This window comes from Cibotium barometz, chromosome 55, assembly GCF_041138505.1.
Source record: "Cibotium barometz isolate CiBa-2024 chromosome 55, ASM4113850v1, whole genome shotgun sequence".
Classification (NCBI taxonomy): Eukaryota; Viridiplantae; Streptophyta; class Polypodiopsida; order Cyatheales; family Cibotiaceae; genus Cibotium; species Cibotium barometz.
In genome coordinates, this window is record NC_141100.1 from 37856406 (window position 1) to 37928494 (window position 72089).

The 72089-nt window shown below is 43.0% G+C and overlaps 2 protein-coding genes across 4 annotated transcripts; one reads left to right on the forward strand and one right to left on the reverse strand.

The window, feature by feature from the left end:
- The first annotated feature begins 2729 nt into the window (after positions 1 to 2729).
- On the forward strand, positions 2730 to 38980 carry LOC147607717 (SAGA-associated factor 29 homolog A-like). Its single transcript, XM_086790521.1, has 9 exons — positions 2730 to 2886; positions 36511 to 36604; positions 36692 to 36768; positions 37355 to 37473; positions 37598 to 37683; positions 37820 to 37870; positions 38120 to 38270; positions 38431 to 38444; positions 38541 to 38980. The coding sequence occupies exons 1-9, from the start codon at positions 2772 to 2774 to the stop codon at positions 38650 to 38652; spliced, it is 819 nt and encodes a 272-aa protein (XP_086646647.1). The 5' UTR covers positions 2730 to 2771; the 3' UTR covers positions 38653 to 38980.
- Positions 38981 to 42085: 3105 nt separating this feature from the next.
- LOC147607718 (uncharacterized) lies at positions 42086 to 54321 on the reverse strand. Of its 3 annotated transcripts, none has more exons than XM_086790389.1 (2): positions 53476 to 54319; positions 42086 to 42318 (listed from the first exon to the last, which is right to left on the reverse strand). In XM_086790389.1, the coding sequence occupies exons 1-2, from the start codon at positions 53981 to 53983 to the stop codon at positions 42305 to 42307; spliced, it is 522 nt and encodes a 173-aa protein (XP_086646515.1). In that variant the 5' UTR covers positions 53984 to 54319; the 3' UTR covers positions 42086 to 42304. The 3 variants fall into 3 exon arrangements, with proteins under 3 accessions (XP_086646515.1, XP_086646514.1, XP_086646516.1); XM_086790388.1 differs by lacking the exon at positions 42086 to 42318 and adding an exon at positions 52663 to 52879 and having other exon boundaries at positions 53476 to 54321; XM_086790390.1 differs by lacking the exon at positions 42086 to 42318 and adding an exon at positions 52663 to 52872 and having other exon boundaries at positions 53476 to 54318.
- Positions 54322 to 72089: the final 17768 nt, after the last annotated feature.

Sequence of the window (72089 nt, forward strand, 5' to 3'; positions counted from 1 at the left end):
GGAAGATTTGATGACAAAACACGTAGTTTTAGAAAAATAATGTAGCTTGAAAACACATCATTGAAGGCGGCATCAAAAAATGCACAGAGCACATATGAAGCATAACTAAGGTGGCTCGAGTGGCTCTAATACCATGTTAGCATTCATGGTGCGAGGATAGAGTATGTGCAAAGAGAGAGATGGAGGTTCAAGCACAAGTTGGTGCACCAAGACAGAGAGCCCGCCGTTGCTAGACATTGTAGAGTTGGTCCCCATCGAACTCCATCTAGTGAACTCTAGTGAATGCTTTCTTCAAGGCATTAAAGTCAACTTTATCTTTGGGTTTCATACATCGAAACCATTAGCCTATTTTTCGATCAAGTTTAAGGCTAAAGGCACTCTCTCCTTGACTTGGTCTCGACATGCCCAAATGTCTTACAGATCTCATTGAACCATTTCCAAGTGAGGGATTAGGTTGCCAGTTCCATAAATTTACTAACAAGCTTTGATATATGGTCTAGCTTTATTCTCTCTAAGGCTCTTGGCACTAGCATTGGTGCTGATTATAGTCGGGCAAACCCCTATGATTGTAGCCAAGGTAATCGCTATGAAAACCCTTCTCCCTATTTCCATTGCTATCCTTATCATCTTGAGAGTTAGTTCTTTTGTGGCATATGAAGAGTGCGGTGTGGTTTATGATTTTAAGATTTTGTGAATTTTTGTGGTTTTTATATTTTTCTAAAATTCACAAAAATTTTAGAGTTTTTCTATGCGTAATTTACGCATGATTTGACTCAAACTATGCTTGATTCCGAAGGAGCAATCTAGCATGATTTTTTCTAGGTTTATGTGTGTTTCTTCTGATCTAGTACATGACTTGTCAAGAATTATGCAAGATTCTAAGACTAACATGACCGCCTCTCGTCACTACAAGTGGTCAATCATACTCTTAATGTGAGTTGAGTTTCCTAAATGCACATTATGCTCATTTTAATGACAAGATATTCCTTGTTTATTTTTTGATGAGCTTATTTACACCTCCATCTAAGGAATTACATAAAGAACAGTTAAGAATCATGCACGATTGGGATCACATAATTTGAGATTAGGAACACATCATGATCCCTATTGAGAATACCATTTTTCATATTTTAATATCCTAATCCATGGAAATTGGTTGATCTAATGCTAATGGAATAAAAGTAAACATGAAATTCAACTCTTAAACTTTACAATGACCTACTGAATGCATCGTTTGAATGCAACATTTACATGAACGTGCAAAGATTAATAGCTTTATTAATATTTTGTGCATAATATAATTTAATGGATTAATTAATATTTTTGTATCTAAGGCAACCAAAAAACCAAAGAATGCAAACCAATGCTTGAATAAAGAGCCACTTACTTGTTCTCCTACAACTCAAACTTCAATGGTGACTATTAACTAAGCAAACTTGACTCTAGTAAGCAAGATGAATGCAGGGGGACTAAACTAAGACACTATCCCTCCAATGGTGTCAAAGATGTTCACCAAGAAACACTCTAATGCCTTACATGAGGAGATAAAGACAAGATGAAAGTAACGAACTGTTACAAAGTCATATATAGCATGTGATAATGTACTTATGTGGTGGGAAGTTACTTGTTGAATTTTCTTTTATTGAAGTTGATGGGAAGGATCACAATTGATGACATCGGATCAAACAAAGTGATGCTATGCAAAGCTCACCAAGAATGGGTATATCCTTGAAAATAGAATAAACATTACCTAAATAAGACTATAGTCCACCGAGAATATGGAATATGCAGTGCTCGCCAAGAATGGGTATATCCTTTGAAAATAGAATAAGCATTTCCAAACAACTCTCCTTCCACCTATGTTTGTTCCTCGTGGGTGTGAAGGCCACGATACCCTCTAATGAAGGGGAAAGGGCCATTAGGTAAGCATTTCCAAACAACTCTCCTTCCACCTATGTCTGTTCCTCGTGGGTGTGAAGGCCACAATACCCTCTAATGAAGGGGAAAGGGCCATTAGGTATTTAGAAGGAATCATGAAGGAAAACTCAAACTTTTTCCCTCCAAAGATGAACTTAGTGCCTCAATAAACACATTTGCATAGTCTCAAATCTTTACATCTCCCTTGTACCATTTACTCACATTCTAAATGTACACGAGTGACCACAAACATAGTTGCTCAAGCATTTTAATATAATACCTTCTATACCTTGCCCCCCACTAATTGATTAAGTGAAACAATAGCAAGGTAAAAATTTCTCTATATGGAGCCATGCATGACTTATGAGAAAATGTAATACCTTGCCCCACTGATTAATTAATGATGATGATGATGATTATATTAACATCATGGAAGCTATGTGACCTATGGGACCAGTACAAGCGCATTACAATATTTAAGGATTGAGAGTCTAACGAGAGAGAGAGAGAGAGAGAGAGAGAGAGAGAGAGAGAGAGAGAGAGAGAGATTATTTTAGCTTAAAGAATGTGAAAAATATAGTATCAACTATTGAACATACTTATGATGAATGAATTTTAGAAAGTATATTATTTATATAGGTACTTAGTATCATTAAACATTATAGTAAAATAATTGACATCATGAATATAATATTTCTGAATAATTTATAATATATCAATAATATAATATAGTTTTGATATTATAAATAATAATATATTATATTATATTTAATAATAGAACATATAATCAGAACAATTCTAAACACTCCATATGAACTGTTACCCGTACTTTAGTATCGAAGTGGGTATGCACAATGGCGACTTTCGAAACAGCGAACGAGTTTCTGAGGGAATTGGAGCGCCTGCGAAGGAACCAGGAAGCTGTGATCACCAAGATCAACAAAATCCACTCCAGGCTGCTCAAAACCTGTAAGGGCTTTTTCCTGACCTTCATGTTTGAAATGTCAGTACATTGAAACAAGGTTTTGCTTATGGAAAATGTAGGGTCTGTTTGTTGTTTTTGTGTGTGTATTATTGCCATGCACAGTATAGACAGAGAGTTGCAAGGAGTGTTCCAGGTCTTGAAGGCTTGTACCCGGGGGTACTAACAAGATTACTTATCCCCCTTCTTTATAGAAAGGAGTTACACTTCTTTATGCACACTCCCCTCTAGCAAAGGTAAACGTTTAAAAGATCATCTGGAGAAACTTTGAACCTGGCAGATAGGTGGTCAGCATTTAGGCTTGCAGATGGGCAGTTAGCCAGATGATGACTGGGAAGAAATTTGTATGTGCAAACAGCAAGATGGGCTTCTAGTAGACAAAGTCAAGAGGACACATTACAATACCGGTGCTGGGTCCCAAGAGCAAACCACCCCCTTCCCTATTTCTTCCTCCCTTATTGAGAGGAGTGACTTTAATTAATGAGAGAATGTACAACAATAGGGTCTTTGGGGGAGGGCTCTATTAAGATCTTCACAGAGGCGCCTGCAAGATTAAAGATGAACCCTAGATAAATAGATCATGGGGCATACATTTAAAAGTCGAAGAAATAATCATGTCACAGCCAGTCCCAAGGAATTGAAAAAAAGGATGAGGGATCTCTTGAATTGTGAAGATGCTTGTGTACATAACAATAATCATAACTCATCAACTTATGGCTTGGGTTACGACTTTCTGTAAGCTCAATTACATGTGCCTTGATTGAACGCATGCAGAGTTTCGTGAATGCACTTACATGGAAACTTTGCTGATCTTCAAATTCAGAAGAAAAGGCCTATTGCATCCTTTTCTTTCTTGTGATCCAGATTGCTCTGAAGAAACAAAGAAAGTGTGCAAGATGTGTCGCATTGTGAGCACATAGAACTGGGGCTGGTAAGGATTTTATATGGCCGTTACCAAGATGCTGCAAGGTTGCAAAGTTTTATAGAATGTTTGTTGATTAGCAGAGTTTTTGGCTACTTCAGAGGGTGCACCATGCAATCCTGACGATTTGTCCTTACCTCCACATGAAGCTTAGTCTAATTGGGGTAATTGCATGGCTATTATATGTGTTCAAAATAACATGCGTGGACTCTTCTAACCACAACGTCTTGTTGAGTCCATGAAGGGTGGAAATGCTTTCCAGCTGATGCTGTCTTAACTTTCCTTGTGAATCTGAAAGATCGAATCCTTTCGTAAGAGCATTTGACTAGTGCCAAGGGCTTATTTATGGGGGTGGTTCCAATGCATTATGGGCCCACCATGCAAAAAGGGAAAGTACTGGTAAGGAGCTTTTCGAAATCATTCCTCAAGTGACTATTGGTTGTGGTTAATGGGGGTTAAATATCCCTTAACTTTTTTTTTTGGGGGTTTTTTTTTGGTGCATTTGAAAGACTAAATTTTATATGGAAGAGCACGTGAAAAGTGTCCTTATTTTGGGGGTGATTCCTGTGCATCGCTCATGCATTGTTGGCCCACAATGCAGAAAGGGAAGAGAGTGTCAGAAGATTTATGCTGACCCCATTCCTTAAGTGACTATTGGGTTTTGTCAACAAGAGCCTGAGCACACTCCACATGTGTTAATACAGGAAACTTGGCACAAGAATGGTTTTCTAGTGTGGAATGACTTTGAAGAATTGGCTTTGAATGTGAGACCCTAGACAATGAATGACATATTGAGACAGTTAAAGACATGAAATTGCATATTCTTTGGATCATGGCATGGGACATCACAGTGGGAACAGGCATTGGATGCCACAGGACCATGCCATTTTCTGATACGTGATGGTTGGCTTTTCTACAAAGGCCGACTATGTGTCATGAAGTCGTTCAGAACAGCTCTTCTCCATGATGCCCATGACTCCATTACAGGTGGTCACAGGGGCATGAATTCGACACTGGAGAAATTAGAACGGCAATACTGTTGGCCAAAGATGAGGTGTGATGTGTTTACATATGTACAACGGTGTGACATTTGTCAGAAGGTGAAAGCTCCTCGTGGAAAGAAGATAGGGTTGTTACAGCCCTTGCCAATTCCTGAGGGTCCTTTCCAAGACATTTCGATAGACTTTGTCACAAATTTACCTCCCAATCTGAGTAAGCGTAATACGCAGTGCTTAACTATTGTTGATAGGTTTAGCAAATTTGTTATGCTTATTCCTTGCAGGGCCACTGTGACCGCCGAGGATGTTGCCTAGTTGTTCATTCGGCATTGGTACCCGATTGGCGGGATTCCTTGGACCATAGTGTCAGACCGAGATGCCAAGTTTACCAGTCATTTTTGGAGGACATTGTTTGATATTTTTGGTACTAAGTTGAATTTTTTCAGTGTATTCCACCCACAGACGGACGTCCAGACAGAGATATACAACCAGTTGGCCTTTGATGTGATGAAGTGTTATGTCCACGATCAGCAAGGTAAGTGGGAATCGTATTTGTCTTTAGTTCAAGGCTCAAGCTATTTTGAATGATTCTTTTTCTTCAGCTATATTGGCAGGACTCTATTTGAGGCAGTGTTTGGAAGACCTTTCTAGTCGTTGTTGACCAGGACTTCGTCTTTAGTACCTGAAGCGAACAGAGTGACAGAGTCTTACCAAGAGATTTTAGAGTCGATAAAAGACAGATTGGCTAAAGTGCAAGAGGCCTACACTTGACAGGCCAATAAAGACCGAAGGGATATGAAGTTTTCGGAAGGGGATTGGGTTTGTCTTCGGATTATGAAGCAAAGATTGAAACAGGTGGGCAAGCGATGCCCAAAGTTGTCTTTCGGGAGCTTCGGACCTTTTTCCATCAAGAAAAAGATTAATGAGGTGTCTATGCAGTTAAAGCTACCTCCGAGTTGGACTATACACGATGATTTCATGTCAGTTGGTTAAAGCCATATGCAGGTCCAACCCCTTCAGAGGTCAAAGACGAAGCGGAACCAGACATTGTTGATGAAGCAGAAGTTATGGTTCCAGAACAAATCCTTCTGCACCGTTTCAAGCATGGCTCAAGCCGAAGACTACGACAGTTCCTCATAAAGTTTCAGGACCGAGGAACCCATGAAGCGGTATGGCTCGACAAAGAGTTTTTCGAAGACTATCCGGCGTTGTTAACGGATTATTTGGAGGCTATGCAGCTTCCGTCCAGTTAAGCAGAAGGGGATGTCACGTGCATCCCGCACTTGGATGCCACGTGGACATTTCTGTACAGAAGGTGCAGGACCTGGGATGGTGAACTGGTCCCATGTGAGCCCAGTCCGGGACGAGTCAGCCAGGGATCCATCTCAGTTGTCCGAGGTCAGGTGTGCATTGTTCTGCACAGGAGTCTAAGGTCAGGTGTGCACTGTCCTGCACATGAAACAGTGCCAGTCTGCACTGTGAGTCTCTCTCTAGAATGATGCCAGTGATTCTGTGTATCTGGTATGGTACCGGATGCCAGATCACTGAGTAGTTAGTGTTTAGGACAAGGGGCCAGCCCATAGGGCTACTCCGGATCTTAGTGTGGGCATGGGAATGGTGTGGAACCACCCCCATGAGGGCTAGGAAGGCCCAGGCTGAACTCACCAGCCATGGAGGGGCTGTAGGACAGCCCTAGGGCAAGAATAAGGCAGATTCCAGGAGTTTACAGCCTTTACATGGCCGTAGGGCAAGTATGGGGCAGCCCATACAGGCTGCCCAGCCCTTGGAATGTGTGCAAAGGCCTTGCCCAGCCCTTCAGAATCAGGAGCTTCAAAAATTTTGGCTTCCATCTTAATTTTTCCTTATTCCTACCTTCTTCCAAAATTTTCCATAATGGCTGACTACTCCTGTGTGGGTAGTATAAATGGAAGTGTCCATAATCCCATTCATTCATCTCGTTTCTCCACCAAGAGCTCAAGCATAAGAGGCTAGACCAAGCCAAGAGGGTGCTAATGATGTTTTTTATACCCACTTTTGGAGCTATCTCTATACTCTACCGGTTTATTTTAGTTCATTTCATTTTATTTTGTACCCTTGAATCTTGATGATGTATCTAGATGATGAGGATGGAATATTTCGGTCTCATAGGTCATTTTGGCCTTTTGCAGACGTTTAATACAACTTTCTTTCTTTCACACACACACTCTCTCTCCCTCCCTCATACACACCCTCTCTCTCCCTCCCTCAAGGCTCATACATAGAGACTCTAGTCTCTCTCTCTCTCTCTCTCTCTCTCTCTCTCAACTTTCACTATATATCTATCTATCAATATATATATATATATATATATATATATATATATATGTATGTATGTATGTATGTATGTATGTATGTATATGTATATGTATATGTATATGTATATGTATGTATGTATGTTGGTATGTATAACACACCTCTAACGTCTCTAAAAAATAGGAGTCTTTCAAGGCGCGTACCATACTCCCTCGTACCAAACACCTTTGACGCTTCTAACAACCATGGTGTGGTGGCACCTTGTCATAGATATCTCCTCCGACTGGGGTTTTGGGGGGGGGGGGGGGACAACGGTTGGGAGATGGGAGCCTAGCCGTTGACGTTGCTCAATGCCCTAGGGTGGTGCGCGTGTTGCTGCTGCGTGACTTTGACACTCCTTTCCCTTGAGTGCAGCCCCAAAGACGGAATGGGATTCAGAGTTGGTGTCTGCCACCATCCAGGGGCAAGCAATGGAGCTCTTGCATCATCTACATGATCTACACATCATCGACGTGCTTACCCATCTTTGGCCCTTGGCTCAGATGGAGCTAGGAGGCTTAGGCCATAGATATCTCATCATTGATCCAATCAATAGAACCAAACCTCAAACGATAAAACTGTCCAAATCAGAAAACGCTGATATAGGGTCTTTCCTCCCACTAAAACGCAGCCCTAAGAAGCTGGACAGCACGTGAGAATATGCTGTAAGAGGGTGCAAGAGGGAAAGGCAACAACAAGGACAGTAGCTTGGGCTCTCCTCAAGAAAGACACACAAACTCTGAAGAAGAAGTGTCCTCCACAGGTACCAAGAGTGTCACCAAAGCCTGCAACACCACAAGCCTCCTCTGCAAAGGGAAAGGGCCACTGGAGAGGAAAACGCAGCAAAGAAAAGCTGCTGTCCTGTAGAAAACAGGCCGCCTATTGTCCAATCTCCAAGTGGGAAAGAAAACGCTGGTCAACAAGCACCAGATGGCTGAATTGGTGAAGCCAATCTGAAGGAAAAGCGACCAGCAGAGTGCTGTCCAGAAAACGCAGCAGCAAAGGCTATGGATGTGGAAGAAAAACACGGAGGAGAAGGAGCTGAAAACAGGGTTGATCTTGGGGCAGAAAAGAGGTTGCTAAACCGGGAGCGATGATACCATGAAAAAGTGCACAGCGGAAGCAGAGTGGCACTAGAATGTGCTGAATAGAGAAATGCAAGAGAGAGAGAGATATGGAGCAAACTATGCTGCATATACTGAAGCAAAACAGTCCCAAGCAAGAGACACAGATAGTCTCATAAGTGAGGGAGCAAAATATGTACAAGACTGAATGAAACAAGAGAGGCCAGCCCCGCCTATTTATAGGTGAGGAGGGCTGGCCGACTGGAGCTGAATATGCTGGCCGACTGGAGCATATGAGCTGGCCGACTGGTAAAATACCAAAAGGGCTGGGAAAAATCCCAAAAAATATGTAAAATAGGGGTGGCCAGCCCAGAATCAAGGGCCATACAAATGGGACCAAAAGGACACCAGAAATGGGTAGAAATTGGGGATGAATGTGCTAACACGCCTGAGGTAGAGACTTCGTGAAGAGGTCTTCCGCATTGTCCTCCGTTGAACAATAAACAAGCAAGATGTCACTAGCCAAAATCTTCTCACAAACAAAGTGATATTGTATCTATATGTGCTTGGTCTGGGCATGGAAGACCAGGTTCCAAGCAATAGCTATACATACAGCTCGGGTTATCGCACTGGATGACTGTGGGTTCCTTCTGTGGAAACCCAATCTCGCCGAGCAACCTGCGCAGCCACACAACCTTGCAAGTAACACCACAAGCAGCCCGATACTCTGCCTCAATAGGAGACAAGGCAATAGTTAGTTGCCTCTTGCTGCTCCAAGAAATAGCTCTTGAGCCAAGGGTAAATCCGTAGCTTGATGTAGATCTCCTCGTGACTGGATCTCCTCCCCAATCCGAGTCACTCCAACCTCGGAGTCTGACTCGGTCCTTCGTTCCCCCTCGAGTAACATAGAAGAGTCCAAGATTCTTCGTACCCTGCAAATATCGCAAGATCCGCAATCCTGTGTCCCAATGCGTCTTCAAAGGTGTCTGCATGAATGAGCTCAACAGCCCCACTGGAAAACTCAAGTCCAATCCGGTGTTTAGCAACCAAATCAATGAACCAACAAGCTTTTGATACAAGGAGGCATCAACCTGCTTACAAGGATCATTAACTGTAAGTTCGGTATTCAGGTCCATCAGTGAAGAAATAGGCTTGCAGTTCTGCATCCCAAAGGCCTCCAGCAACTCATAAACATACCGCTGTTGAGAGACAAAGAACCCCCTCTAGTTCTGCCAAATCTCCAATCCCAAAAAGAAATGGAGTAAGCCTAAATCCGTCATGTCAAACTCCAGGCAGCCTTTGTCACAGCTATGTGCTCCACATGACCACCAGTGCGAATAAGATCATCCACATAAAGGATAATCAAGGTGACCATACCGCGTGCCCGAAAGAGATACAAGTTCGGATTTGCAACTGATCTTTGGAATCCCTTCCGTAGAAAGAAGGAATCAATCTTCTGATTCCAAGCCCTGGGAGCCTGCTTAAGACCATACAAGGCCTTCCGTAACCTGTAAACCATCCCTTTTGATCCCGGAACCTCAAAGCCTGGAGGTTGCTCAACATACACATCCTCCTGCAAGTCACTATTAAGGAATGCAGATTTTACATCCATCTGATACACCGACCACCGCTGAGAAGATGCAAGGGCAAGAACTGTCCGAATCGTGGTCATCCTCTCTGTCGGTGCAAAGGTGTCCTCATAGTCGATGCCAGGCCGTTGAGAATAGCCCTTGGCCACAAGTCTGGCCTTGTGCTTATCCACCGACCCATCAGAAGTATACTTGGTCTTGTAGACCCACTTGACACCAATGACTGACCGTTTTGACGGCCTTGGAACCAACTCCCAAGTGTTATTCTTCTCTATGGCTTCTAGTTGCACTTGTATGGCTTTCCTCTAAGTTTCCTGGGAAAGAGCGTCCTTAACGGAAGTGGGCTCTTTGTCCTGAATGATACGAGACATCAAAGCATAGCACCTGTCACAACTCCTTTGATTGACTTTTATCACGAACTCTGTGCGATCTTCGAGGTCCATCCTCTGTGGTCCACTCGAAGGGATACTCCGTAACACCTGCCTCCCGAATGGCGTCCAACCACCACTTCGGTACTCGAACAGAACGCAGAGCCTCATCCTCTTTTGCTGGGGCTCATCTCCAACCTTGGGCTCAACCTCTACAACTGACTCAGGTTGTCTAGCTGGAACAATAGCCTGGGAAGAAAGTCACAAGGGACGGGGGACGGGGACGGGGACGGCCATAAGTAGGGAACGAGGACGGGGGAGGGAACGGCACTCAAAAAATACTTTTTAAATTTTTTTTTTCTACTCTACACTTATTCTACTTTGGAAGTACATCAAAATGAGCACAAATTTACACTAAAATGGTAAGCTTTTGAGTCATATTAACAAAATACGCCAATCAAAGAGTGAAGGCGTTCACGGTTGATTGTATTAATAATTAAGTAGATACAAAATGAGTCATGACTTAAGAGTCGGGACTAAGCCTTAAGGAGGCAGAATACATGGACGGACTCAAATAAGTCCATGACAAAAAAGTGCTAAAGACTAGAGGCTAGAGGTTAGAGCTAAGTAGTAAGGTCCATGAATCGTGATCCATGAATGATCATCCACGTGAAGTGCTCGCCTCATGGTCATGGGTAGCTTGTGCCAAAGAAGCATCAAGCTCATCCTCACTGGCATGCTGGTCCTGCACCTCATCGTCGTGGGATCCACGGCCACTCGTGGTGTCCTTGTCGCTTCGACCGCCTCGTAGACGCTAAGCTTGTCAAGAAGTTCCCGTCTCTTCTCGGGCGTGACATTCGTGCAAAACCTCACCTCATGCCCACTCTCATGCAAGAGGTGGGCTCGCACTTTGTCTGTGCCACCCGTTCGCCGGTACGGGCAAAGCTTGCATACCCATGGCCGAGAACCGCCTCCATGAGTGGATGGGGTGTAGTTAACCTCCTCCCACCATGTCCATCCCGTTGTCTTTCTACGGGAAGTCCCGGCACGTGAGGAGGATGCCATGAAGATGGCTTGCCACTTGACTCTTGAGCCTTGAGGAATGAGAGAGAGAGAGAGAGAGAGAGAGAGGGAGAGAGGTCTAGAGCCTAGAGGCTTGGAAGTTGGAAGACTCAAGAGGCTTAAGGGAGAGGTGAGAGAGAGAGAGAGAGAGAGAGTCTGGCGGCCCGCGGGCCTTGTGTGAGAGGCTTGGAACTTGGAAGTTGGAAGCTAGAAGTAGCTTGAGCCTTGAAAGCTTGAAAGTTGTGTGTGCTTGTAGCCTTGTAGAGGCTTGTTCTTATATAGATAGGCAAGAGAGAGAGAGAGAGAGGGCCAAGGCTCAAAGGCTCAAGGCTCAAGGCTCAAGCCATAAACGGCCAAGCCAACAGCCATAAACGGTGAACGCAACGGCAGAAAAACGCACAACGGCTCCCTGCCGTCCCCCACCGGCATCCCCGTTCCTAAGGCGTCCCCGTCCCCGTCCCCGTCCCTTGTGAGTGACGCTTCTTAGGGGACGTTCATCCGTCCCCTGCCGTCCCCGTCGCCGGTCCGTCCCGTTTCGGCGTCCCTCTGTTCCAAGCACTTGTCCCTTCCGTCCCGTGTGACTATGCCTGGGAATCATCCTCAGACTCATTTGGTTCTCCAAGAAGTGGTGGCTCATCAACAATGGAAGCTGGAACATGCTCATCAAAGACAACATCCCTGTTGACAACAACCTCGTTCCGCTTTGGGTCATACAACCTGTAGCCTTTGGAAAGGGAGTTATGTTCCACAAATACAAGCTTCTAGGACTTCGAGTCAAGATTCCCCCCTGTACTTTTTTGAAATGTGAACATAGGCATCACTCCCAAAAACACGGAAATGGGAGACATCTGATTTCATGCCAAAATAAGCCTCATATGGAGTCATCTTAGGTACTGAAGTTGTCGGAGATCAGTTGAGGATATGGACAACCGCCCGCAGCCACAGCCTCTTCCCAAAGTGGATGAGGAAGATCACAATGCTCCAGCATCGTCCTCACCATCTCCACCAGAATCCGGTTCTTTCGCTCAACTACTCCATTCTTAGAAGGCAATCCTGTATTGGCCAGCTCCCGCTTGATGCCATGCTCCGCACAAAACTGCACAAAAGCATTAGAAGAGAACTCCCCTCCTTTGCCAGCCCGAAAAATCTTCACCTGCAATCCAGACTCCTTGTCCAGCATAACATGCCACTCCTTGAACCGAGCAAAGGCTTGGTCCTTTTGGGAAAGAAAGTAAACCTACTACAATCATGTACAAGCAGCATAAAGTACAAAGAACCTCCCAAAGATGGGTTTGCATAGGTCCACACAAGTCAGTGTGTACCAACTTCAAAGGTTTCGAAGCCTGCCTAGTAGCCTGCTTCGGAAAAGATTCCCTGTGCTGCTTACCACCACGAATGCAAGAACCATGGTGTCCCTGTGTCACGTGCATGCCACGTGGACATGCTTCTTTTGATCTGGACATGCAGTAGGACAGAGTCAGACACCTTTTTAGGGCTGAGTGGGACCAAGAGGGCTGTAGCCAGTGACCAGCAATAGTGGATGAGAAGGCGTGGACCAGGCGGCAGCCTCACAAGGCTGTGAAGGGCAGCGTGGAGCTTTCATTAGTGCAGCCAGCAGCAGCCCGATAGGAGGAAAACGCTAGGATTGTGCTGGTCAGCAGCATTAAATGCTGGTCGTCTAGATTTGGTCCAGTCGCCCAGATTATAAGGGCCTATATAAAGAGGGCCAGGTCTCTTAGTGAGTCATTCAAGTTCCCACTTGGGACTTGGGTCATAGGTAGGAGTACAAGTGACCTTTTTCAAGGGAAGCTAAGCTTCCAACATGGCATTGTAACAGACAAGTATATGAATAAGATTTTGAGTAGGTTAGGTCACTGTTTTCTCTCTTGTGTTTTTATCCAGTTGTTTGTGCATCAAGCATCCAATGGGAGTGCTGCGTTTTCTTATGAGTGATGATCTGGCCACAGAGGCTTCCGCATGTGACATTGGTATCAGAGCGCAGCACTTAGTAGGATTTCCAGTGCTCCAAGAGCAGTCCCAAGAGAAGGTGCACAGTCCGAGGCAAGGAACACAGCTAAGGGTAGATCTCCAAGGAGGATGGTCGGTGTTCAGCAAAGCCATAGGGAAAAGGGAGTCCGTGGGTGGATGCCAAATGGCATACCTGTGAGCCCATAGGAATAGTGGTTCCAAGGGATGGTAGTCATCCAAGGGTGGAGCGAAGATGCCAGTGATCAGCCTCAAGGAAGGACACCAAGACCCCGGGCCCTTGTTCAAGGGAAAGGGCATGAAGGTAGGGGGACTCAGTGGATCAAGATGCAAGTTCTTCAAGCGGAGCAATCGCGGAGGATAGCAATGTTTCCAGGTCAAGTCAAGTTGCCAGACGTCCAAGGATGATAGTGAGGAGACACGGCAGGGAATGAGGGATGATGACAGTCATCCAAAGAGGCAGGTTGGATCCCCGTCATCAAGTTTAGTAGGGGGGGATGTCACGTGCATGCCACGTGGACATGCTTCTTCTGATGTGGACAGGCAATAGGACAGAGTCAGACACCTTTTTAGGGCTGAGTGGGACCAAGAGGGCTGTAGCCAATGACCAGCAACAGTGGATGAGAAGGCGTGGACCAGGCGGCAGCCTCGTGCTGATTCTTCAGCCTCAACTGCAAAGACTCCAGCATTTGTGCACTTAGAGATGATGGACTCAGATGCTTCGTCGTCTTTGAGCGAGGAGGTAGTTGGCTTCACTGCAAAGGATACTTGGGAGTGGATTCTTGACAGTGGTGCTTCCAGGCACATGACTCCTTACCGAGACTTTTTTTTGGATGTGAAACGGCAGTCAGGTCGCATCTTCATTGGTGACAACTCCACCATTCCGATACACAGTGAGGGCCGGATGGAGATTATTCCCGACAACAAGGGAGGTAAGCATTCCTCCCGTGTTCTTTACGTCCCTGCTCTTGGTTTTCATCTTTTGTCAGTGCATGAAGTATGCAAGACTGGCTTTCGGGTGGAATTTGAGGAGCATTCAGTTGCTCTACGGGACCGTGAGACTGGCCAGGTTGTGTGGAAAGGTGGTGTGGAGAATGGTATCTACAAGCTCTCTGCACTCTCCTCATTGACAGATTCTTAGGTCGGAAATCTGTGCACTTTCGTTTTGGCCACTTAAATGTGGATGCACTGCGGCGAGCTTTCCGGGACCAGATGGTGGTTGGCTTGCCAGATGTTGGCAGCAGGCAAGGACGTTGCAGTTCTTGCATACGTGGTAAGCAGCATAGGGAATCCTTTCCGAAGCAGGCTTCCAGGTGGGCTTCAAAACCATTGGAGTTGATTCACACTGACTTGTGTGGACCTTAGCAGACACCATCATTGGGAGGATCTCTCTATTTCATGTTGCTTGTTGATGACTGTACCAGATTCACGTGGGTCTACTTTCTTTCACAGAAGGACCAAGCTTTTGCACGGTTCAAGGATTGGCACGTGATGGTGGAAAAAGAGTCTGGATTGCAGGTAAAGACTCTTAGGGCTGACAAAGGGGGTGAATTCTCTTCGAATGCTTTTGTTAGATTTTGTGCAGATCATGGCATCAAGAGGGAACTGGCCAATACAGGATCGCCTTCAGAGAATGGAGTTGTAGAACGCAAAAATAGGACTGTGGTGGAGATGGTGAGGACCAGGCATCGTGATCTTCCTCGTCCACTTTGGGGAGAGGCTGTGGCAACGGCTATCCATACCCTCAACCGGTCTCCAACGACTTCAATACCTAATATGACTCCGTTCGAGGCATACTTTGGCAAGAAACTTGATGTCTCGCACTTCCGTGTTTTTGGGAGCGATGCGTATGTACATATTCCGAAGAAGCAGAGGGGGAAGCTTGACTCCAAATCCTGTAAGCTTATATTTGTGGGGTATAATTCTCTTTCCAAGGGATACAGATTGTTTAATCCAGAGAGGAATGAGATTGTTGTCAGCGGGGATGTGGTCTTTGATGAGCATGTTCCAGTATCCGCTGTTGAGGAGCCGCCACTTCTTGGAGATCCAGAGGAGTCTAATGATGATTCCCAGACCATTGTTCCAGTTGGTCAACCACAGTCAGTACAGGAGATTGAGCCCGCAGTTGGAGCAGAGCCCCCGCAGCAGCAGCAGGAGGCTCCACAATCTGTTCCAGTACCCAGGTGGTTGATGGACACCCTTCGGGAGTCAGGTGTCACGGAGCAACCCTCCGAGTGGACCACAGAGGACATGAAGACTACACAGGGTTAGGGTTAGGGTTTACAGAAAGAAAACAAGCATAGAAAACCAGCAGGGAGTGAACACGACTGCTGTAGATTTCTCAATGATAGAAAAATATGAAGTACAAGCCACATGATAGTGACCCCTAAAGGATAAGTGTTCACATGACCGGCCATAAATGTGCCGGGTGGACCAAAACACTTATAAACTGCATATAAGTGAAAATGAACTAAACTGGGGGAAAAAACCTCCACTAACTGAAGTAAAAAGTGCCCCAGTAACCTACTGATGATCACTAGCACTCCTGTGGGTGCATACACAGCATAAAACCCAACAAACCCCCCTGGAGTGATATGTGATCACTGTACATCATCCACCAAAAGGAAACAAATTCAAAGCATTGCGGAATGCTTCAAATTTCGGACGTGGTAATGCCTTGGTGAAGATGTCTGCCACATTCTGATCTGTAGGACAGTAGATCAGACTGATATCTCCTGCCTGGAGTCTCTCCCGAACAAAATGATAGTGAATCTCAATGTGTTTCGTGCGAGCATGAAACACAGGATTCCTGGCCACAGCAATGGCACTCTGACTATCAGTATAGATAGGTGTAGGCTCCTCCACTGAAATATCCATATCAGTCATAAGACGACGCAGCCAAACACACTCAACAGTAGTAGTGTAGGCTGCTCTGTACTCTGCCTCACAAGATGAAGTGGCCACTGTGGTCTGTTTCTTGCTTAGCCAAGAAATGCATGAAGCGCCAAGGAAGAAACAATTCCCACTAGTGGAATGTCTGGTATCAAAATCACCAGCCCAATCTGAATCACTGTAAGCATGTAGCTGCATGTCACCCCCCTCAGGATAAAGCAACCCAAGAGACAAGGTACCCTGCAAATAACGGAATACACGCTTCACAGCTTGCCAATGTGACAACCGTGGGCTGTGCATGAATCTGCTCAACTGAGAGACTGCATACTGAATATCTGGCCTTGTATTACACAAGTATATGAGGCACCCAACAGCCTGAGCATATATAGTGGCATCAAAGGAAACACTGTCATCTTGTAGTGACAGTTTCATCCCAGGCTCCATAGGAGTACTAATAGGCTTGCAATCCTGAAATTTAAACTTCTCCAGAAGTTTAGCAACATAACGTGATTGCAACAACCCAATGCCTCTGTTATCCTGCACAAACTGTATGCCCAAATAGTAATGTACAAGGCCCAAGTCAGACATGTCAAATGTCTGTTGCAGTATCTCTTTAAATGCTGCAATTTTGTCATCATTTGATCCCATGAGCAAGAGATCATCCACATAAAGACTGATGACCAGCAGATCTGTCTCTTCTTTCTTCACATACAAAGTGGTCTCTGATGGACTGTTCACAAATCCCTGAGTGAGTAGAAAAGCATCTATTTTTGCATACCAAGCTCGTGGAGCTTGTTTCAAACCATACAAGGCCTTTTTCAGCCTGCATACTTTCCCCTCATGACCATGTTCTGCAAATCCCATGGGCTGAAATACATAAACTTCCTCCTCGAGGTCTCCATGTAGGAATGCAGTCTTTATGTCCAACTGGTGAACAACCCAACCACGATGTGCAGCAAGTGCAATGACACACCTAAGTGTCGACATACGGGATGTAGGAGCAAATGTCTCCTCATAATCAATGCCCTTCTTTTGTGCATAGCCCTTTGCAACTAGACGGGCTTTGTACCTGTCAATGGATCCATCTGCATGTCTTTTCAACTTGTAGACCCATTTAGTACCAATGGCTTTCTTGCCTTTGGGCAGATCAACCAAATCCCATGTTTGATTCTTTTTAATAGAATCAATCTCATCCTGCATGGCTTTGTTCCAATGCACATTATCTCGTGCATCCACAAATGAATCAGGCTCATCATCATCCTGTAAACTGGCTGCCATAACCAGATTCAAATCTATGATGTGTGCATGCTCATTGGTCCTTGTCTCCCTACGAGTACGACCAGCAAGAGGACCCTCTAAATGGCTGTCCTGTAGTGTCCTCAAATACCATCTAGGTATATGTCTGACCTGTGGTGCCTGCTGTCCCATATTTGGTTCAGCTTCTGGCTCATTTGGCTGCTGAATTTCTGCACCACCTACATCATTTGCTGGCTGTCCATTACTCTCATGAGTTGGATCACCAACTGTGGAATGAAACTCCATGGGTAGAAGACCTTCAAATACATCATTTTCAGCCTGATTTGCCTCATAACCAGCCATGGATAATTCTGATTTTTCATCAAAAATCACATCCCGGCTGATAAATATCTTCCTGGATAGTGGGTCATATAACCTGTAGCCCTTGCTCTCACGGCTATACCCAACAAAAATGCATTTTGTGGCTTTATCATCAAGCTTCCTCCTCAACTCTTTGGGTATGTGTGCATATGCAAGGCACCCAAAGATACGAAAATGCGATACAGAAGGCTTGCGGCCATGCCAGGCCTCAAAAGGAGTAATAGAAACCAATGCCTTTGTGGGACATCGATTCAAAATATGACAAGCACACATTACTGCTTCCACCCAAAAGATATGTGGTAGTCTTTTTGCCTTTAGCATACATCTGGCCATCTCCATGAGTGACCGATTTTTCCTTTCTGCAACCCCATTCTGCTGTGGAGTGTAAGGAGTAGTATACTGATGTTTTATACCTCTACTCCCAAGAAAAGAATTCAGCACATGTGACATATATTCCCCCCCTCGGTCAGAACGGAGAGTCTTCACCTTGCATCCAGACTCTGTCTCAGCAAGTGCTACAAAGGCCAAAAATGCATCATATACCTGTGATTTCTGTGTCAAAGGATAGACCCAGCATATACGAGAGAAGTCATCAATAAATGTTGCAAAATAAAAGCAACCACCTAATGACTTCGTCTGCATGGGACCACAAAGATCACTGTGTATAAGTTGCAACTTTGCAGTTGCTCTTAGAGCCTGATCACGTGGGAAGGAAAACCTGTGCATTTTTCCCAAAATACATCCTTCACAAATGTGATCTGGAGGCTTCTCCATGAGAGGTAGATCTGTAAACATATTATGTCGCTGCATAAGCATAAGACTACCAAAATTTACATGCCCCATGCGAGCATGCCATAACTCCGCATCAACCATAGCTGGAGTAAGAGTGAATGCATGATAAGCAGACTGATCCACTGGCTGAAATGCATCCAACTCATAAAGTCCATGACATAATGTACCAGTAAGCATCAAGGTCAAGGCATTTGCTTTGTCTCTGACCATGCATTTATCATCATCAAAATGGACTTGCATTCCACAATGTGCTAAAGAAGAAATGGACAACAAATTCTTCTTTATCCCTGGTACATATAAGGCATCTGTAAGGCGGAGAATGGAGCCATCAATGGCTGTAAGCTGAATCTCCCCAATGCCACACACTGGATATGAAGCATTGTTGGCACACTGAACAGTTTTGCCAACAGGGGCAGGGCCAACATGACTAAACAAATCCCTGCGAGATGTGATATGCTTTGAGGCACCACTATCAAAATACCAAGTACATGCATGCTCTGTCATACTGAGTGCCTGTGAAGACCAAGAGGCATCATAGCTGCATGTATAGAAACAGTAATCCCTGTCCTCAACAAAAGAAGCAGTCTCGGGAGGAGCTTTAGGAGCATCATTAACAGACATCCCAGCTTCTTTTGCCTTCTCTTTGGCAATCCTCTTCCTACATTCCGTGATGTAGTGACCTGGCTTCTTACAGTAATGACATTTGCCCTTCTTCTTGGGCTGTCCATTACTTTTCTTGGTATCCTGTGAAGAACCACCATCACCTGAATTTTGATTTGCACTCTTTGGCTGAGATTTCCCTTTCCCCTTTTGACCTGTAGTAAATGCTTGTTCAGCATTTGTGTTCATATTCATATTCTTCCTCATTTGCTCCTCTTGTAGTAAGAGAGCAACAAGTTCCTGATACTTGAGGGGTTCAACAGCATTCCTCATGCTGAGGTTCAAAGAGGTATGGAAAGCCAAGTAAGATCTTGGCAAAGAGTGCAAAATGGTGGACACAAGCTGTGTCTCAGGAATAATCTCATCCACATTGATGAGTTGCTCTCTCAAATCCTGCAGCTTGTTTAAGTGGCTAGACATATCATCTCCTTCATTCATTTTCTGATTTTCCAGCTCTCTTTTCAAAAATGAGATCCTAGCCTCATTACGAGCAGCATACATCTGCTCCAAAGTTACCCATGCATTCTGTGAAGTGCCAGCTGAACGAATATGAGGTATAATGGACCTCTGAACTGACAATGCAATGAGTGACAATGCTTGTGCATCCCTGGCATCCCATGTCTTTTGAGCATTTGTTCTCTGAACAGGCAATGGCTGTCCTGGAGCCTGTACCTGTTGTCCTCGTCCACGAGCACCCCCTTGGGGAGGAGTCTCTGGAGCCAATGGACCTGGACGTGGTTCATCACCACTAACAAAATCCCAAAGACCTTTTGCCACAAGCACATTTTTCAGCATAAAACTCCACAAGGAGTAGTTCGTGCCATCCAATTTGTCTTCCTTAGACAAATATGTGAATACATCACTTTGCTGTTGATTTGCCATTATGCTTTACGCACAATGTTGTACCTGTTTACCAAAAAAAAACCAAAAGCAAAAACCCTGATAACAACTGTACTCCACTGAATACAGTTTACCTAAATCTGCCTGCACTCTCAATCCTCTGAATGTGCAGCTTAATGCACCAATGACTGAGTAGGGCAGCAAATGGTGTACACAATGCCAAAATGCCCCAAAAATGCCCAAATTTGCTGCACCCAAACTGTGCTAAAATCTGTATATTTTCTTGCTAGAAAATCTGCCTTTTGTGCCTGTATTTTTCTTGATAGAAAAACTGCTTGTTGTGCCTGTGTATTTTTCACAGAGAAAAATAAGAATGCCCAGTATTCAAAATATGTAATGCTTACCACTTCTGTATTGTGCAGGTACTCAGTAAATCAGTCGAGGTGCTGTTCTGAAGCATGTACGAAAGCAGTAGACTAAAACTGCAGTTTAATGTTGACGTTGCAGGTTCTGTCGACTGTACTGTGCAGGTTTGTACAGAGGCGCAGACTTCGAAGCAGGTTTCGACTTGCACAAAAGGTGGCGCACAGTTGTACTATTGGCGCTGAAGGCGTAGGCGTACGGTGGCTTGACAGGCTGCAGGTACGAAGCAGGAACACCAGATACACAGCAGGTACACGTCAGCTGCAGTCGAGCTGTATGCAGCTACAAGCGTACGTAGCAGGTACAACAGCACTGATGACAGGCGCAGTCTTTCGAATCTGATGCACGTGCGCTGACTGGAACTGAAGCGGAGGGCGGCGCTGACTGTTCGAGGCTGGTACACGTACGCATACAGTACGGGGCTGGTACACATACGTAACTGCAGGCGACGTGCGACTGGATGTACGGGCAGCTTGTGCGCACGGCTGAAGCTGAAGGCGGCGCACGATTGGAGTACGGACAGCAAGTGCGCACGTGTGACTGATGGCGGCTCAGATATGGACTGGTACAGTTGTACGGGCTGCAGCAACACAAAGCTTGTACGGATGCTGTACGTTTGATGTACGGGTAGAGCTGAGCGCAGGCAGTGTACAGCAATGGGCAAGGGCCAAACTTCAATGGCTCTGATACCAATTGAAGACTACACAGGGTTAGGGTTAGGGTTTACAGAAAGAAAACAAGCATAGAAAACCAGCAGGGAGTGAACACGACTGCTGTAGATTTCTCAATGATAGAAAAATATGAAGTACAAGCCACATGATAGTGACCCCTAAAGGATAAGTGTTCACATGACCGGCCATAAATGTGCCGGGTGGACCAAAACACTTATAAACTGCATATAAGTGAAAATGAACTAAACTGGGGGAAAAAACCTCCACTAACTGAAGTAAAAAGTGCCCCAGTAACCTACTGATGATCACTAGCACTCCTGTGGGTGCATACACAGCATAAAACCCAACAGGACAGCCCTTGAAGATCGCACAGAGTCCGCGACAAAAGCAATATAGCGGAGCTTCTTCAGGTAAACTATGCTTTGATGTCTCGTATCATGCGGGACAAGGAGCCCACTTCCGTTAAGGAAGCCCTTTCACAGGATACTTGGAGGAAAGCTATGCAGGTGGAACTTGATGCCATCGAGAAGAACAACACATGGGAGTTGGTACCGAGTCGAAACGGTCAGTCATTGGTGTCAAATGGGTCTTTAAGACCAAATATGCGTCAGATGGGTCGGTGGATAAACACAAAGCCAGACTCATGGCTAAAGGTTATGCTCAGTGGCCAGTCATCGACTACGAGGATACCTTTGCACTGGCAGCAAGGATGACCACGATTCGGACCGTTCTTGCCCTTGCTTCTTCTCAAAGGTGGCCTGTGTATCAAATGGATGTAAAATCTGCGTTCCTTAATGGTGACCTGCAGGAGGAGGTGTATGTTGAGCAGCCTCCAGGCTTTGTTGTTCCAAGATCAGAAGGGATGGTTTACAGGTTACGTAAGGTCTTGTATGGTCTTAAACAAGCTCCCAGGGCTTGGAATCAGAAGATTGATTCCTTCTTTGTTCGGACTGGTTTTCAGAGATTGGTTGGTTTGCAGATCCCAACCTATATCTCTTTCGGGAACGCGGCATGGTTACGATTATCATTCTTTATGTGGATGATCTCATTCTCACCGGCGGTCATGTGGAGCACATTAGCATGGCAAAGGCTGCCTTCTCAAAGGAGTTTGAGATGACCGACCTAGGCTTACTCCACTTCTTTTTGGGATTGGAGATCTGGCAGACCTAGAGGGGGTTTTTCGTCTCTCAGCAGCGGTATGTTCATGAGTTGCTTGAGGCCTTTGGGATGGAGAACTGCAAGCCTATTACTTCGCCGATGGACCCAAATACAAAGTTAACTGTTAATGATCCTTGTGAGCCAGTTGATGCCTCGCAGTATCAGAAGTTGGTTGGTTCATTGATCTAGTTGCTGAACACCAGATTGGACTTGAGCTTCTCCGTGGGGCTGTTGAGCTCTTTTATGCAGACACCATTGAAGTCTCAATGGGACGCAGGATTGCGGATCTTGCGGTATCTGCAGAGTACGAAGGATCTAGGACTCTTCTACACAGGAGGCAATGGAGTCAGACTCCAAGGTTGGAGTGACATAGATTGGAAGATTGGGGAGGAGATCCAGACACGAGGAGATCTACTTCAGGTTACAGTTTTACCCTCGGCTCAGGAGCAGTTTCTTGGCAGCCAACTATTTCTCTATCTTCGACAGAGGCAGAGTACCGGGCTGCTTGTGGTGCTGCTTGTGAGGTTGTGTGGCTGCGGAGGTTGCTAGGCGAGATTGGGTTTCCACAGAAGGAGCCCACAGTCATCGAGTGTGATAACCAGAGTTGTATAGCTATTGCTCGAAACCCGGTCTTCCATGCCCGGACCAAGCACATAGAGATACAGTATCACTTTGTACGTGAGAAGATCTTGGCCGGTGACATCTTGCTACTTTATTGTTCGACGGAGGACAATGCTGTGGACCTCTTCACGAAGTCTCTACCTCAGGCTATGCTCAGGCGACACTCCAGCTCCCTAGGGTTGGTTTCACAGCCAGGAGTTGAGAGGGGGTGTTAGAAGTCATCTCCTGTCTTTACCAGACACTAGCTCTGTTGTGGGTGTGCTCGTCCTTTGTAGGTGTTTTCTCATTTTTCCTCACTACCCGTATTTTTTTTCCATTTCTCCCTATTTTTCCATGGTATGGGTGGCTGCCCTATGATGGCAGGATGACCCAGTAGCTGGCCTGCTGCACCAGTATGCACGTGTTCATTTCTGGGAGTCGGCCGACTGGGTTGCACAGGTCGTCGACCTCTCTTGTGTTGGCCGACTGGATGACACCAGTCGTGAGGCTGTCGGCAGCTTTTGCACAGGCCGACTGGGTACTTGGGACCATATAAAATGGCCCCATGGCCCCCATTCCATTGTATCTTGTATCACTTCAGGATCTTGTGTATATAGAGCAGAGTTACACGCCTATCTCTCTCCTTCTCTTGTGCTGTCTATTTTCTGCACTCTACTTGCTCTCGTGGTCTCAGATTTGGTTATCATCTCCGTTGCGTATTTTGACAGATGAAGCATTTGTGTCCATAATCTCCAAGTGCACAAAAGCTAGAGTCTTTGCAGCTGCAGTTGAAGAATTAGCACTTTTCTCGGTAGTTCGTTGAGGATACTTCCTCCAATAGTGACCCTTTTGGCCACAATGGTTACAGGTCCACTCGGCCTTCAAAGCATCACGCTCTGAGTTGGGCTTCTTCTCAGAAGACTTCGTCGGTGAAGACTTCCTTTTGCCCTTGCGGACTTTTGATTGCTAGCCAGTGAGAGCCTCAGAACCTCCGCTGTAGGCATATGCTCACTTATGGTAGTGCTATGTGTGAACAGGGCTTAACCAAGGGCACTTTTTTCCATGTGGTTTTTCCCCTTGGACATCAAGTGTGAAAGGACACTCTTTGTACTTCTATATTATATGGATGTGGCACACATGCAAGGGTTGACTTGCATTTTGTGGATACCACACTTTTGGCTCTCTCTCTCTCTCTCTCTCTCTCTCTCTCTCTCTTTCTCTCTCATTGTTGTGTGAGCTTCTCCATCTTGCACCTAACCCTAATTTGCAGGTTTGTGTGTGTGAGTGTGTGAGTCCAACACCCAACAATTGGTAACAGAGCTGGGAGCTGGCCCTAGAATTCTGCCTGTGGAGAAGCAAGCCTGCGGATATCTGTCGGCAGGCTGTGGTTTCGTCTAGAGCCGTCGCCTCCGTCCGCACCTGCGCTCGCCCTGTGCCTCCGTCCGCTGTTCGCGCCTAGCACTCGCCACCACCTGCCCGACCTTCACCTCTCTGGTGCACCTCCGACGGCTCCCTGCCACTCAGACCCCCGGTGGCACCACACCTCGACCTGCGCTTCTTGGACTGTCCGCTCTGTGCGCCTCTGACTGGCACGACACTTGCCTGGCCCGCCTCTGACTGGCACGACACTTGCCCAGCGCCCGCCTCTGCATGCCAACAAAGCTAGGCTCCACGCCTGCCTTCTGTCCATCGTTAGGTCTGCTCGTGCACCAGCTGCTCTTACTAAGGCTCCACAAACGTCAGCTCTTCCAACAAAGCAACACATCTGGACCTGGACTGACGCCTGCAAGAGAAGTCCCTGGCCTGCCATCCGTACTACACTCGCCTCCAGCACTTTCCTTGTGAGTGAAAATATGCATTGAAATATTAGACATTTCTCTGCAGGTTAGATTCAAAGGAAAATTGCAGGTGCAATTTGGGGGATTTCTCAATTTGAGGCCAAATTGAAAAATTGCAATTCGGGGGTTTTCAAAATTGAAGTCAAAATCAGCAAATTGAGCCTCTTTCAGTTGCAAAAAATTGGGGCTTTTGTGAAAATTGGCCAATTAGATGCACATTGAAAGCGATTGGAGTGCATAAAAATTGGGGATTTTCAGATTGGAGCATGTAATTGGGCATTACAGCTGTGATTTGTCGCGTATGTATAGACATTGTGTGTAATTGGACAATTTGGTGCAGGTTTACACTTGCTCTGGTTTGTAGGCATACATTTGCACAGGACATTTGGTTGCCTGGCAGTGCACATTGGTGCTTGGTTTGCTTGCAGGTATATTTTGTTGACATGGCACAGAATGCTACAGATGTATTTGGTGTGCTCACCCAGGAGGACAAGCTGGATGGATCTAACTACTCCCTCTGGAGTTTCATGATCCGTAATTTGCTGGTAGCCAAAGGGCTTTGGGGCATCGTGTGTGGTGATGACACACGGCCACTTACCGTACAGCCAACCACGCCTCAAAGGGGAGGTGCTCAAAGAGCTCCTGATGTAGAACCTGCTTCCACATGAGCAGAAGAGATGGGACTCTAGAGATGCACAGGCCATGTCATTGATAGTCCTTTCAGTGAAAAGGACTATTATTCTGCACATTCGTTCTTGCAAGACATCGAAGCTTGCATGGGACACATTGGAAGCAATGTATCAGGTACGCAACGAGGCAAGAGTTGCCTACTTGAAGAGGCAATTGGATCTTCTTTCTATGGATGAGGGTGACTCCATGGCAGATCATCTCACCAAAGTGAAAGATTTGCAGGAACAATTGCTCAACATTGATGAGGTTATCCCAGAAAGACAGATGGTCACCAACACTCTTCATTCTTTACCGCCTTCCTACTTGGGCTTTCACACCTCTCTCAACCTCTCAATGAGAGGAGGTGGTGATCCCGTCACTTTTGAAGAGCTGGTGGGTTTACTCTTGGAGGAAGAGCAAACAAGAGCAAACTTATCGAGCTACCGTGGTGGAGACGAAGCATTTACAGCCAAGGATAAGGGTAAAGCAAAGAGCTTTAAGCATGGGGGACAACAGTCTAGCAAGGCTCGCACTGTATCATGTGCAGATCATACCACATATCCAGTAAAGGGAATTGGCAATGTCATACTTATTGCAGCCAATGGTGCCAATATTTGTATGAAAAATGTATTGTATGTTCCAGGGATAAAGAAAAATCTGCTCTCCGTCTCAGCCAAAAACGACCAAGGTTTAAAGGTTGAATTTGAAGACGGGGAAGTGTTTGGTAAAAGACCCATCAAAGGGTTATGAAATAGTCACTTCTCGAACACGATACAAAGGCTTGTATAAGCTGGACAGCTATGACAAGTGTACTTATGATGCAAATACAGTGGCTGCCCACACTCCTGCTATGCATGATGCAGAGCTATGGCATGCTCGTTTTGGGCATGTAAATTTTCAGAGTTTGATGCTTTTGCAGAAGCATCATATGGTTGATAATATGCCGCCTCTTGAGTCTCCACCAAGACATGTATGTGAGGGGTGTATTTTGGGAAAGATGCAATGAAAACCATTCCCCAAACATGGAGCTGTTAGAGCTGAAAGTAAATTAGAGCTCATACATAGTGATTTATGTGGTCCAATGCGGACACCATCCATAGGGGGGCATCTTTACTTCGTCACATTCATTGATGACTACTCCAGGTTTGCTCGGGCTTACCCTTTGAAAGTGAAAGCAGATGTGTTTACATGCTTTCGACACTTTGTAGCAATGGCTGAAAATATGTGTGGATGTAAAGTCCAAACACTCCCCTCAGATAGAGGTGGAGAATACATGTCAAATGCATTCATGGATTATATGCTTCAAAAGGGCATCAAGCACCAATGTACTGTGCCTTATACACCGCAGCAGAATGGTGTCGCTGAAAGGAAAAATAGATCTCTCATGGAGATGGCAAGATGCATGGTGAAAGCACAAAAGTTGTCTCACAAATTTTGGATGGAAGCTATAATGTGTGCAACTCATGTGTTGAACAGGTGTCCAACAAAAGCTTTGAAAACCATAACACCATTTGAGGCTTGGTATAACAGTGGATTATATGCGCACATTTGGGTGTTTGGCATATACACATGTGCTTGAACAACTCCGAACAAAGCTAGATGACAAAGCAATTAAATGCATTTTTGTGGGCTATAGCAATGAAAGCAAAGGATACCGTCTTTATAATCCAACTACACGAAGGATTTTTGTCAGTAGAGATGTGGTATTTGCTGAAAATTCAGAACAGCCCATGTACAGCTTGTATAAAAGCAATGATACAAGCATACAGGACATGTTTGATGGACTTTTACCCATTGCAATTAGGGGAGATTCAGATCAGCTAGCCCCTACACAAGAACATCCTCATGTAGAACATGTGGAACAGCCAGCCATTCAGCCCCCTTCTATGGAAGAAGTGGAAGATCTTGTCAGGGAAGAGCAAACAGCCATAGACACGGCCAAGTCAGTGCCAAGATGGTTGCTGAAAACTTTGCAAGAAAGCAAACTTGCAGCTCCACTCACAGGTAGAACAAGGGCTAGTTCCAGCCATGCTTTGAATATACATCGTGGGAAGTCTCTTTGATTTAGAAGAGCCTTCTTCTTATGAAGAAGCACATGAGAATGAGCATTGGTTGCAAGCTATGCAAGCTGAAATTTCTTCTATCATGAAGAACAATACATGGGATCTTGTGGAATTGCCTAAAGGCAAGCATGTCCTTGGAACAAAGTGGGTGTACAAAGTCAAAAGAAAGTTTGATGGTACTATTGACAGGTACAAAGCAAGACTTGTGGCTAAAGGCTACTCCCAGAAAAAGGGAATAATTATGAAGAAACTTTTGCTCCTACTTCGAGAATGACCACAATAAGATCAGTGATTGCATTGGCTGCACATAAAGGATGGAAAGTGCATCAATTGGATATCAAAACTGCATTCTTAAATGGGGATTTACAGTAGGAAGTATATGTAAATCAGCCCATTGGTTTTGTAGTTCCTGGTGAGGAACATAAAGTATGCAGGTTATACAAAGCATTGTATGGGTTAAAGCAAGCTCCAAGAGCTTGGTATGATAAGATACATGCTCATCTAACCAGCCAAGGTTATGAGAATAGTCCAGCTGAAAGTACATCGTATGTGAAGAAAACCGATGCCGATATTCTCATAGTCATCTTGTATGTAGATGACATGCTGATTACAGGTACTAGCAAAGCACAAATTTCAGATTTGAAAGCTAATTTGAAAGCTGAATTTGATATGTCAGATTTGGGGCCTTTACACTACTATCTCGGCATACAGTTTATGCATACAGATGATGGCATTGTTATGCAGCAAACTAAGTACATAAAAAGTTTACTAAAAAGGTTTCACAAGCATGAATGTAAGCCCATTTCTACTCCGGTAGAACCAGGTGTACGGCTTACTATGCATGATATTGGAGAGCCTTTTGAGGCCGACATTTATAGCCAGGCATTGGGATGCCTCATTTACTTGTGTAACACGAGGCCAGACATATCTTTTGGGGTGTCTTTGTTGAGCAAATTCATGCACAGCCCAGGCACAAAGCATTGGCAAGCAGTCAAACGCATTTTTCGTTATCTTAAGGGTACCCTGGATCTTGGTTTGTTCTATCCCGGGGGGGCAGCTTGCAGCTTTATGCATACAGTGATTTAGATTGGGCTGGTGATTATGATACTAGGCAATCCACCAGTGGGAATTGTTTTTTTCTTGGCAGTTCATGCATATCTTGGTTGAGTAAAAAGCAACCCACTGTTCTACTTGTGAAGCTGAGTACAGGGCAGTCTTCATAGCTACAGTAGATTGTGTATGGTTGAGGAGACTATTGGCTGATCTTCGCGAGTGTCAGCAGACACCCACCACCATTCTCACTGATAGCCAGAGTGCTATGGCCGTGGCACGAAATCTAGTATTTCATGCACGTACCAAGCACATTGAGATTCATTATCACTATGTCAGAGAGAGGCTACATGCAGGGGAGATCAGTTTATCTTATTGCCCTACACAGGATAATGTTGCAGATCTATTCACAAAGGCTTTACCTCAAGAAAAGTTTGAAGCTTTTCGCAAAGCTTTGGGCTTACTCTTATACAGAGAGTGATTTGCTACCTTGTACAGGTTCACACTTCCACTACAGGGGGGATTTGTAGTCATATGCTCACTTATGGTAGTGCTATGTGTGAACAGGGCTTAACCAAGGGCACTTTTTCCCATGTGGTTTTTTCCCTTGGACATCAAGTGTGAAAGGACACTCGTACATATAATATTTTGTACTTCTATATTATATGGATGTGGCACACATGCAAGGGTTGACTTACATTTTGTGGATACCACACTTTTGGCTCTCTCTCTCTCTCTCATTGCTGTGTGAGCTTCTCCATCTTGCACGTAACCCTAATTTGCAGGTTTGTGTGTGTGAGTGTGTGAGTCCAACACCCAACATTCCCCCTGTGGAGGGTTCATAAATCGCTCTTCTTAATCCAAAACCATCGGCACAAGCTCCTCCCATGTGATAATGTTGAGCCTCTCACTAGTGATCAAAGAAGAATAGAAAGCTGAATACTGAGAGGTCAGATGAGATAGCAAAGTGATGGCCATGTCCTTTGAAGATATCTCCTTTCCAGCCTGAAGAACCTCTTGCTGAAGAGCCTGGACTTTGTTGATATTCTCCCGCATCGTTGAAGACTTTGCAAGATTCATCACTCGCATCTGCACTTCCAAGGAAATCCGCTTCATGGGTGATACCCTGTAATACAAAGAAGCCAAGTGCTGCCAAATCCCTCGGGCCAGCGTCGTGTGTTTGCTGTGATTGATCACTTGGGGTGTGCAATTAAGGAATATGAAAGAACGCACATGGACATTGACACGATCCCATAACTGTGCTTGAGCCTCCCGCTCTCTCCTAGTAGAAGGTAAAAGCTCACCCTCTTCCAACTCTGCCCGTGGAACTCCAACTACAATGAAATCAGCCAAATCATAAGACTCTAGGACAGACTCCATCATTTCCTTCCATATGCCATAATTGGTCCCATCCAACTGTTGGTCCATGACTCCACGGGAAATGTCGGGAGGGTGGGGATCTTCACATGCTTCTCAGCCATCTCAAGCAAATCCGCCATCTCAAGGGTTCACAAGGTCTTGTGAAGAGAGGGTGGGTGGGAAAAAAAATGAAGAAGAGGCTGTAAATACTCTGCAAGGTGGCTGTCCAGCAATGATGTCTGCCTTCCACATGTTTCTCCAAGTCCAGAACAGCCCATAATTTCTTCAATCAGCACCAAAAAACAGCAAACCTTCAAGCTCTCACTGTCTCCAAGCTTCAAGCCACCTGGGGCTCTGATACCATGTCGGAATGCACAACGGAAAAGAGATGAACTGCTGTGAGAAAGAAAACACAGAAGTGTAGAGAGAGAGAACTGTAAAAACTCTGCTATATACACAAGATCCGGTACAATGACAAGTGGGGGGGCAAGGGTGGTATTTATACCACCCTGGGCTGCTGGTCGGCCAGCCACAAAACAGCCGACAACCCTTGAGAAGTCCACGACTGGAATAAATCCAATTGGCCAGCAAACATGGCAGTTGGGCAACATAAAAAGGGGTCGGCCAGGACCAGATCAGGTCGGTCAGCATAGAGAGTCCCCCCATGACTAGCAAAACTGGGGGGAAAACCATGGAAAGTGAGGAAAAATGGAGACTACTCCTAACTCGACGGGCACACCCACAACAGAAGCCCTCACTCCCTACAAAGTAATATGGTACAGACAGGAGATGACTGCTAACAATTCCTCCCCGACTTGATCCATGTCACTTTGATAGTTTTTTATTGAGGATCGGAGCATTCTGGACAACATCTTCACTTTCTGGGAGGCGACAACTTCGGTCAAGATGCGGCAATAGGATCTCATTAAGCTCCTTTTGGATTTTGAGAAAGCCTATGATAGAGTTGACTTGGGCATTTTGGAGGGCACAATGTACTGGATGGGGTTCCCAATGGAGTGGATTTGTGGTGTTTCTGAACTTCACTTGGCCTCTCACAATCAGTTTCTCATTCAGGGAGCCAAAGGTGACAGATTTTCCCTTTCTGGCTCGGTCCGAAAGGGTTGCCCACTGGCACCGTATCTCTTTCTATTTGTTGCCTAGGCCATGAGCAGTTTTCTCTGAGCTCAGGAGATAGGGCTCCAGGGATTGCGTTTCCCCATCCGTACTCAAGAGGAGCTGCTGGACTCCGAGTTTGCAGATGACACATCAGCATACTTATCTGGAGATGTGGGGAATCTTCATAGATTCATAGAGGCGATAGAGATCTTCTATTGCACATTAAGAGCACAGATCAACTGGCACAAGTCGTGTGGTTTTTGGGTAGGCTCTCCACTCGCCCCCACTTGGCGTCCAGTTGAGGCTTTCCAGTGGATCTCAAGGGGCACTCCATTTTGCTATCTTGGATGCTAGGTGGGCATCAATATCTCCCCAGAGCAGTAGCTAGCTCCTCTTCTTCTGAGCATTCGAAAAAAGCTTTTGTACTAGAGTTTTGCAAGGCTTTCCTTAGCTGGCCGAGTGGTGGTGGTGAACCAAGTCCTTCTAGCCACTATGTGGTATATTACTTCTTGTTGGGCCTTCTCCCGTGCGTGCATTGGACAGTAGTTGATCCACAATTTTTGTGGGCCAGCAGGGATGGGAGGCACGACTAAGCCAAGGTGGCCTGGAGTGTGATCATCCAGCTTCTGCGACACAAAGGGGGCCTAGTCATCATTGACTCCGTCGTTCCTGCTGGGCAAGTTGATTGTTACGAGGACTTCTCCAAGTGGTGAACCTTGGAAGCACTTATTTGGCTTGGATTTTAGCTCTCGTACTGTGAGCTTGGGGGGCCCTTGGCCGCAGAGCACGAGATGGATCTTCAAATAGATGCGGGCCTGTGGCTTTAGCCTTGCTTTTGAGGACAAATTCGTTGTCCTTGGGATCACCTTAGAGCGGCCCTTCAGCAATCAGTTCTGATAGCCTATGAGGAGTGTCTTCGGCAGCCCTTGATATGGAACCCCTTGATCCGTTTACCTAGTGGCCACATGCTTGGGGCCCGGCCTCATGTATCTTGGGGAGCGTTGAGCATAGGACCTGCTAGAACCCTTGGAGATTGGCTTGCATTCAAACAGCTTTCCCCAGAGGCTTAGAAGAGAGGCCTGGCTCGGATCCGGGGCAGAGACAGACTCAGCTTCGACATCGACTCTGCTATTACTCATGAGTGGCTCACCCTATCCCTGACCCCTTCTCTCTCTCTCTCTCTCCCCCCCCCTCCCCCTGCAGTGACTGGGCATGTTTGCTAGGCATGATATTCTCTTGGCAGTTCATGGCACGGATGAGAGTTGTGCCTTGCTCACTTTTTCGATTGGACCCCATGACAGATTAGAGAGATTAGAGCCCTCGGATGACTTCAGTGAATGCACCTTGCAGAGGGTGAGGGTGATCGGATTTCATGCACATGAGTGACACATTGACCCCCCTCTAGCCAAGGTGGCCAGGGAGAGTCTCTAGCGTTTATGGATTTGGGGGAGCCGGCCCCTCACGTGCCTCCAGTGGGACCCGGGGGGAGTGGACTTGGCGTGATCTTGAAGACAGGGAAGAGACTTTGGGTACCCCATTCTTCGCATACATCGCACAGCTAGGCCGTAGGATCCAGATGCCCAAGGTCGAGGGCATCCCGGCAGCAGCAGGACACTTGTAGTCTCAGGGCTTCTCATTGCGTTTTCTCTCAGATTTTTGGAAGAGGCTGTGGGAGAGCTTTCGGCCTCGGAAGATCACCCTCTTTTTGTGGTAGTTGGCACACAGGAGTTTGGCGGTTGGCCATTGGCGGTAGACCAGTAGCTTGTCTGAGGTGTGGCCACCCTTAGGAACTTAACGACATTGTCTATGGGATTGTCCAAAGGCTCAGCAGGTTTGGCAGCTGATTCTGTGTATTTTCACGATGGACAGCACCTCTACCCCTGCCATTTCATGGGGCACTGTCGCTTGGACCACTGAGGCTGAGGTTGTTCGGATTATGAGGACGACGATGGGGGGCTAGCCCTTCAAGTCTCTCACCTTTGCATTTCGTCAGTACGAGTCCCAGCCCCATCTACTGATCATTGGACTCTGGGTTCGTGCCAAGAATGGGAGATTTATTGGCACATCTGGAGAGCTCGATGCATTGAAGTCATCGAAGGCACCCACACTCCACTTGCGGAATCCATGAGGAGCATTTGGCTTGACACCTTCCGCGGCCAGTGAGGGAAGTTGCAGGGTGGCTCTGTGAAAACATGGACGGAGTTCAACCTTTGAGCTAAGAAAAAGTGGACAAGCTGGCACCAAGGGGGGGTATTGAGAAAAGTGGTGCCAAAGGGTAGTACTAGGAGATTTCCACAAAATGGATGGACCGGAGGTCCTCCATCATCTTAAGGTTTTGGGGTCTAGATGGCTAGACCAATTTGTGGAAACCTCCAGTTAATCACGCATTAGTGTGAACACAATTAGAATAGGTGACCTCCTAGGACTTGGCTCCCAACCCAATTTCCAACATATACTTTGGCTTTTGTTAAATAGCCTTCATCATGGCTGAGTCTGCCCTTCATCTCCAAAGAAGTGATGGAACCTTAGTTTGATGATTCATCTATGAAGGTTTGTCTACTATGGTGATATATCTTTATGCATGAATCTGCACCTACTCTTGGGCATGATGGTGGGTCGTAGCACCTGGTCTATGCTATGCATGATGGAGTTGATGATGTGAAGCTTTGTGTGTTAAAGGCAGGGTTAGTTCCGTACGTCGTACGACTGAAATCGTACGTACCTGCCGTACGGTACGGTACCGTACGGATTCGTACGATACTGTACGGGATTTTTATTTTTTTTTTGGCTGTGTGGTGGTGGTGGTGTTGTTGTTGTTGTTGTTGTTGTTGCGTGGAGCAATTTCAGTCTTCTAGAGAGCCATTCATCGCCCTTTGCAGCCTATAGGAAGCTGTTTGTCAGGAGCGTGTGCACTTGCCATTGCCATATTAGGCAAGCGATCATATTGCCTGATGAGGAGGAGGAGGCAATCTTCATGGAGCTCTATAGTGAGCTTCCATTGCCCCCTCATGATGATACCCCACGGGCCACTGCCTAGAGAGCCCTTGTTTGATGATGATGGCAACCTACTTAGCGAGAATGATCCCCAGAGTGTCTCGTCCACCTTCGAAGAGTCCTCTTCAGAGAACTCTCTTGATGGACACTCTAGTAGTGATCATGTTGATGATCATGCAGATGTTGGTGATGATGTAGACTTTTGATATGTTATAGCTCTCTAGGCATTGGGCATCTATCTCCTTCTAGCCCATCGATGATGTATTGTAGTATGTAGTATACTGTATCATGTATGTACGCATGTTGGCGGTCGCCCATGCCATGAGTTTTTGGCCTATCCTTCTGTAGCAATTTTGTACTCTAATGGCATGATGACATTATGTTCATGGTTCTACTATTTTGTAACTTCTTGTCTACAATTTTTAAGTTTAGGAAGTATTTTTAAAAAAAAAACCGTACTAATATCGTACCGTACCTCAAAAAATTTTAAGGTACCAATTAGTACCGTATTTTATCGTACCGTACCATATCGTACCTTTCGTACTAACTAAGCATGGTTAAAGGGTAGTGCGATGAAGCCTTTGTTTGAGTAGGTTGCTATAAACATTAGACCTTAGTGTTGAGGTTGGTCTTTGTAACCTTGGTAAAAAGGTTAGAAGCATGTAGTTATCTTGGTGTGAGTTGGTGAGATTAGATTCTCATACAGGTATGGGTAGGAGTTGATAAGCGAGAGCGAGCATGTTACTAACTTGAAGTTCCAGCTCAGTGGTGGTTGTGATGAGCTACTCTATTTACAGAGCTAAAAATCTTGTAAATAATCATCTCTGTGCTGATAAAAAAATGTGAGCTGCTTTGTGGAAGATAACAACGTTTAAACTTTATCCCCATTATCATTTTTTTAATCATTCGAGTTATTTTAATTATGTTGAGCTATTTTATCGCTGAGTTGTGAGAGAAGATGCTGTGGAACCTTATGCTGCTGACTTGACTTGATACGTCCCTGGTGTGGTGGCCGGCTACTGGGTGCATCATCTTAATCGTGTTTATGGTCTTCATTAAGAGGTGGCCTGAGTTTACGGAAAGGTGTTGTTCTTGGTTATGAGCCTATTCCTTCTGCTACTCTACTGTTTACATGTGGTTGATCTTGGCTCTGTCCGTTGGACCTGGGTGCCTTGCCCGTGTGAGAAGGCTACTGTCTGCTTCAACAAGATGGTGCCTAATGCTTCAAGGTGAAGATGCAGATGGACTGGGTAGAGAGAGAGAGAGAGATGTGGGGCATAGTCTCTGGGACAGAGAGGAAGCTGTCAGCCTGTGATCTTGATGATGTAGCAAAGTGGGTGAACACTGACATGCAGGTGCTTTAGACTAATGCAGCTTCCCGGCTCTTCTTAAGGAAGAGGTTTTATTGTTTGGAGATGGCAGATAGTGTGTCCATTGCAGATCACCTCAATAAGTTTGGGTCCTTGATGGAATAGACAGTTGCTTCATGGAAGATGACTGTGTTTTTCTCATTATTGCTTCTTTATTCCCCAAGTGATTTTATCACTGGTTTGTGAGAGAAGATGTTGTGTAACCTTATGCTGCTGATTTGACTTGATACGTCCCTGGTGTGATGACGGGCTACTGGGTGCATCATCTTAATCGTGTTTATGGTTTTCATCAAGAGGTGGCCTTACAGATTTACAGAGAGGTGTTCTTGATTATGAGACAATTCCTTATGCTGCTGGACTGTTAACAGAATATGTACTTGATCTTGGCTTTGTCCGCGAGTTGATTCTTTAGTGAGCTTGCTGCTGTGTATATTGAATGTGTGCGCACTTCATATTCCTTCTCATTATCACGATTATCTAAGCTATCAACAGACTGCTGATTGTGAGGATCTTCTTGTTCAGTTTCTGGTCCAGTCAGCACTGCACTCATTGTAATGGTGTTGGTGAGTGTGATGTTCGTAATTATGTTTAAGCATAGATAATTAAGTGTTCATTTAAATTTATTTGGTGTATGCTTTCTGAAGCTTTGGCAAGCTGTTGTGCTTCCTAGTAAACCAATAATCAAATTTGCATACAAATCATTAGTGAGCCATGCATTGTTGATCTTTTAATATTGTGAGTAGACTCTCATTTTTAAGCCATGCATTGTTGATCTTTTGTCAGGTTTGTGAATTAAGCTAAACTTTCCATTGGTATGTCTTGCTTCTTGTTTCTTTATTCGTCTCTGCTTCATCATAAATTGCTTTCCTGCTTTCTTTCCACTATCTGGCTTCTATTTTTTTTTTCCGGTTCCCTTCTCCTTCGATCAATTCTGACTTGACCAACTGTACGATTACAAACTTGGACTTATTCTGACCACAATATACTATTCCTAGCTAATTTTCACAGTTAACTTGTATTTCTTTGAAAACTGGACAAAATTTCTGGTAGCAAGAGATTTCCTTAGCAGGATCACCTAATGTGGACACTATTTTCTCCTCGTAGGTTTCAGGAAACCCTAACTTGCTTCGTATCTGCCCTTCACTCCTTCGTAATTAAAAGCAATCATTGTGGCTGCAGGCCCAGATGTAGCTGAGAAATATGCTGAGAAACTCTGGATCAAGCTTCGTACGCTGTATAATGAAGCAAAAATGTATGCAGATGAAGAAGACAGGTGCTATCTCCATTTTGATATGTTCTCTTTCTCTTAGGCACGTGCCCATTTGCAGTATCGACTCCCCCCTTTCTTGGGTTCTTGCAGAATCTCTGCAGCCTTAATTGCACAAATCGACATCCTCATAGCCCCGGGGCAAGCCGCACCTCATCGAAAAAAATCAGGTTTTCTTGTGTGTACTAGCAGTAAAAATTTACAATATAATTCTCGGTTTAATGGTTGTTCAGATGGCTAGGATGCCATTTTTTGCACTCTTGCCTACACATTGTTTCGACATTCCGGGCTTTGGTACATCTTAAAGAGGCAAAGTGACATTGTTAGTAGTGCAAGTAACCTAGTTACAACTGTGCGCGCTTTTTACTTGTTGAAAATGCGTAGGTTGGTGGCATCAATTTTGGCTAATTTCACCTACTTTTGGCACTGCAGCACTTCAAACTTGGGTGTTCTCTTGTAATGTTTGAGGTGTAACATGTTTTAGATCACAAAACAATGCAGTTTGTGTAATGCTATGTTTTTGAATTGTTTATGAAACGCGTGTCATGAAATGCCTGCCTGCCCAACTATGGCGGCAAGCAAAGGGTGAGGTATTTGGTTCCTGCACCCCCTCTGGCAAAGCCCCTTCTTGGCCCCCTGTTGCTTAATTACCCCGCCACAAGGCTTCTCGTGGCAGAATTAGAGAAAAGCAATTTCGACAAACTGTTCCCTTTTTTTTTCCCCTTCTTTGTCAGAGCTGATTCATATAAATAACAGAAGGTGGTGAGCAGAAACGCAAACGGATGAGAGCAGAAACGGATCCATCTCGTTTGTCTGCACCATCTATTAACCTTCGATCACCTGCAGACCATGGAGTGGTACTCGTTGGAGATCAGGTCTTGCAAAATCATGTCACTTTCGACTTACATCAAAGATTATACGTGCCGTGATTATCCTGGTGTGCAGGTGGCTGTTGCTTACATCAAAAATTATACGTGCCGTGATTATGCTGGTGTGCAGGTGGCTGCAAGAATATCGCCTGATAATGCTGACAAGGATGAATGGATAGTGGTGAAGGTGATTCGCTTTGAGCGTGAATCGAACAAGTGCGTGTGTGTTTTTTTTAAAATCGTTTTAGTCCCATTTTATTTGGTTTGGTGCTAAAAATTAGATTCAGGTTTGAAGGCTATCATGGATTCATGTCTGGCTTACCCCATCTCGGGTTTCCATTTTGTTTGGCAGATTGGAGGTGATCGATGAAGAGCCTGGTGATGATGAAGAAAGTGTTCAAAGGTTGACGCCTGTCCTTCGCCCTTTCTTAAATAAGCACGTGCATGCATGCACTCACCCACACGCCTATGCATGCAGGCAGGCACACGCTTCCAGGAGTGTGGGTGCACCCATGCCTGCATGCCTGCCATGGATCAGGCAGGCAAGCGTGCATTGGTGCGTGTGCGGATGTGTGTGTTAATGGGCAGGGTTCCTTCTTCTGCTCGCACACTAAAATTGAGAAGCATCTCACAAGTCATGGGAATTGGGCAGAAAGTACAAGCTGCCTTACGCATGTATCATCCCGTTTCCTAAAGCTTCGGACCCTTCAAGTGCACCGGACTTCAACACAGGTTCTCAAGTTCTGGCCGTGTATCCTGGCACAACAGCTTTGTACAAGGCTGCTGTGGCAGCTCATCGTAAGGTGTGCAAGAGCCAATCATGTTTTGTACTTGATTTTTCTTAATCTCCGACTGCTTATTCACCTTGCAAGTTCATTGCTGTGTTTGTATATTCATAACTGAATTATTACTCTTTGTTACAATGAAAATGCTTCGTTTTGATCATCATCGCTGGAGTTCCAGAGGAAAACAGACGAGTGAGTCTCTCGCTATTTACAATGTTTAGGGTCTTCATTACGTTTATCTATGATTTTAATTGGTCAGCTGTGTGACCTTGCATGTTGAATTTTCAGATTTTACGTGCTTGAATTTGATGATGATGAGGAAGAAGGCGTGGATGGTCTTCCACAAAGGCGAGTACCCTTCTATCACGTTGTTCAGCTGCCGGAAGGCCATCGGCAATGATGAAGACTCTTTCATTAGGTGTGTAGGATACAATGTCTATATAATGTCCAAGGTGGTCTTGTACTTATGGTTATGAATGCCCTAACTCCGAGTCAAGAAAAGAGCAGCCCATCATGGGTTTGTGTAGCAGCAAAAGTCCTTCCGAGTTACATGAAGAGATAGATGCACACAATCTTTCTATTATGCACGGAACGCAAATGGGAATAACAAGGGGATCAGGTACAATGTCTTGAGAAGAAAGGCTGCCAAATCGCAAGCACTTACACTGAGGGAGGAATACCTGAACAAGGATTGCATGAATCTTTATAAATTATCCAAATTTTGCAGTGTTAGTGTATATCTCCGACCCATCTGGTTCGCTTCTATGTGACAAGCAATGATGAAAAGGGAACATTCTCTCTGATATGCTTGGAAAACTTCCTCTTTGTACATAGTTAATTGCATCCCCTCTTAGATTTAAGGATACCACATCCTCTTGCGAGGTGGGTTTTTTCTGTTGAAGACATCACATGGCAATTGATACATATGATACATTGATTGGCATATGAGACATTTACCACGGTCCACACGGCACATGATAATGATACATAAGACATACATAACATGAATTTTGCTGGCCTTTCTTTTCCTCCTTTTGCTTTGCTGTGCTGCTTTGTCGTTTGTCTTTGCCTTTGGGTTCTGAAATCTCCCATCATGCGTTTGCTCCACTCTTACACCCTTCTCCTCCACGGAGAAAGCTACACTATGAATCGAGTGTAGTTATGAAATGTCTTATTTTCAAGGGTGGATACTATTCTATGGAATAACTAGAGCATCTCATCATTAATACAAGCTCCCAAAACCAAGCAATTTTTAAGTCCTTCGATGTATTATAATATAAGAATGGAAACATATCAAACTCAAAGGATTGGAGTTTCAAGTTTATGGATTTGGCTCCAAATGCTTCTCTCTCGTGTATGTGTATTTCAAATTCAAACATCATACGATTGTTAGTGATAGTAAAGTCGAGACAACAATATAGGCACCCACCTTTTCATCCCTACCTACTTGCAATTGTGGGTTGTGCTATCTATGTGGCTTCGTTTTTCTTCAAGGAACTCGCCCAATGAGAATTAGGTGACATCGGTTTGTTATAATTACAGGTGTTGTGGCCTTTGCGCAGTTCTAGCTTAGCTATAGGCAGAGAACCCAAACTGTAGGTGCTTGCGGCTTCACAAATAACAATACTTGAACATATGATCATAACAGAATACCTGATTGTTATAGTCTAGTGTTTGAGCAGTCCCACAGCCAAAGATTGGAGACAGGCAAAACCGCGTGTCAATTGTAGGCTTCATTGTATATTGCTTACCAACAGAAGGCACATGGTATCTACATAGCATGATGGTGATAACCTATTTACTCCCATATGGGCTCAAACCTTGGTTGAGATTTCTTGTGCTTTTTTCTTTCCATGACAACTCGATGAGATCCATGGATTTGGCGTGAAAATTCTTTCCCTACAAATGTTGTGGCGATTTTTTCAAAAACATAAACGACTGAAATGGAGTGTAACTGTGGAAGTGCTTCCCTTAACACTACAGGTTTTACATGTTTTATTGCAAAAATAGTGCTGAGAATGTTACTTAGCGGTGAGCAGCATGCCATAGTCAGGCCATCAAGCAGGCCCCAATGGCCACAAACGCTTAGCAGCTGCCAGCGCCAGCGGTAGGTTTCTGAATCAAGAAATCATCTGAACATCCCTGCCTCAGTATGCATCCTTTAGAGCATTGAAAGAGATCCTTTGTCCTCAAGGCTTCAAAGAGCAATAGCAATGCTCAGGTATATAGATAGCGCTTCAAACTCTCAAAACCTAAGCTGGAAGCTTCCCTTGTGGCGGAACCAAAATCGCACATTCTCATTCTCTCTCTCTCTCTCTCTCTCTCTCTCTCTCTCTCTTCTCTCTCTCTCTCTCAAACTTGTCCTCACCCAATACTCTAATTGTGAAATCACTCACAACTAACTCTCGTGAACAAGAAAGACCTGCAAATTATAAAACCATTCGAGACAAAGCCACCAAAATCATGTAATTGAGATATTCATGATTAAGAGCACACAGTTCAAGTCTGTACACGGTGGTGAAGAGGAGATTTGAAGAGGGTAGGGTGAAGACACAAGCAATGACACCAACAAGAAATTCAAGTGGAATTGCATAGCTATGTATTGACACAAGTAATAACAAATCTGCTCCAAACCCTATAGCGAGTGGCCATCCTGGCAAAGCCACCAAATTTATGTGGCTGGAAGATACGTGATAAAAAATGCACAGATTGAGTTTGTATATCGTAATCATCGTGGTGAAGAGATCGAGAGAGGGTGAGGTTAAGACACCGGCAAGGAATTCAAGACGAACTGCATAATTGAGAAGCAATCACCCCCATAAGACCATAAGTGGGTGACCAATGAAGATGTTATTTTGAGATTTGTGATTACAAGCACACTAATTGAGTCGAACATAATCATGGCCATGAGATTAGGAAAGGGTGGGGTGAGTTGTATAATTGAGTCATTTCTATGAGCTAACAAGTAAATTAATTCACCCTCCCGATGCTATAAACCCCACTAGACAAAGCTACCAAAGTTATGTTAATTGTTGACGGATTTGTACACATAATGAGTCTGCCAGCATGATCATGATTATGGTGATGATGATATGAGAATCTAGAGTTTTTGAAGATGAATTGCATGATTAAATGAACATGTGCATGGCACCATGATTGATTCGACAATTCTTTTATTACAATGGAGGGCAGACTCCCTTTGACCAATGAATGGAAATGCAAAAGTAATTACGCTTTGCATCACCTTTTTCCAAAATTCTTCTTTGGATTCTACTCTACCTGAACCTTTTTATTTGAAAAGTGGATGAAACAAAAAAAACGGGTTTCCTCGAGCTATGTGCACAATTTAGGATCATATATCTAAATAATGCAATAATGTTGAAAGCTACAAGTGTTAACAATTAATTCAGACATGTTTGACATAATGTGTTACAAGCTTTTCTATATTTATTGTGACCTAGTGTTTTATGGCCTAGTATTGTTATATCCCATTTTCTAAAGTTAGTGACATGGTTTTACTTCTTTAGACTTTAAATTAAACTCCATTTTGTTTGTGGAAAGCTTTTCAGGAGCAAGATCCCCATTTAATGACTTTGTCCTCATTCATGTGCACGGCAACTCTGAGAAAATTTACCCTTGAGTAAAGAGTTTTGCATTTAAAAAAAAAAGGACAAACGCTTTTTTAAACCTTAGGAAATAACTAATGTTATCTCTAAAAATCCATCATTTTCACCTTATTGTATTAGAGTCTTTGCATTAAAAAAAACAAACGCTTTTAACCTTAGGAAATAACTAATGTTGATCCTTAAAAATCCATCATTTTCACTCATGTGTAGGCCCCTATTCAGGGTCATTAGGCCTAATCTAAAGATGCGTTCGGATGAGGTTGAGCAGAAGAGTTGAAATTCATGAGCAGGAAGAGGAAGAGCTTGGCTCCCATTGTGTGTTTGACATCAGGGAATGGCGTAGATCACAACGTCGCATTGACTGCTCTTGTGGAAGAACCCTCTCTTTTGCAAATCAGCTCCATTTCCTCTGAGCCCTGTCCTCTGCTACTCTACTAGAACTGCAAAACGATAGAAGCGTGAGAAAAAGCTACTACGCTATTATTATTATTATTTATATATCACTTGTTTATTAATAATTGGGGCAACCAACGAAGAAACGCCTACTCCAAATCATACTTGTTGCAGTTCAGTAATTTGCACAGCAACTCCCATCTTTCATCCTCCCAAACAAATGAGGATTGGCTCCAGGATACATGGTACCCAAGTTGCATACAAGCTATCATCATGGGTTCAGCATTGAATTATGAGTTGCTCCCCATTCCTCAACTTCTTCAGGCCAACCACCCTCCCTTTCTCACTAGCCTCTTTAAGGGTCTCAATCAATGGATGGGAAGCTATGGTAAAAAGCAAAGGGGCTAGAGGGCAACCTTGTCTGACTGATCTCCTGATTTCAAACCCTCTACAACCCTGCCATTTAGGAGAAGGCTAGAGAATCCCCCTAGGGAGAGAGTGAAGATACAAGAGGCCATCCTGAAGCCAACAAATCTCATTTTCTCCATGACTCTTGCTACAAAGGACCAATGAATCCTATCATAGGCCTTTTCAAGATCTAATTGAAGCGTAATGCATTTCTGTTTGGTTTTGGTGGCTAGATCTGTCCCCAACATGGCAGCGAGAATATTGTCATAAATTGATCTACCCTTGATAAAACCATGTTGTTTCCTGGATACCACCGTCTTGAGGAGAGGAGTAATCCTTAGAGCAATGACTTTTGCCAGGATCTTATAGATAATTGAGAGGAGAGTGATAGGCCTCCAGTGATGAAACCTAATGCAAGCTATTTGTTTGTGTATAAGTTTGATCAAGCCTTTGTTCAGATCCTTTTCCAAAGATCCAGATCTAAAAGCTTCTCTGCACAAATTCCAAACTATGTCCTTTAAAGAAGGCCAGAAAGAGATGAAAAATTCAACTGTCCATGCCATGGAATTAGATACCACCTTGCCATGAAGTTCTCAAACAGTTGCTAGATGTGCATAAGAATGCAAAGAGACCATCCCATCTAGGGGATTTGTCTTTGCCTAGCTTGAAAAGATCAAGCAAGCACTCATCCATTTCTAAATCTCTCTCAAGCCAACTGGCTTCATCAGAGTCTATGCTTTGCTTAACTAAATTACGCATTTTCATTTCTGCACAATATCTAATCCTGGAGTCATCTTCTTTAAGGTTCAGTGTAGCCCCTAAGTAGTCCACCCATTTCCTAGCCATAAGATCAATATCTTGAATTTCTATGCCATTCTCATCTTTGATGCAACCAATTATCTCTCTATTATTTATATCGTTGGCTACTTTGAATAGGTTTCTATCAGGTTTTTTTTGAAGAGAAGGCATGGCATGTTTTTTGAAGACACTAATAGAAAATGCAGCCAATTTGTCATCCTCTTCTTTAAGATTCAACTGGCATGCAGTGTATTGGCTGATCTCTTCATCAGTGAGTTTTTCCAATTGCCTTTTTCTTTGTAATATATCTAACAAGTCACTCCACCTTTTCCTTTTCTCTTTCCTGTCATGGGCTCTTAATTTTCCTACCCTCCTAATGACCCCTTGCATTTCATTGGCAAAAGACATCCAACTCCCTTCACCCAAACCTCTTCTCCTTAGCTTGTTAATAGCCTCTTCTATGTATTTTATGAATAGCTCATCTTTCAACAAAGAATTGTTTACTCTCAGTTTCCTTGGAGGGAATTGCTTCAATTTCTCCTCCCCCCAGTCCTTGACATGCCACTTCCATTTCAAGGGCATATTGCCTGACAAGGTAGAAGAGTTGTCAATCATAACCTCCAAGGTATGAGGGATTTGGGCATCTTGGTGATTGAAGAACACCCTATCAAGGCTAGAAGAAGAACCAAAATATTGCAGACTGAAGTATGTATGGCCTGGGTCTACTCCCCACTCCCCCAAACTCCAAGCATCCACAAGTCCCAACTTCCCCCTAAGCTCTTCACATTTCTTTTTTCCTTGTCCCATCAAGGTGGTGCTCCCTCCACATTTGTCAACAACAGAGTTTTCCACCCTGTTGAAATCCCCCATTAAAATCTAGGGGTACTACATGTTGATTCTACCAAGCCAATCCCATAACCCTGGCCTCTCTTTGTAGTTGTGGGCTCCATATATATTCACCACCCATATCCTTTCACCCTCCACCTTACATTCTACTACCAGGGCCTTGCTCCACTGGGATGGTTAGCTATAAGGCAAGGATTCAAGGATTCCTTCATGATGGTCATAACTCCACTGCACCCTTTATCTATTCCACAATAGTAAACTAACCATTCCTTAAACTTCTCGTTCCTGCTCACTTTCTTCCCAAACAGTTTGTGTTCTTAAATTGCTAGAATGGAAGGTTTCCACTCCTTGACTAGGCTCCAGAAGGTTGCATTTTTCCTTTTATCTTTAATACCCTTTACATTCCAAGTGCCCCCCTTGATCTCCATTTTCCTATTCATTGAAGAGCTGTTTCAGGGACCATCTCAACCTCTTGACTTCCTCCCTCATCTCAACCTCTTGACTTCCTCCCTCATCTGGAGCAAGGTTCTGAATTTGGTTCCAGGTTGTTTCCACCTGCTAGTTAAATCTTTCCATGGAGGAAGTCTCACTATCCATTCTCCCCAAAGGGCTGAAAGGATTAGAATACAATATGGGGCTAAGGTCACTGGAATTATTCATAGGAGCCTTCTCCTTCATAGGGGATTTAGCTTGAAATTTCCTAGCCTCATTCTTGGTAGTTTTGAGATTTGTTTTGCCCTTGGGCTTCTCTATGACTTTAGTCCAGCCTCCCTCGGTATGTTCACTTCCTCCTCCCTGAAGTTCCAGAATCCCTTTCCCTTTAACTTCCTTGTCCTTCTTATCACTATCATCTGGGTTCTCTGAGACCTTCTCCTCCCTTGATCCTACAGTGTCATCTTTTTTCTTCTTCACTCTCTCTCCCTTGAGAATGATTGGTACAAAATCTAGTTTTGTGACCCAGATCTCCACATTTAAAGCAAGCCCCTAGAAATGGACCAAATTTCAGGGCTAACTCTATCTTACAGAGTTTTCCAACATCTACCTCTAGAGTTTTCGGGGTTTTGAATATGGTATTCTAGGAAATGCAGATATTGTTTGCATGGCGACTAGCATTATCTACCTTAGGAATGAAGAGAGGGCGGGCCCATAGATTTTTCCAAATCACCAAGCGCGGGTCGAGGCTAGGGACGAAATCCAACCACTTCTACCCACACAGGGCATGCATTTTTCAAACTTCTGTTAATATCAAAAAGTGGGTCAAAGAGGGCTGCATGAATAAGCTTGGGGCCCATGAATAGAGGAGCATTGGAGAAAAGGTCAAAGATTGCCTGTCCCTTGGAAAAGAGCACATTAAAAAAATATTTTCCCAGATAAAAGGTCTGTTGTACCACCTTTTCTCTTAAAATATCTTCTTGGAGCCATCTGCTTAGGTCGACTTTTGAAGGAGGTCTACCAGAGCAAAAAAGCGGTTAAAACTTAAAAGGAAGATTGTTTGACTTTTGAATGAGACTTATGCTGATGCTTATGGTTATCATCGTATCTTCATACTTCAGCACGCTTTATCGATCGAGGAGCCCAATACTCTAGTTAGTATCTTGTTAGTCTCTAGTTTGTACTCAAGTCAAAGCCTGGGGATAAATATCATAGATCCTCCGCTTGGCTATTGTGGCAGTGACATAGTCAACCTCCCCTTGTGACTATGTGACACTGTTAACCACATATTGTGGTTAACACATTCCTATGACAATTATGTCCGCACACTTATGTAATGGGCGCCCGTGCTATATTGTAAATCCCATCATTGGATGAGGGAACTACTCGAGACTCTCCCAAGTATTGAGCTTCAAAAAAGGACAGACAAGAGGATCTTGGTCAGTTGGCCAAACCATAGAGCAAAGCCTTGTAACTATGTTTTGGGCGCCCCCGGTCACTTACTCTTGGGCGGCCTAGTGGGAAAAAACTATAAAAGTCAATTCCTCTTGTTTGTAACTCATTCTCCCATTTGTACAATAGAAGTGGAGTGTTCTCTCTCTTCCTCTCTCTTGAAACTCTAATCTAGCATGTGTGGTGTGCTTAGGATTAGGATTTGGGAGTGATTAGTACTAATCACTTGTTCCCTCTTGCTTCCTCTCTCTCTCTCTCTCTCTCTCTCTCTCTCTCTCGTTGATTAGGCTAACCAACTTGATCCTCTTCCGCGGAGATCCCACACGACCTTCGCGAGAGAGCTTGCATCACCCGTTGGATTAGAGCAACCACCTCGTTGTGATAATGAGTGCAGGAGAACGGTGGTGAGACGAGCGGCTACGGTAGAGCACTTGAGCCATACTTGAGCTCGGCAAATAGGCAACTTCCCATGACACAGTTAGGGTAGGATTTCCTTAATATCTTTGGCGTTACTACCGGGGAGCGCCATTCGCTACTTGTCTACGCCATCTTTAATGCAAATCCGACGGAGCCCCCATAGCCTGGTGCCAAGTAAGCTCTTTGGCATGCGATTTTTTGATTTTTTGTTGTATTTTGATGTTTTGTTTGGTTGTTTTGATGTTTTTGTTAAGATTTATGTATAGCTTTGTGTTTAGAGTAGGATTATCACTTGTTTGAGTAAAAAAACATGTGATTTGGGTAATTAGAGAGTCTAATCAAGAGGATTTTGCTTAAACCTAGACTCTTTTTATTAATTTTTAGCTTAATCTTACTTTTTTTTTTTGCTTAATTCCTTTGCATAGGTAAGTTAGCATTACTAGATAGAAAACTAATCAAACAAAAAAACTAAAAAAAACATAAACTATCTCTTAATTTTTACTAATTATCACTAACCTAATGGTTAGTGGTGTGATCAGTGGACATAAAGAGAGTAAAAAACTAAAAAATTGAGCCTAATTGCTTGTAATTAGACTAATTGGAGTGACATTAGTGTTCTAAACACTTGCCTTGACTCAAACCTATGCTTAATTTATTCCAATTAGGTCATTAGCAAGAATTAGTACTAATTTGATCTCTTTTATCTAATTTTTTCTCTTTTGAGTGGATTAATTAGTGACCTAATTAGTAAAATTATTTGGAGATAATCACATCTTTGGGTTAGCATAAACATTGCTAATCCACCTATCAAATCCCCATGCTTAAACTCCTCACCAATTAGGAGTAATTTGAGGGCAAAGAAGATGGTTAAAGAGTGATTAACAGTGAAATTAAGAGAATTAATCTTTAGTTAAGCTAGAGGACCTCTAAATTAGTCAAAATCTACTAGTTTAGAGGTAGCCTCTAACTTTAGCCCTATCCCACCCACCTAGCATTAAAGAGGGAATCTTAGTTGTCTCCCGCTCACTTCCCTCCAATTTGAAATTCAAATCTCAAATCTCAAATTTCAAAAGTGCCGTGGACGTTCCTTCCCAAGTGCCGAGGACATTCCTTCCTGACCGTTCCTTCTTAAGTGCCATGGACGCCTTCCCGGCCATTCCTTCCCAAGTGCCGTGTGGACGTTAGTTCCCAAAAAAATAAAAAATAAATATTTTTTTTTCCAAGGTTTCAAATCTTTTGAGGTGCTTTTGGTCTACCTCCCCGACTCACTAGGGTTGTTTTACACGCATAAAACGTCTCAAAAGACCACTTTTAACCTTGAGCTAAAACTCCTATTTTGGACCTACGCGCACACCATTGAAGCTTCTTTAAGCTTCCCCGCACACCATGGACACCTTTCGGTCATGGTTACATGCCCCCAATGCCTCCATTCTATTCGGTGGAAACCCAGTCTCAATTGCTCATGCCACACATGCTTGGCCGGGAGGACGAAACGATCTTTGAAGACCTCCATACATGCACCCCAGCAGCCTACGATGCCATCTTGGGCCGACCCTTCATGAGACAAACCCGACTAATCCATGACTGAGACATGCATCATGTCTATCTCCACAAATAGTTTCACATGCTTAAGGTCAATTTATATACCTGGCACTCACATCCCATGGCCAAATCTCCCCTTGCTTGCTAAAGACTCTATGACCACCACTAGGACCAATGATCTCCTGGTTTGCGATGCTTGTCATCAAGTCCTTGATGACGCGTGGGTGCCATGCACAATCACTTATGTCAATAGTAACAAAGTTGACCACGATTGGCTTCAAATCCTTGCTACACTTGACACCCTCCCAGGTCGTAAACTGGGCACATAATTCATGCTCCCAAACGGCCATACCCTTCATGAACCCTACAAAGCCATTTCCTTGCTTAACACCTTGAGTGTAAGTGTAGCTCCACAACCTAAAACAACCACCCTTCGGGTCTAGATAGATTTCTCCTTTGATAGAAACATGCAAAGAAAACATACCTTGCTGCCTCCCACCGCTAGCCATTTTCTTTTGCTATGGGAAACATGGGTCTCTCTGGGCAAACCCTCTCTTAAAACTGCCCATGCGAAAGTTCAATTACCTAGTGAACAACACATACAAAGCCTTGAGTCTTTTATACAAACTGTATATACTGTATCTAACCCATTGGATTGTAATTTCTATGTGACTCCCATAGGTGAGACAAAAGAAGTAGTCATCCTCGGAGGAAGCTGGGTTCAGAACGCTACAAGTACAATCAACTCCGATGACAACATAGGTACTCTCAAGCTTCCCTAGGGTAAGGTAACAATGATCCTTTGAGACAGGGAGTGCATCGACTATGATCCTCTGCTCCCAAAAACTGCTTCCACAAAGGGTATTCTCACACCCTCCCCAACGACTGGTAAGTCTTTCACTGCTCTTGAACTACCACCAAAATTCAGCCCACCAAGAATATGGATTAGACTCCCGACCGTGAATGGTCTTCAATGATGGTGGCAAGCCCACATATATCGTATATTCCACACCAATCTCATATTCTTGGAAGTGTGGAGGGAAAGCTCTTGGAAAACCCACACTAACAAAAGAGGACACTTACATTCAAATCTCACATGAAATGCGTCTAATGAGTGTTGGATATTTCATTCCTAAAATTTCTATTAAAAATAACCAATTGGAATGTGGATTTCATGTTATAGATGCCTGACCACTCCCAAAGCCGAATTATCATTGGAAAAGAGTGGATTGATGCCACTCCTGCCAAATCAATTGGCGTGAAAAAACGACCACCATGGAAATCAACGGCAAAAAGCCCACTGTCCTCTTGTGTCCCCAAGAGGAAATCATCCACACATCCTCACCCTCGACTACCCTTCCCCCTCATGTCCCCTCCTTATCACCGACAGTCTCCCCTATTCCCCCACCCCATGCCTCACCTAAGCCGGCCGATCGACCGTTGTCGACACCACCCACCAATGACAAACATGCCTTGTCGTCAACATTGCCCCTCAACTCTACATCCTTGACCACCCACACTGTAAGCACCTCAACCTCATATCTTTATCATGACAATCAATGGTGGGTGCCCAAGAATCTTTTAGCCGCTCAGGGATTCTACGATGGCTACACAACTATGGATCCCCAGATGGCTATCTCTAAAACCTAAGCACAAAAAGCCAACTAAGCCAACACACACCAACCCTAAGACAAAGCTTCAACGTTGGCTTATCCCCGACCACCTATTACGAGCAACACAAGGCTACTATGAAGACAACACTCGTCTCTGGCTACCCAAGCATGCTACTTGTGCTCATCCACCACAACTCCCCAAGCCACGATCAAAAGCCTCTCCTCCACGCCGACAACCACTAGCCTCATCGACAAAAAAAGCCGGAAGCCTCGCCAACCACGAACCTTCATCACTCGACAATGTTGGGTACCCAAATGTCTCTTAGAAGCCCAAGGCTTCCATGATGGCAATTCCATCATTTGGCTCCCAAGGTATACCTCTCAGCAGTTCGCCCAAACCACACCCACCACGGCAGTACTTGTCCAATCGACAAAGATGGTTTGGCAACCAACGGCCAGGCAAGTCCTCTCCTCCTTGACAAAATCCTCCGGACTTGTCCACACTCAACCCATGGGCACTTCAACGCTCGATTCGCCCAACCCATGGAGCCTCATATACGAAGCTCTACCCTGCCCCTCAACCTCATCACCAAACCAAGGGACAGTGCTACACATGGCTGATCTCATCCAACCACTCAAAGATAAACTCAAAGGTAAGCTCAGAACTCTAGCCACATGGGCCACTTAATACAAAACCCTTTTTAGGGGTGCTGACCAATAAACACATGTAAAAAAAAAAAGGAAGTCTCTAGGTGATTAGGACCACGAGCACACCTTTTTTCCTTGCCCATGCACAACACCTGCAAATCTCACTGGGCTCTGTCCTATACGCACACACCGTATAAAGCTTCATCATCGACAGCCATCTAGGTACATCTCTAGATGGGGGAACCATGGTGGATGCAAGCCTGGTCCATGGTACGACCCATCGCATGGATCTTCTTAATCACCCCTACTGCACCCGAATAACTACGCTTCATGTCTAATCAATCTTACCCTAAACTTCTTCTTCAATTGAACACCTATGGATTCTTGCCATCAACTACCACTCTTATCAAAACAGGATCCCAGCTCCATGAGCTACCATGACAGAAGAAGACAAAGCATAAAAAGAAAAAGAGAATACCACAACCCGATGACTCAAACATGCATGGGAGCCAAGATACTCATTACGGTGTCTTAACACAGATGTTAGAGCTTCATGAACATTGCCATCGATCTGCAACATCTCGGAGTATAAGAGGTCTCCATGTGTGTTGCCTCCTTGTCCTTCCAAAATTCCCCCCTTTCCATTTGCTTACTAACTCCATTGTTTAACTAACTCCTCTTTAATCATACCACCTATCATTGGGATACTGGTCATTAAAGTATTCCATGCTAGTCTACTCATTCGTACTCTGACTCCTTTAATGAGGATGTCCTGCTGTACAAAGGTGACAAAAAATGAAAAAATACAAAAAAAAAGAGTACTACTTGGCACATACAAAAAAGAAAACTCTTAAGAGCCCGTACGACTAGCTAGATACTTAATCACCAGTACTCCACTAACTTCTTTCTATCATACTAACTCCCTTACTACCTCTCATTTTCGGAGAGACAACAGAACCAACCAAGTGCGACTTTCCCCGCGTGCCTCACCAACCTCTCACCGATCACGAGAATGCGATCGACTTTAGGAAGGAGAGTATGTTAACCACATATTGGTTAACACATTTCTATGAAAACTATGTTCACACACTTATATAATAAGCGCCCGTGCTATATTATAAATCCCATCATTTGATGAGAGAACTGCCCTAAAGACGCTTCCAAGTATTGAGCTTCAAAGGATAGACAAGAGAATCTTGGCCAGTTAGCCAAACTATAGAGAAAAGTTTTATAACTATGTTTTAGACACCTTGGGTCACTTGCTCCCCCGAGCCGGCCTAGTGGAAAAAGGATGGAACTATAAAAGCCAATTTCTCTTGTTTGTAACTCTCTCTCTCTCTCTCTCGTGATTAGGTTAACCAACGCGATCTTCTTCTGCGAAGATCCCACACGATCTTCGCTAGAGAGCTTGTATCACCCATTGGATTAAAGCAACCGCCTCGTCGTGACAACAAATGCGGAAGGACGACGGTGACGAGCGACTACGGTGGAACTCTTGAGCCATGCTTGGGCTCGACGGATAGGCAACTTCCCACGACACGATTAGGGTAGGGTTTAACAGACACATGTTTCATGGGTGGAAAGAGGTATCGCGATCACGACAATTTTGAATCGTTGATCTGTTTTGTCGAAAGTGAACTAGGGAAAGCGATCTTGTGAGTGAACTAGAGAGGAGGGGAGATGAGTTTGGGACTTGGAAAATTTTTGAAATGTCTAACCACTATGCTATACTTTCTAGCAAGAACTTAGAATCGCCAAAAAACTCTATTATGCTAAGAAACTAATCTTCCAATCCCCTAGTTCACTCGGAGTTCACCTCAAGTTTATTCCAAGTTTATTTTTATTCCTCTAGTTCACTCCAAGTTAAAATACATTTTTTCTTAGATAAATTTTTATCTTAGTTCACTTAACCCTAGTTCACCCTGAGTTCACCTGTAGTTCACTTTAGAATCCAACAATGCAGATTCAATACCGACCGCAACGCCTCTTTCCAACCATAGATCCCTCCTGAAACATGGTGTGTCATATAGTCATGAGGCCAACCTCCCTAAGAAGTGATGTAACCACTAGCTGAGTGAAGGGTGGAGTGATTAGTTTTGAAAGTTTTGAACCCTATGAAAGGGTGTGAATTGGTGCACACAATTCCGTGCATGTTTGCACACCTGTTTATTCAATGATTTTAAAACCTTGGAAAATTAGCAACTCCATGCTTGCCCAGCGCACAACACAACATCAAAAAGTGATTTTTGGTGGTTTAGCAGTGTTCAATGATGTCTTCCTACAACGCGGCAAAAGATGGACCATCACTGACTGTTGTAAACATTAACCTCTTCTAAAGCACACCACTGGCAAAAAACTGAAAGAGAATCTGCAGCACTTTGGACAGCTCCAATTCTATAGGCATTATTCTCCCCAAGTAGGCAGCACCGCAGGTCTACCATGGGACTGCAATCTACAACAAAAAGTGGATACTAAAATTTTTGTGAGAGAGCCTAATTGCACGTTTCCACCAGGGCACAGATTTGATATCAACATTATGAGAATACTTTCATCACCAAGAGTAAGGACACATGCATCAAGGGCACGATGCACATGCATACTTGTGTTGGGTGTGCCATTAAGGGTGAGATGCACAAGCATTCTTATTAGTTGGGGTTATCAAAGTAAGAATCCGACCAAGAAAATTGGGCATGCCAGTTTCAGAGGTGGAAGTGAGCAGGTGATGTGCTTGGCAGAAGGCTGCTTGGATGGAAGGGAAGCCAAAGGAGACTTGGCCGAGGTCATTGCTGGGGCTAAGGGGATCCTCAATGGCTAGCAAGGAGGGCTGAAGGGGGTAGTGAAACCCTCTCTCCACCTTGCGGAAGCAGTGGCCTCCATTGTGGCAGGAAACCCCATACTCCATCACATTCAGGTGACATCCATAGAAATGGAAAAATCCAGCCAGCAGGGTGCCCAAGTTAATATCAACCTTGTCAGAAGAAGAAGATGGTGGATGGAGTTGCAAGAAAACCCTAATCATCACAAACAAAGCATAGGAGTTGAGCCCACCTTTCTTATAGATGTTGAGCTCCTTCTGTAGCATGAAGACCTTGAGCACTAAGTACAAGGGCCGCAAAGCAGGCTCTTCAATTAGGGTTTGCTTCACCCACTCTACTGTTTGGAGCTCCCTGCGCCCGTCCAGGCTTACATCGAACACCACCCGGCTGCCTTTCTCTTGGAAGCGAGCGATGGGCACCGTGGACAGACCCTTCAGCTCCGGCTTCTTCACAGCAATCCCGACCTCCTCCACTCGCGCCGCAAACGCCTCAAGACGGGCCACCGCGCTCTCTCTTTCTCCGCCGCCCCCGCCTGCGTTGAGCATGAGCACATCGATGTCGCTACTGCGCAGGTAGAGGCCCGTTGCAAAAGAGCCTATGGGCCTCACCTCTACCTCCGCCCACACAGATCTCGCCACCCGCTCCACTCGACACAGCGCCATTTTCCGCCGCTCGTCGTCCTCCGCCTTGGGCGACGCGTGCTCACAGAAACCCAGTATCTCTCGATGCAGCTGGAGCATCCCGTTGTGCCCCTTTCGCTCAACTTGGGTAGCAAAGCACAGAAAAAATAGTGTTGCGGTTGGACTGTCACTGTTGTTCAGCCTTATCCTCTTGTCTAGGAGTTAGTACCAGTCTTGCGAAAATCACGAGAATGCTAGGGAGATCTCTCATTCTCTTGCTGTGAACTCCCTACTCTCGATCTCTCTGCCGTAGGCTGTATAACAGGTGATGACTTCCCTGCTGCCTGGTTCAAATGTCGCACTGTGATTGATTAGCAGTGAAGCAACTCTCTCTTCAACATGCAAAAAACCTCTCTTCAAGCTTAAGCTTTTTAATAGATCCACATCCAGCTTGTTAAACTAACTCTGCCTGTGAACCTTTTCTCACTAGAGGCTAATCTCTTTACTATATGTTGTTTACAATTTCTAGCCAAGGCCATTGCTACCAGGCTTTCCCCCATTTTGCATGAAGTAATCTCAAACAGACAACATTGTTTCATAAAAGGCATGTCCATCTATGATAGTATATTTGTTGCCCTTGGCCAGACAACGATGTCCTTTGGCTCCTCTGATGTTTGCTATTGCAACCCATCCCCTAATCTTGGCCCTAGAAGATGCTGTGATCAAGGGACACATCGAGGGGCTTAATCTTTAGGATAAGAAACATATGGTTATTCAATGTTTTGCTGATGATTCCTTGTTATTCCTGCATGCTGACAATGAGATGCAAGTGGTTCATCTATTTAGTTCATATGTTTGCTGATGCAAGTGGTTCCAAATGTAATGTCTTTAAATCTATGATAATTAGTCTCACAGAGGAAGACTCTTTTAACATGACGAGATGGGGATGTCAGATCATTAATAAGAGGGAGATATTTAGACACTTGGGAGCTCCCATAGGAGTCTCACAGAGGAAGACTCTTTTGGCATGACAACTAGATGGGGATGTTAGATCATTAATAAGGGGGAGATATTTAGACACTTGGGACTCTTTTGACATGACTAGATGGGGACTCTTTTGACATGACTAGATGGGGATGTTAGATCATTAATAAGGGGGAGATATTCAGACACTTGGGAACTCCCATTGGAGTCTCACAAAGGAAGACTCTTTTGACATGATTAGATGGGGATGTTAGATCATTAATAAGGAGGAGATATTTAGAAACTTGGGAGCTCCCATTGGAGTTGGTGTAGCCAAAAAATCCCCGATCAACTGGCCACTTCACAAAGGCTATCAACAACAAGATTAGTAGATGGCAAAGGATCATGCGCCCTTCCATTCTAGCATTGAGGCAATTAATTCCATACTGAATGCATACATCATGTTTCTCTGCCCCATTCTGGACTTCAAGAAAGCTCACTAGAAGCTGTTGATGTCACATGTCAAAAGATTTCTTTGGAAAAATAAGGAGGACCTCAAAAGATACTCTGCATGGCTAGCCTGGGATAAAGTTTGTCTTCCTAAAGAGTTAGGGGGTTTGGGTATCTTATTTATGGCTATTCATGCCAAAGCTAGAATTCTCACCTTTTCAACTCAAAAATCTGTTTGGACCAGGTTACTCACTCAAATAATGGATGGATCTTGGGTAAGATGTAAAGGGATCTGGAAGGGTATGACTTGGTTTGACAAGGTCTTTTCTCATGCTCCTCTCAAGGTTATTAATGCTCCCTTTAGCAGCTTGGGTTCTAAATTAGTAAAAAGAGATTTCACAACTAGAAGGTGCCCTAGATGCTGTATTGCTATGGAAGATGGAAGGTTATTAATGCTCCCTTTAGCAGCTTGGGTTCTAAATTAGTAAAAAGAGATTTCACAACTAGAAGGTGCCCTAGATGCTGTATTGCTATGGAAGATGGGTGACATACTTTCTGATATACATGCTTGTGGAAAGTCTAGATTTTAAAAAATGCTAGAGGTTTTTCCTTAGATTATGCTCAAGGGTTGAACTATAAACATATTAAAATTTTGTGCAGGGCTATTTGTTCTTCATTTGTAAAATGTATCTTTTAGAATAACAGGGAATTCTTTGATGTGCTGCAACAAGAGCTATGAAGAGTGTTAACGCATTCCTAGGGTTAACAAGAGCTACCACCATTATCTTATATCAAGGAGTCAAGGTAGATACACCAAAGGGTCATACATTCAAGATATGAAGCAGTGGTATCCAAAGCTAGCATGTAGGATGACGTCCCAAGTTATGTACTGCATGGATATATTATGAGAGTAGTCATTATAATAACATTAGGCCTCTTATGAACCTAAAGTGCCTGGCCACAGTTTAAGTGAGTGTGAATACTTATGGCCATGTATACAAGTGAATTTCTCTCATAATACAAGATACTCTCCCATTGTGCAATTGAGTCTTGCTCTTGCTAATCTCTCTCGCTAATGCATGCTAGTGAGTGTGTGTGAGTGAAGTGAGGTGAGAGGAGGGACGAGTACTCGTAGTGTAATGCGACGGTGTGACGACGCTCATGGGAGGCATGATGGAATTGCTTCTCACGGAGTTGTAGAGCTTGGAGACCTCAAGGGTTACGAGCTCGGCCATTGGAAAGATCCTCACGGCGATAGTTGCGGTTCACTAGGTGATCTCTTATTGGATGTGTTTCAAGGGAGTTAGGGTGAGCCATAACATTTTTTTAATGGGCTACCACACCTCCATAAGAAGGAACTCAATACATTCACCTTTTGAAGAAGCAATAGAACACAACTATCATAGGGAACTTACGAATGCTTCGAGCTCGTGTCCCTTGAGGTTTCTAAGCTCACTTGAGAAGCTCCAATCCTCCAAGCTCCACCTCCATGTTGTCACCGTAGAGTCGCTCACACCACCACACAAGGCAATCACTCTCTCTCACTTCTCCACACAAGCATACAAGCATACAAGCATACAAGTATAGAGAAGGCACATGTGCCAGAGTACTCTCTCTCAAGGCAAAAGCAAGAACTCTCATAGCACAAAGGGGGATTGTATCCATTCATTATGAGAAAATGCCTTATATACAATTGGCCCTTATTCACACTTGGGTGCCCAAAATGCCTTATATACAATTGGCCCTTATTCACACTTGGGTGCCCAAAACTTACTATAACTAAGGCCTTGGGTGGTCAATATCTCATAATGTATAACTTTTATAGTGCCTTTGCATGACACTTATTAATGTCCTCAAATGGAGGAGAATATTTGTTAATTTCTTGGCAAGATGGAAGGTTGAGTGGTTCCCCTGTCTCATTTGCTTTGGAGAGGAGGTTGAGGTTGTGGGCGGCGGGCTGGTGGTAAATTAGGAAGGTGCCATAGTGGTCTTCCATCCAAGACCTAGGACACTCCCCCATCGGGAAAGTCGGTGTGTCCTCAGACATCTATGGTGGGGCTCTCTTCTGCTGAGTCCATGCGATAGTGGCCGGAGTTGTTGTTGTTGGGGGCTTTTCTTCCTTGTTGGGGAGAGGTTTGGCCAACTTACGTCCTTTGTGGCAACCCGTGCGATTGGTTCTCCTAAGCCTAAAGCCTCATAGTGCTTGTAGTGGAAGCGTGTGGTACCTCTATGACGTACACCATGTAGGATGTCATGTCTTTCGTGGCCTAGAACCAATCAAGTAGTTCCGACATATCAACATGGGGAACAAGGCCTTCTTCTATCGTCGGCCAAGAAGTGGGTGTTAGAGAGTTGGGAGAAGAAATGGGGGCTACTATGGCACCATGAATCCCTTGATCCAAACCTTCCTCCAATTTGAGTTCCTATGGGTCATGCTCTTTTGGAATCCACAATTTGTCAGAACCCCAATCACGTGGAAAACCTGTACTCCTAAGCCGTGGGCGACCAATGAGTAAAGAGTATCCCCCTCTGACTTGAGGAAGCCGGATCACCACAAAGTTGAGTAGGAATGGAATCCTTGGATTACTACAATGATAGCTTCTACTAGGCCGATAGGGGTCACCTCCGTTGGTTGGCCATCCGAACACAAAAGTTGGCTGGCCACGTCACCTTGAGGCCTACGCCATGGAGTGTAAGTTCTGGCATGAGGTTTACCCCAGAGCCACCACCGACAATTGCAACAAAAAGTGGGGTACCATGAATCTCCACAGAAAGGCGACGGCTCTGGTAGTCTATAAGGAAGGGATTGGTACGGCTAATACCCATGCAACCAGCAACACCGGAGGGGAGAGGAAACCCACCATACTGCCTAGACCACTAAAATTGGTGGTCTTACCATTGAGTTGCTCCAATATTTTACTAAAAGATTGTCAGACGTTAAGGCTAACCCGAAGTAGATCCAAGAGGTTCATTAACATGATATTTCTTTTGAGTAGATCCTCCACAGAGAAATATGTAAGCTATGGTTTGGAATGTGGAAGAGAGGGGGTAGGTGGTTTTTTTGACATGAAAGGTTGGTTGTGGAGGTCCTTGAAGGCCTGTAAAAGAAGGACCGATCTATAACTATGCGGTGGATGGGTGGCAGAGCTTTATCATCTGGCTCATCCCCTTGTTGCTCTTAAGGCATGGCCTTCCTTTGTGATCTGGTGACCACCACTGTGGTAGATGGTGGATCCTCATGGGTAGATGTTGGTGTTATGAGATTGATAGGAAACACTAAAAGGTAAGACTAGGAAAGATTATTTATTGTAAAAGGTTTGCATATAGGGGATTTCAAATGGAAAATGGTGTACAGTGGAAGCCCAAATAGGCCACAAAAGTAGGTACCCCCCTTCTAGGGTAGTTGAAGGGGCATTGGTGAACAAAAAGGCCATGCCTAGCCAATGAAAGGTCAAGGGGCTGAAGTTGGAAGGTCATGCATCACTTAGGCCTATATAACCATGAGTTTAGGGTCCATTTGGGATACGGTTGGGTGGAGAATCAAAGTTCTCGTCTTATAAGTCCTCAAGCTTATAGTGTAAGGAACATTCATTGGCATCACAACCAAGTTCTTTCTCTTTCATGTTTCCATTGAGCTACTCATTGCTAACTCTAATCTCTACTCCCCAATCTCTTTTCTATTCATTTTCATAAGCTAATCTCTATATTTATCAAATCTTCTCCATACAAAATACCTCTTGCTTAATAAGTTGGGCATACCTCTTGCCTAATAAATTGGGCAATACTTTGGAGATTCTACATGGAGCAAGTGGAGTACATGAAAACCTTAAAGAATCATTGAAACAAATATCAACAAGGAGGAATCAATGGAATTTTTCTTCACATCATTAGAGATAATTTATAATTACCCAGCCAAGTAAGGTCATTGAGTTGCAATTTTTTTTTAACTTTGTAAGAAATTTTTCAATTTTCTTATTGTTAGAGTAAATGGCTTCTCAAGGTGGGAAGGATGAAAATGGCGAGAAGGGGGAAAACCCAATGTCCTCTTTCCATATATGGAAGAGGATATTACAAAACCAAATGAAATAGATGTGCAATATTTAGATCTTAATGAGTATTAGGATATATAAATGAAAGAAAAAATCTCTAATATAGAAAATAAACTTGAGAAAATGATAGATCTTCTTAGCTCCTTGATGGGAGGGAAAGGATTGTGAGTAAAAGAAATATCTAAAAGTAGCATTGAAGAGGGAAGGGAAAAAACTCTAGAAAAAGGATTAAATGAAATCATAATTGAAGAGGGTCCCAAAACTAGAGACTAGGGTATAGTATTTGGGGATTTAAAAGCACCCACATTTAGTGGGTGCTTAGTGGAGAAGAGAAGGAGATAAATAAAGATGTGGTGCATATTTTTTTTAATACAAAAATGGCAAGATTTGCATCTTTAAGAAATGTGCCTGATCGTAACCGCCCCATTAAAGGTAGCCTATCCTTTTTACAAGGCAAAGATCATAAGTGGTGTGGATGATTTTAGCAGAAGCTAGGCAAGTACCCGATTTTTGGGATTCATTCAAGGAATTATTCTTAAAGAAATATCTTCTTGAAAATGAAGAAGATCGGAATTGGGAGGAGTGGGATAAGTGTTTTATGAAACAAAAGAATTCACTCAATATATAGCTTGCTATAGAGAAATTGTCTTCAAAATTAAGAGCATAGAAAATTTTCAAAAAGTACGAGGCTTCATTTAGAGGCCTGAAAAGGGAGTACAAGAAGGAAGTTCACTCCAAAGAGCAAAAAAACTTTGATGAGGCTATAAGATTTGCAAACATTTTTTACGATACCATGGGTAACGATAATCGTAAAGAAAAAGATAAGAATTTTTCATATAAGCCTCATGGAGAAAATTTTGGCTCTTAAAAAAGAAAGTTTTTTTTCCTTTAAAAGAGATTAACCTTCAAAAAAGCAAAAATCCAATCCTAGTAAGTTTCTTAAAAAGCAAGATTTTGAGAGAGCGGTTAAAGAAAAACTTTGTTTCTCTTGTCTTGAGCTAGGACATGATAAAAAGCATTGTCCTAAGTCCCAAGGACAAGAACTTACTATTGAGAAGTTTGGTGCCATAGGGCACATGTAGAGGCAGGGAGTGAGTAGGTGAGGATGAAGCCATATGGCGAAAGTGGATTATCCCACATGCATGGACCGAGCAAATATGTACGCTACCCATATAAAGGGGTCATTTTCAAGCAATGGAAGATGAAGCACTTGCACATATCTCAAACCTCTTTATGAGTACAAGTCCTAATCTTGTAACCTAATTGTACTTGAGTCTAATGCATACCACTCATCATTATGAGTGCACTTAGGCACCATCCACCGTAAGTATAAGTTACTCTGTGTCATTAGTGTGTGCTTAGTCTCATTAGACTAACTAGCTTCTTGTAGGAGGTACCATAAATCTTAACATGGTATCAGAGCCTCCCTTTTTCCCTTGAGCTCCTTCCAATCACTGTATTTAGTTTATTTTAGTTTGTTAGTGTGTTTGACTCACTAATCTCTCACTAATCCAAATCTTATCCCCTCATCCCTTGTGTGGCTTAAACTTGACAAGTTGAATTCCTACTACACAGTCCACCATTGCCCCTCAAATTCTAGATGGTCTTCCCCACATAGCTAGGCGTCTCATGTCATCAGGGGATTCGGTCTAATTTATCTTGCAACCAAAAATCGTGCTCCTTTTGACGAATGTGTTTTTGCTTCATGTGTCGCCGTGCGCAGCTGCACAATAAGCCTAAATGCTCTTAAGGTAAGCTTTGCCATTGCCTAAGCTACCTCTACAACGTGAATCTAAGCTCAAAAAGATCAAGGGGTGAGTTGATTTTCACCATTATTGCGTGGATTAAAGCCTGCATTGGAGGTTTTTCCATGCTTGGGGACTTTTATTCAAGGAAGGACAACAAGCTTATACAAAAGCCCCAATAAATTTACCTTCCACAAGCTCAATTTGAGCCTCCACCTTCTTGATTGCCTAATCACTATGATTAAGGCTAATCACTATAATTAACAAGAAATTAATTGAAATTGGGTGCGAGATACAATTGAGCAATTAGGGTTGCATTTAGTGTGTACACATCAAAATCACTAAAAGCTTATACAAAAAGCCCTAATAAATTTACACAAGCTTATACAAAAAGCCCCAATAAATTTGCCTTCCACAAGCTCAATTTGAGCCTTCACCTTCTTGGATTACCTAATCACTATGATTAAGGCTAATCACTATAATTAATAAGAAATTAATTGAAGTTGGGTGCAAGATACAATTGAGCAATTAGGGTTGCATTTAGAAGCAAAAAATTAGAATTTGGAAGCACACGTACTACTTGCATTTCAAAAGGAAGGAGAGAGAAGCTTCATGGAGAAAATTTTGTAAGCCTCATGGAGAAAATTTTGTAAGCCTCATGGAGAAAATTTTGGCTCTCAAAAAAGAAAGGGTTTTTTCTTTAAAAGAGATGAACCTTCAAGAAAGCAAAAATCCAATCCTAGTAAGTTTCTAAAAAAGCAAGATTTTGAGAGAGGAGTTAAAGAAAAACTTTGTTTCTCTTGTCTTGAGCTAGGACATGATAAAAAGCATTGCCCTAAGTCCCAAGGACAAGAACTTACTATTGAGAAGTGTGGTGCCATAGAGCACATGTAGAGAGGTAGGGAGTGAGCAGGTGAGGATGAAGCCATATGGCTAAAGTGGATTATCCCACATGCATGGGCCAGTCAAAGATGTACTCTACCTATATAAAAGGAGTCATTTTCAAGTAACGAAAGTATGAAGCACTTGCACACATCTCAAGCCTCTTTATGAGTACAAGTCTTAATCTTGTAACCTAATTATGCTTGAGTCTAATGCATACACTCATCATTATAAGTGCAAATAGGAACCATCCAACCGTAGGTTTAAGTTAATCATGTGTCATTAGAATAATTAGCTTCTTGTAGGAGGTACCATAAATCTTAACACTTACTGGGAATGGTAATGATAAAACTAAAGGAAAATCAGTGCACACTATTCAAGTGTTAACACTTAAAGATTCTCCTAAATATAAATTGGTCAAGGTTTGTCATTCTAATGAAAAGCATTGTTGTATGGTGGAAAAATCTATGTGGGAACCATCATTTGGACTACATGATTTAGTTCAAGTGCATGGAAATATTAAAGATAAAAAAGTTAGAATCCTCATAGATGATATGGCCACACACAACTTTTTAAATTACAACTTGGTTAAGAAACTTAAGTTGCCTCAAGTCCCAAGTTCTCATAAGTATATAGTATCATTAGCCAATGGCCATGATAAAGAAATATTTAACACCTTTGAGTTGATCAAACAACTCATCTATCCTGGGAATAGGAAATTTATTTTTTATTGTAATTGCACTCAATCCACGATAATCTATGCAAGTGCATAGATCCATATTTTTTCTTCACCAATAATATTGGTGAAGCTTAGGGAGAATTACTTGGCCTAATAAATCCTCGTTTGAAATATTTAGCCAATTGTTTTTCAGCTTCTTGTCTTTCAATCAAACTTACTCTATAAGGTGTCTTACTAATTGGCTTTGAATCCTTTAAAACTTCTATGGGATGATTTATCCCTCTATCTAGAGGTAAACCTTTTGGCAATGTTTTCGGGAAAATATCTTTAAATTCTTCTAATAAATTGTTCAAAGAAGAATTAACTGCTTAACAAATACTTGAATTAAGCTTTTCACAATGGTTTCTAAATTGAGGCATTGCATAAGAGAAAAACATTTGTTCTATTTCATTATCTTAATGAAGCGTTTGAAGCTCAATATTTAATATCAAAGAAGAAGTTGGTACATTGTGCTCTCCTTGTAATGTAACAAGTTTTCCTTTATGCTCAAATGTTAGTGTATTATGCAAATAGCTTCTCGAAAGTATTTCCCCCAATGAAAATAACCATTCTCCTAAGAATTACATATGCGGTCAACAGACACATCACTTGAAAATCCAAAACTGCTTCATACTCTTGAATTTTTATCCCAACGTGGTTTACCACAATATCCCACTCGTTTAGTAAGATAAATTTAAGGTTTGGATATTATCAAGTAAGAATTAGGATTGAAGATATTCCAAAAACAGTATTTAGGACATCTTTTGGGCACTATGAGTTTTTAGTTATGCCTTTTGGTCTAACTAATTCTCTCACTACTTTTATGACCATGATGAACACTATACTTCATCCTTATTTAGAAAACATTATGGTGGTTTTTATTGATGATATACTAGTCTTTAGTCAAAATGAACAAGAACATATTGATCACCTTAGAAAAGTATTTCAACTGTTGAGGAAAAATAAATTAAAGTCTAAAAGTTGTTTCTTTAAAAAAGAACTGTAATATCTTGGACACATAGTGTCTGAGGAAGGGATTTGTGTGGATCGTGATAAAGTTGAAGCTTTATTGAGATGGAAGGCCCCATCTAATATAGATGAGTTACAAACCTTTATAGAACTTGTAGGGTTTTATCGAAAGTTTATAAGGAATTATGCTAAGATAGTTATTCTAATGACATGAAAGCAATTTAGTTAGACTCATGATCAACAAGCTAGTTTTGAAAAATTAAAAGTAGTAATAGCTACTGCTCCTACTTTGCAAATAGTGGATCTAAATGAACCATTTGTATTGGAAACATATGCTAGTAATTTTGATGTAGGAGCAGTATTATTGCAAAAGGAAAGGCCAGTTACATTTGAAAGTAAAAAGTTGGACAAAGATCAAAGTAACTATTCAACTTATGAATAAGAACTATTTTGCAATTGTGCATGCTCTTAAAAAGTGGTGTCATTATTTGTATGGTGCCAATTTTGAAGTATTAATGATCTGTCCATGAAAGTCTTAAATGGTTATAAGTACTCAAAAGGAGTTAAAAGGTAGGAAGGCTATATGGGCTGAAATACTACAAGAGTTTGCTTTTCAAATCAGATATAGAAAAGGAAAATTTAATGTTATGGCAGATGCTCTAAGTCGAGCACCCATGATAAATGAGTTGAATTTTACTCAACTACAGAGTGTGAGTTACTGGCTCACTTAAAAAGAAAATGTGCTAATGACCCTAGCCATCAAGTAGTTTGGAATTACTTGATTAAAAAGATAACTCTCAAATAGAGAGTAAAGAAAATGCAGCTGCTAGTGATAAAAGGATGTCACTTAAAAAAGATAGTGGTTCAAAGGAATCACTTAAAGAAGGGCCAATAAGTGAAAAATATTGTTGATTTTTTTTCCCATCTATAATGGGTACTTATTATTTAAAGGTCGCATTTGTGTATCCAAAGAAGAAAATATGCGTGAGAATATTTTACTAGAATGTTATGACAATCTAAGTGTGGGGCACTCGAGAATTTCTAAGACTTATGCACTTATTAAAAGATAATTTTATTGGGCATGTTTAAATAAGGATGTCCAAAATTATGTTATAAAATGCCCTAAGTGCCAAGTCAATAAATCTGAGCATCTAAAAGTAGGTGGATTATTACAACCACTACAAATACCCGAGGGTAAGTGGGAAAGTATTTCTATGGATTTCATAGGAGCACTACTTAGAACACGTAGAGGGCATGATTCAATGTGGGTAGTAGTGGATGCAGGAGGATTAGGGATCAGTGGTGGAAGGTAGGTCACCTAGGGAGTGGGTGGGCAAGGATGAGGTGTAGTAACATGGAAGGGTTGTGGAACGACAGCATAGCTGTAGCATAATGGGAAAGGTTGGGAATTGCCGAGGCAGAATGAGGAGTGTGTGGTTTGATGGAGTTGACATAACCCCTTGAGGTAGTAGCAATCTTTATCTTCATGTAATCCTTTTTCACAAAAGGAGAAGTACTTCCTTTTTGGGCATTCTTGGATGGTGTGTCGAAGTGACTGGCATATAGCACACCACAACCCCTTCTTGGCTTCGTGCTAGGTCTTCAATTCTTCAATCTCCCTTTTGTGTTGGAGTAAGGTACTTTCCTCACTAGGAGGTTTCTATTTCACTTTGAGTGCCTCCAGATCTTACTTGAGCTGAGCCACTAGTTCATCAGATTGTGTCACTATTGGATGTACAAGCTAACAGCACACTCAAACATGAATTGTGCATTTTCAAGTTGGGAGGCTAGCTTCTAGAATTCCAACAATGTTGTTGGTGTGGGCCGACTCTCCTCTTCTGCTTGGTGAAGGGTTATGTCATCCACTAACACACCATGAAGTTTCGAGGGTAAGAACCTTGGGTGGAGGGATGCTCGAAGGGTATCCAACTCGGTAGCTTGGGCCCATAAAGAGACCAGCTCCCGACTTTGCTGCTCCACAAGATCACATAATCCATCCACCTCCTTAGTGATGTGGGAAGATGAAGAGAGGAGGTGGGAGAGCTCAGATTCTATGTCCCTGTAGGCATTGCTCTAATGTGGACATCTGAACCTGGAGACCGCGGCGGATGGTGTCGGCAGCTTGACAGGTGCGATCCCTTTGGTGGCGGGGCAATCACTTGGAGAGGTAAAAGATGTAGTCAGTGAGGTATATGGAGTAGATGCAAATATCAACACAGAGAGAGGTTGTCAAGACCTTGAACGATACAATGAGCTTGATGAGGGTGTGGTAATGATAGATACTTTGGAGGGTTGAGAAATTGGAGGCATGAAAGATCTCCCACAAAAATGTCTGGAGAGTTGTAGGAGCATAGGGAACCAGGAAGCTCAATATGCTCCGTGTCCTCCTCCTGATCAACACAGAATATGACCTCATGCAAGGATCCAAGAGTGGGGGCATGCAGTGATGGCATTCTAGAGGAGATTGTAGAGGTGACGACAGTAGTCACCATCGAGAGTGTAAAATTGGAGGAACTGCCCTTTTCAAAGATGGATCTGCAAAATCCTGTAATTGTAAAACTGGAGGAATTGGGCTAGGTTTCTTGAATCTTAGAAGCTACCTTTTCCCATACTCACTTAGCATATTGGGATCCTTGATCTCACATGTCAAACTGTTATGCAGTATATGTTAAGAAATATTTACTCTTGAGTGAATATACCCTGGGGCCCTGCCTCGACGTTGCGGGGGAATTCCGTGAGTTTAATGCTATTTTTTCCTAATTTTTGTGGTTTAAAATAAGCATTAATGGATTTTTTTTCCAAAATACCACATATTTTATTGTGGCCCGAAGGTTTGCAGCACTAACTGCTTCTCCAAAAGCATGTCTTTGTCTGCATTTCAACGTCCTCCAAGGTATATAGATAATTTCTTGATTGCAAACAAAGGAAATTTTGCATTTTCCTTTGATAATTTCTTGTGGAAAATAATGACTTGTGGGAATCTCAGTCGATTAATGTACTCTCCCAATGCTGAGTCTGTTCCCAGTACTCCCACACATTTACCTGCACCACGTGCGATAAAATCATCCTCGAACACCACAATCTAAAAACCAATGCTATCCATGAGCCAAAAAAAAACAAATGTAATAAGGAACTTTAGCATGATAAAAAACATTGCTGTAAACATACCTTCTCATTCTTGTCATTAACAAGTAAATCAAATGTCCATATGTTGATTGTTGAGTTGGTGTCCTGGATCGATGAGGACCACTTCCTTTCCTATATGAGAAATATCCAGTCTTCATTGAATATCTTGAAACTCCTCTTCAGTGGGGGAAGGTTGGCTTCATACTGAACTACATGGGTACATAATAGCTAATGTCTTGGCAGTAGAATGGAACTGATTGTCCTTGACATTTGAATCTAGTAAGAGATATTTATCAAGATCTAGATCGACAAATCCTCATCTTCATCAAGATTCTATGTAATGATTGCGAGATAGTAGTTCGCTCTTATGTCAAAGACAACTTGAATAACTGTAGTCTATCAGACATTGGCTTGCATGGTGGACATTTAAAGATTGAACAAGATCAAAAAAGGTCTAAGGATGGGAAGGATGTACCTAAGAAACCTTCCATTAGGGGTGCTAAAGCAAGAAGGTTTCTATCTCCATTAACACCACATGATAATCCTCATTTATTAGAAGAAGACGATCACTATAGACCATAAAATACAACCGATGGAAGGGCATTCATAATGCAATGGTAGACCATGTAGATGATGGCAAAGCAAGAACACGTAAAGCCAATGTGTGGAAATATCTAGACCCTATGTTTAAGTTGTGACAAGAAAGAGTGGAAGAAGACGGACCATGCCATCTTTCAAACAGTGCTAGATGAGTTTAAGAGATCAATGATTGATGCATGGACAGATCAATACATCACCCACTATATGGTATCCAATTGTTTATACATTGAACAAATTGTTATATTATGTGTTGAACAATATACTAATCAATGTATTGTTTTATTCTTTTATAGCACATTATCTACAATCATACTCCTTGGTTTGCAAAGAAGTATGGTAGTTTATCAATATAGTCAATCCAAGGAATGGAGAAAACACATTATCAAGCATGCTCAGGGTATTTCAACCATACAAGACATCGTGGAGGAGCAAGCTTCTTCACAGAGCCAAAAAGAAGGAACAATTCAAAGCATCAGAAATTAATCAAGTAGTGAAAATTGAAAATTATGAACAGAGAAAGAACGAAAGATACATGGAGGAGATCTAATACAAGTATTAAGCATGCAGAATGGCAATGCACAAAATAAAGACATGGAAAGTTTTGGATACCCATAGATCAATGATTAATATTTAAACTTTTGTAGAAGTGGTTATTACAAGAGATAAGAGCCTACTACTACTCTTCATCCTCGGGTGCATGAAGCCTTGCCCTTTTTGAAGATGGCTCTACAACATCCTGTGATTATAAAATTGGAGGAACCGGCCTAGGTTTTTTGAATCTTAGAAGCTCCTTTTTCCCATAATCACTTAGCTTATTTGGGATCACTGATCCCACATGTCATTCTCCAAAAGCATGACTTTGTTAGGATTCCACCTGATGGAATGTCCTCCAAGGTATCTAGATAAAGGCTTTGATAGTAAACAAAGGAAATTCTATATTTTCCTTTGAGAATTTCTTATGGAAAATGATGACTTGTGTGGAAATCCCAACCAACTAATGTACTCTCCCAATGCTGAGTCCATTCCTAGTTCTCCCACACATTTTCCTACAGTGCGTGCGATAAAACCATCCTCGAATACCACAAGCTACAAAACAATGCTATCCATGAGAAAAATAAATAAATGTAATAAGGAACTTCAGCATGATAATAAACATTGCTGTAAACATACCTTCTCATTCTCGTCATTAACAAGTAAATTGAATGTCCATATGTTGATTGTTGAGTTGGTCTCTTAGACCGATGAGGACTCCACTTCCTTTTCCATATGAGAAATATTCAGTCTTCGCTCAATATCTTGAAATTTATCTTCAATGGGAATGTTGGCTTCATATACTAAACTGCATCCCTCTACATCATTAGCTAATGTCTCGGTAGTAGAATGGAACTAATTGTCCTTGACATTTGAATCCATTAAGAGATATTTATCAATATTTGGATCGACAAATCCTCATCTTCATCAAGATTATGTGCAATGATGGAGAGACATTAGTCATCCCTTATGTCAAAGACAACTTGAATACCTGTAGTTAAAACATATTCATTATCACCATTAGGAAATGCGGGGAGGATTGGGAGTGGAAGGTCATCTATTTCCTTTGTCATAGAGACCTTCTCATCACCTGTTACCACTTTAGTGTTTTCTCTTTCAAGAGGGTTAATATCAACCTGTCCACTTAAATCCATCTCCCATAGCCAAGCTCATTCTCTTCAACATCATCTTTTGCCCTTGGAGCTTCCTCTGTCCCTCAACATCTTCCTTCCCAACCTGCTCATCCTCAAGAAGCATATGATGAAGAGTAGTGAGAGTTTAGGAGATGACATTTTTGATTGTTAGTGGGGAACTTATTGTCTATCTTCTTCTTATCCTCATGCACCTTTAAGATATCCTTGTTGAACTTCTACCTTTGGGATGTTGCAACCAGAAGATCATTGACATGCACATATTGTTCATTGTCAGATTGCATTAGTTAAAGTGATTTCCTGTTATTTTTGCTCTTTTTCTTGGAGATACAAGCGTGCAGATGAGAGCATGTCTTCAACGAGAAAATTACAGTCAAACATCATTGAAATTTCCGGTTGGCGATGATGTTGGGAAACTTTGTGCAAGAAGTCAAATAGTTTCTCCTTAGGGGTTTCTTCAACATCAACATCAAGCCCCCATCAAGCTCGATCTCAATTTCCAACGCAGCCATCTAAAAGATAGAAAGGAAAAAAAATGCATCAACATGTAGGAATCCGTTGACGTGCAACATTGAAGGACAAGAAAAAAAGACAAATCAATAAAATGCAATATAAGGTCTTCGGGATCCTTGAAAGTAGCATATCGCACTGTAGTGATTTGAATAGAAAAGGACCCCGATACACCATAATGCATTAATTGGTGATAAATGCCATTTAAAAAAAAGAAAGATTATATAACAATGCAATATGAGGCCATTAGACAAAATCTTCATGCCCTTCTCACGTTGTAATGATTTATCATATGGGGACATCAAACACAACTATCATTCAACCTTTCATTCTGATTATTTATTAAAATGGTCCAAAATTATGCATCAACAAGTATCCAGAGACGTATAACTAAACGGAACCATCTAAAAGATAGAATGGCCGTGAGACGAAAACGAGAAACTTTAAAGGATAACAAAATAGATAAATAAATACAACATGATACGAGGTCTGCGAGATCCTTGAGAGGTACCATATCGCGTTGTAGTGATTTGAATAGAGAAGGATCCCAATAGCACAATAATGCATTAATTGGTGTGACAAATGACATTGAAACTACCGAAAAAAATAAAGATCATAACAACACGATATGAGCCATCATGCAAAATCATCATGCCCTTCTTTCATTGTAGTGATTTGATACGACCACCATTCAACCTTGCGTTCTAATTATTCGAAAAATGGGGCTGAAAATGGTAATGACAATGATATGAAGAGAAATTTAAAATATTTGAAACATTTACTGAATCAAACATTGAAGACTTTTAAAATATACCTCAAAAACGATATGAAGAATGCATGACAATGATTTGAAGAACGCGTGACAAAGGTATGAAGAACACACGACAAAGATTTGAAGAACGTATGAAAAAAATTCATACAATCGATAATGAATATGGGTAGGACGCTTTATGTAATAGTCTGTACATGTGGCACTAGTGCATTGGCTACTACCCCATGTAATCTTCCACACGCGTTGGAGTCACGTGTCAAGGACACATGTCACACATGCATTGGTTGCAATGATTTTTTGCCATTACTAATTAATGTGTACACGTGTCATTCTTCTTCTCGCTTTTGCTACTTCGAATGTTCTATCTTGTATACTTTGCCTCGATTATTCTACACTCTATCTACACTTCTTGGGCTTCATTTCTACATCCTCAGCACTTACTTCGATCAAGGTAACCACAGACAAGTTTCCACAACGCGAGATAATACTTTTCATTTTTTTTAAAATTTTGTTTTTGCGTTATTTTGTGTCTATCATTTTATGTGTTTTGCTAAATTTATCTTCGGCACATTTTTATCTGCATGTCATACATTTAATACATTTGTGTCGATCACTATAGCGCGTATATGTGCATTAGACATTTCCATATTTCATGTTTGTTTTGAGCTCTAGGCTCCTCTCACAACATAGTATTGATTTTTGACATGGGCACTTTAGAAAAAACCACCATTCAATCCTAACAACATAGCCATTTCTCACACAGAGTTCAAACAAATTAATGCACAAATGCAAGAAAACAATATCTACTGCTTTGTGTTAATTGGTAATATAACTAAGGGGGCGACGGCTTCCGCCCTTAGTGGGCAAGCCCACCAACTAAGGGCGACTGATGGTCACCCTTAGTGGGAAAGCCCAAAACAAAACAAAATGCACCCCCCCTCAACGCGGCAATTTTCATTCCCTCCAAAATGAAACACGCCTTTCATTTCCTCTCAAAGCAAAACACGGCTACTAACTCTCTCAACCTAAATAAAAATTGATTCCCAGCTCAATTAGGCATATTTCATCAATCCAATCACATAGCCCTCTTCTCCAAAGTGTATAGCAACCACTTGCTGAAGCAATTGTGAAATGTATCAAGCAACTGAGTAATAATCGACCTCCTCGTAGTCAAAAAGATCAAAATCTGCTCTGTTTTCACTGTGCTGGCTACGTTGCCTGCATATGAGGGGTTTGGGAGTGTTTGAAGTACTATTTGATGATAGGTTTGAGTCCCCAACACTCCTAGGTATGTGTGCAATCCACCAATGGTTGAATTTTTACCAAAAACACACTCCAAATGCTTCAATTTTTGACTCCTTTTTCTCTGTTTTGTGAGAGCTCAAAAACCAGAGATTTTCATACATCCAAATGCTTCCAAAATGCTCCAAAATCACAGTAGGGCTTACATAGGAGTTGCCATTACATCTCTCATTGTCAGAGACATGTTTGCTTTGCCAGATTTACATGTATTTCCATCATACATCAATGGAGAGCTTCTAAAAACCAGAATTTTTCTTTGCTTTGATTTGCTTTGATTTGCTTTGATTTGCTTTGTTTTTGCCTGTATCACCTGCAATCCGCTCAAGGATGTTTAGAAGACCTTACCCGGTAGGCCAAGCTCTCAGATCTGATAGTATTCGGTGTGCTCCAAGCTTCACAGCTCCAATGGCAAGCTTCACAGCTTCTTTTCACAGCTTCTTCTCCCTCTTCACTCACTC

Bases quoted from the DNA above. Each gene is read 5' to 3' on its own strand.
- LOC147607717 (XM_086790521.1), top strand. From the start codon at position 2,772: ATGGCGACTTTCGAAACAGCGAACGAGTTTCTGAGGGAATTGGAGCGC. The intron at 2,887-36,510 runs GTAAGGGCTTTT...TTGTGGCTGCAG, and splicing joins CTCCAGGCTGCTCAAAACCT to GCCCAGATGTAGCTGAGAAA. The intron at 37,474-37,597 runs GTCTTGCAAAAT...GCTGGTGTGCAG, and splicing joins TGGTACTCGTTGGAGATCAG to GTGGCTGCAAGAATATCGCC.
- LOC147607718 (XM_086790388.1), bottom strand. From the start codon at position 53,983: ATGCTCCAGCTGCATCGAGAGATACTGGGTTTCTGTGAGCACGCGTCG. The intron at 52,880-53,475 runs GTGGGCTCAACT...TTTTTGTTGTAG, and splicing joins GCTCAACATCTATAAGAAAG to ATTGCAGTCCCATGGTAGAC.